The sequence below is a fragment of the Liolophura sinensis genome, chromosome 8 (genome assembly GCF_032854445.1).
Source record: "Liolophura sinensis isolate JHLJ2023 chromosome 8, CUHK_Ljap_v2, whole genome shotgun sequence".
Lineage (NCBI taxonomy): Eukaryota > Metazoa > Mollusca > Polyplacophora > Chitonida > Chitonidae > Liolophura > Liolophura sinensis.
Window position 1 is genome coordinate 38,501,495 of NC_088302.1, and position 72,089 is coordinate 38,573,583.

The following is a 72,089-nucleotide window of genomic DNA, read 5'->3' on the forward strand; positions in this document are numbered from 1 at the left end:
TGCATGGCCAAAGGTTATGTAATTCTTCTAGATGCCTTTAGACGTTGACCCACCAATCTCAATAGCATTTCCAGAAGACCTACGGTCAAGGTAACATCTTGGTCAGTTAACTGTCAGGTATGACGGCACAGTATTGTAACACAGACAAGTTATGTCCTCTCTTGGACCTATGAAGAAATAAATAGTCTGTCGACTGACAGGTATTAGAATGACGATATAAGAAATTATACATGAGCCAGTTCTCCTCTCAGTGGTTAGTTAGGCTTGGGCCTTAGACTGCTGACGACAAATGTGACACGCTTCAGGATTATTAGCCAGTCACAAGGGCGTATTTAGGGGAATTACTATCGTATAACACTGGTAGTTTGTGCCCTGTAGAATTGTAGATATCTTAAAAATGACATGTTTTACTATACATCAGTCACACCAACCTCTGCTTGAGCTGGAAGCCTGAAAGTCTGTAACATAACCACGTGACAAGGTGTTTAAGGCTAACTCCCATATGGGATTTTCTAAACAAGACAATGTTGTGCGAGATCCATCCCCACGCACCCCACGCCCCGACCCTTGTTCAAAGTACTTCGTGTCTAGATTCGAACTTTGATACAGATTTTGAGTGTTGAGATTATTGGAACGACATAACGTATATCCTAACAAATTTTGTGTACTGTCCTAGTGTACAACCTCGTTCACAACGCGTTTCATTATTAAACTTGTAATCTTTCATCAGTAATTATGCTGTCATTCAGTATCCACAGTGTCTTTATAACCACAATTAATGATTGTACTAAGATATTGTTTTCGTGTTGTTTTAGAACTGATCAAAGTTTTAAGGACAAGTTGTTTGATTCCTTTTGTTTACTCTGTTTTACATTGTTTCGTATCTCATGTTTGGATATTTTATGCTTTATCATTTGGTTTTAACAACCACTGTGTGGCTCCCATGACATTTTCCTGTTCTTACCACAATAACGGATTAGACATTATACAATAACACTTTGTTTGTTTCTTTTACTAAAGTAAACCGTGTCTTTACTTACGTGGGGTTTTACGCCGTCAACACAAATGTTACCCTTATACGTGCGAGATCAGATACAGGAAATCGGACATAGCTTGAGAGAAGCCACAACCCTTAATACAGTACCTCGAGAACCCCGTCCTTCATACGTTATGCAACACAATTCCAGCTTTGCACAAACAAACCTCCAGATTTCCTTACCCACGATTTCCATAGCCTTGGTGCTATATGCAATCGACAGCGATCGTATTGAGACGTCTGCCTGAAATGTTCTTCAAATCCGCGGCACATATCAATAGACTCATAAATATGCATTATTCGCCACCCGCACTTCATATAAAATGTAGATGCATTAAAGAGTCAACTTCAATACTTGCAACAGGCGCACAATGAAACAAATTGATAAATTCAGTTGAAAGTTAGTATTAGTTGAAAGTTCAATTGAAAGTTAGTACTAGTTATTTGAGATGAATCTGTTTGTCGAAACAGACATTTGTATACCAGCTGTCAATTAATAAGGACGTTCCAGGTCAATAATCGCAAGGCCAATTCCCAAAACGACGTTTGACACAAATAACCAAAGCACTAAAAAAGTATATAAAGTACGAAAATAGGACGGAATCATACAAAGAGAAGCGGTCAACAGTTTTAGTGATGTAAGAAAGTCGCAAGGTATGTTCTAGGCGACTGAGTGAAATCAGTTTTCAAATCATGTACCACGCAAGAATATCAGTTATATACAAAATGTGTATCTCTGTTGCGCTTTGATTGCAAGTGTTTATGTATCCAATGTGGCGATCTAATTCAATACGATCAATACAATGCCCCTAGCCCCGAGTTCAGCGGAATTACACAAAATCATGAAGCAGAGCGCCAGAGATTGTAGTGAAGGCATACTAGTTTAGCAGCAATAACTTGTGACGTTGATTGAAATCGTCACACAATACGCAGGATCTATCAAATGCTACAGGGCGAGATATATGAACACGCCATATGCAGGACTCTTCGTTATATTGCTGTCCAACTAAGGATAATTTCGATCCCAGTGTCAAATGATCAGGGATATTGGTTACCCCCACATCTGTTGTCCATTTTTGAAAATTCCAGCGGCGAAATAAGGTCAAATGATCGTTCAAGGTCACGTGACTCCAAAAAGTTGTGTCACATCTTCCATTTTGTATGTAACTCTCATGGCATTTCCATAGATGCTTGAATTAACGACAACGACCTCACAAGATCCAGATTACCCTCAGAACAAGCGAAATCGTGTGCCCGGCTTATTTGTTTCTGGATTTTTGTTGCCCAAAATCAGACAAGCTGAATCTTAGGATCAAATGTTTCAGACACTTAAAATCTTGTTGAAGTCATCCGCGCACGAGGAAGTTTCTGGATCAAGAAATCTCGTTTTTCGACAACAACTGTTGTTCGTGTGCTCCGGGTTTAAACAATACAATAGTTCGCTACATTGTTCTAACTTCATTAAAAGTAGGACTGTTAGTTATAGAAGCTATGCATTTATATAACTTAGTGAACGTTGTAAAACTGAAATGTACCAGGTAGCCATAATTGTATTATCTGTGATTTTGACTGTATTCAAGAATTTTATTCAGATTATTTCAAATAATGTTTGTTTTTTTTTTATACATTTCATTTTTTGTGATTTATTGCAAGTTGTGACGTGGATTTGTGTTCAACCAAAAGTTATACAAAGCAGTGGATTTTATCAGATACATGTATTTCTCTCAAGACGACGCCACCCAGCCCTGTGAGAGGAGGAAACCGTACAAGACTCGGAGGAAATTGTACAAGATTCGGAAAAAATGTACAAAACTCGAAGAAATCTGTACAAGATTCGGAGGAAACTGTACAGGACTCAGAAAAAACTGTACAAGACATAAGAGGAAATTGTACCAAACTCAGAGAAAACTTACAAGCTGGGAAGAAAATGTACAAGACGGGGAAGAAAAGGATGTACAAAACTCGGAAGAAATTGTACAAGACTCAAAAGAAATTGCACAAAACTCGGAGGAATCTGTACAAGACTCGAAAGAAACTGTTCAATACTAGGGGAAATTGTACAAGACCTAGGACGAAACTTACAAAACTTGAAGAAAATGTACAAGACTGGCAGGAAATTGTATAAGACTGGGAGGAAACTGTACAAGACTAGGGGAAATTGTACAAGACTGGGACGAAACTTACAAGACTGGGAGGAAAATGTACAAGACTGGGAGGAAAGTATACTAGACTGTGAGGAAACCGTACAAAACTCGGCAGAAACAGTAAAAGACTGGGAGGAAACTATACAAGACTGGGAGGAAAATGTACAAGACTGGGAGAAAACTGTACAGACTGGGAGAAACTGTACAAGACTGGGAAGAAAATGTACAAGACTGTTAGGAAAATGTACACAACACGGAAGAAACTGTGAATAAGTCGACAATGGTCGACAATTAGTAGCTTTCATGGAAAGACTCATATTCCATTGTGTGTCGGGCATTTTATCCATAGAATATATACATATATAAGAAAAAAGAACGATCTGACTGAAGGTTGCAGTACGAAGGGTAAAACCAAGCCAGCGATGACAGTGTGATAGCATATCCGGCACTTCTGTTAATTTACCTCAGGTGAGGTTTTATCTAGGAGTTCACAGTTAGACATAGCAACATTGTCCCTCATATGTCAAATAGAATTTTAATAAGAATTGGTTTTTAAAAATGCGTGGTATTGTTTGCCATTTATTAGGTCTCACTGGTACATAGTCTATACTCAAAATGCTGTGTTGCAAAACAATAACAATGCCATTAACAGGGAAAAGGACCAGGCCTCAAGCATTGTGAATGCACTAGCAGAATTTCGATTTATGCAGATATACTATGCTAAAGACAGCATGCAGAGTAAAACCCGAGGAGCGACGACATTGTGCAAACATAGCGGTGATGTAAACAACAATTTAATAGGTTCATATAGATGATTACGTAATATTTAACCTTTCAATGTAAGTATAGCAGATGGATACAGACGTTTGAACAGTTCGCATGAAACGATTTATCCAAATGAGATAGTTTAACCAAGCATTGAATGGCTGTGCGATATATGCGTTCACTGTCAGTGTCGGTTCGCATTGGGAGAACTGAAGGCTCCTTCCAATAAGTACGATATGCCTGCAGGCATCCATGTGATTACAGCGACATCCGTTAGCGGAGTGTAATGTTATTACCTGGAGGGTTCGGTCGATATATTCAGGTTCCAGGCATGATCTGTCACCACAATTATCTCCCATTATAATGGAATATATAAGGAATGGTTTGAGGGGGCTTTACAGCTTCTCTACTGTGTGGTCATGCATTAATGTGGAAGTATAGCAGCGTGAAAAATCCACTCTAAACACTGCACAAACGGCGAGTGTTTTTGAAGAAAAAGGCAAATCCTCTTTTTACACGGGAATACCGGATAGTTGTTAGAAATTTCCAGCGAAACGCACTGACAGCATAAATGCAGTTGCCATAATCGACTGTTTAAGAGAAATGCCCATTCCCTTGTATCACATCAAAGAGATATACAACTTCGAGAGCTAAGGATAATTAAATGTGAAAGAATTTACAGCAAACACTGAATGTCTTCACCCTATATTCAATTTGAACTATTACAAAAACAGACAAAAAATATTACATGGTATATTTTGTACCTGTTGTCTATGGTCACAACGGTTAATTTGAAGATGATGGTGGTGATGATGGTGATGATGATGATGGTGATGATGGTGGTGATGACGACGACGACGACGATGATGGTGGTGGTGGTGGTGGCGGTGTTGTTGATGATGATGATGATGATGATGATGATGGTGGTGGTGGTGGTGGTGGTGGTGGTGGTCGTGGTGGTGATGATGATGATGATGATGATGATGGAATTGGTAGGGGTATCAGACAGTAAATTGCCTTATCATACATGCTTGTATGTCGCAATTTCTTTGAAGTTCGCGTTTTTCAGTGATTACTCAATGGATTGTCCGCCAGTCCAGAGCCGTCCCGTCTTCACTCGGGGTTGCTGAATGCGCTTGTAGACGGCTACTCTCTCTATCAGTGATCGTTGTTGCTCCGCGTGAGTTACAGCGATTTAAGGACTCGTAAATGCGTAGGTTCTTTAGCTTCAGCACCTCAAGGTCACTTCGCGGGTGTGTGTAGAGTTGTATTATTTCGTTCCTGTGTTCATTATCCATGGCTGGCAGATGGATTTAGTCAATTTGCTTGTTTACTTGGACACTAACGGTAACCGGTGAGCGTGTCACTGAGGTGTGGAAACATCATGACCCAGAACTTCCCATGGATCTAACCCATTTGGGAGTGACTAGCAAATCACTGGCGGTCTCTCGCTGTATCAGCCAATTGAAATGGCCAGACGGGAGTTGGACAGACATTTAAACTGTCAGTTGCCCTCCAAGCGGGTCCTGTAGCTACAAACTCCAGCAGCACCGCCCGGATACATGATATATAATGCTGCTGGCAGATCAGCTTTCGAATAGTTCCTACGGTTGCTCTGTTCAAGCAATGTCTTTGGATGCCGTACCCTCGCGCTGACTAGGTTGTTGTCATTCATCATACGTTCGTACGTCTCATAGGTCTTCACTTTGTTCGATTGTCGAACATTGAACCTAATCAACCCGCCTTTCAGCAACTTACATAAGGTAAGCAGTTTTACTCTTTATTACATCGTTTCGTTTCCAAACTGTACTTAACAAAACCTTTACCCTGACTGTTCTGCGGTCTTACAAATATATTTTGAATATGATACATGCGCGCACCTGATACCACAGTTACTCAAAGAGTTTCCATAATATGTGTTATGATTTGATCCCTGAGACTAATTCTGATATGAATCGGACATTTCGTCCTCTTGACATTCCGTTTGGTCCCTCTTAAGTAAGGTTTCTGGGTGGCCATGCATGTTATCAAGACTTACATATGAATGCGGATTGTTCTTTAGAATTCATTTGGTACCGTAATATCTAAGATGTACAGTAATGCAACTCTGATGCAAATTATATGCAGTATTTGTGTGTCGTCACATACCATTACAGTGTAACAGCTGACCTCCTTATACACTGTGGGTTAGTGGCCTTAAAACGTTAACCTTGGGAAGCTGTGCATATGCCATCGAACTGAACGTTGTCTGACGAGATCAGGTGTTTTCACCTTTCCGATGTGATGTGTTTAGGTGATATGTAATGTAGAGGGGAACCGGGTACCACTCTGCTGAGCCCATCCACTAAACTTGCATTTTCCGTTGAAATCATTGCCATAATAATATATCATCGAGTATCTATACCTTTTTTTATTTACAAATCGGGTCATGCAGACAACGAACCTTGCAGATGGTACTTTTGGGAATGAGTAAGATCAATGGTGGTTCCAAGTAAGCTGGACTTTTAGGCCACAAATGTGCCACAAATGTGTCCCGTGATTTCTTTCCTCTATCCCCAGACTGGTGATACACGACTAGAAAACCAGTGAAATCCGATATCTTGTGAATTGATTTCTGTTAGGGTATTTTATTTCATGCGTTTATATGAAATGCTGAAATAGTAGCTACTTTTACGCTCCGTAACACCTCGGTTTAGTGTCCAGGAATTTACTATTTAGGTACTTACGACGTTAATAACCAGAACAAGCGATCCATTTTACCATATTTTAGTGGGTTCATATCAAACATAGGGCTATTTCTCGACATAAACTAGAGAGCACCGTGGATCGTGATCCAGGAGTCGGTAATTACTTTACAAATGTCTAGAGTTTGTGTATCCGGCCAGATGTGTATAAGACACACGTACGTTTGTGTGCGAATGTAACTTATACAACGTGTGAGACATTCACACTAAACCTCTTAGTACAGCCTTTAGCTGAAAAAATTAACATGTTGATGAATTTCCACCGACAGCTTTAAGTCAATTTCGTATGCAGATTACATACCCGGTAACATCTGTTGGTGGCAGATACATTTTCTTCAAGTGGTTGGCACTTCTTGTTAGCAGGATATCTTACACAATGACCGATCAAGCGTTCAGGTAGATCGTTTACGTCAAGGTTAATTTCATTGGGCGATTCCTGCAGTCGACATCCATTCTTTACGTATTCATTTAAGACAGGTTTAACGAATTTATGGAAGAACATTCCATGTACACCGTGGGTGTACATGTATATTGACATGACACAGAAAACCATCAAGACTGTATTACAGCCAGAGTGATTTAGTGAAACGCTTTCCATGCTAGATTGTACTGCTGGTGTATTATAGACACATGCAGCGAGAGGACCAGTTATGTACGTGTAACCTTTCCTGGGGGCGAGGCAACAGGTTAGCTATCACCAACCTTACGGGATGCTAGGTCGTAGGCAAATAACGGACCCAAGCAGTTATAGCCCCAGCGAGGACCTCTGAGAAAGCATTTAATTACCCAGCTGTGGGTGTCTACTCAGTCCATGACGTAACTAAGATTTGTGTTTTCAAAACATTGGAAACACTGCATTCAAAGACAGTCTGAAAGGTACATGTAAGAACATTTAACTGCTACTTAATCTGCTATTTATACTCTAGAGGTATGCAAAATATGAAAAGCCTACTACCTCTACTTTTATAACCAAACATCATTTAACTGTTATGACACCACACTTACTCATTTGATTTTACTGCAAATCCTCAATAACTTTTTAAATATCATTCCACCTGCAAGATTATAACCATGATGACAAAGTACAACTTAATATGAACACAGTCATATGCAATATCCCTACCTAATATCAATCACTAATGATGAATTTCTTCCCCAAAGTCTTAAACCCTAACACATCAGCGTTGCCAAAAAGGCAGGAAGCCAAATTCTAACTACAGCCTTACTACATACGGATTAATATTAACTCTGCTCTCTAATGTTCATTTTGAAAGAGCAGCTCCAAACATACTGTTATCTTTCTAAATAACTCACATACGAAGCCAGTAGCTGTCTCAGTAATAGTGCCAACTTGCGACCTGGACAATACTGAATAGTACTCTAAGCTCAGTCGAATTGACACTTGATTTTTTTTTGTCTGCTCCAACCCAGAGCGTAAATTGGTTAGACGTCAGACATATCGATGTGAGGTTTTATCTGAAACTTGGTGCGTGCAATATTGATTAAAGTCAATACAGTTTTGTAAAGTGCGCAAATTCATAACACTGTTTAGTTTTCTCTTTGCAGTGGTATACCGTAATATGTATCTCGCCATAACTCGTACAACAGCTGCTACGTGCAATTGGTTCAGCCAGGATGAAACGGAACCAGCATGTGGAAAATACATTTACCCATACCCATGTCTCCTAACCGACACATGATGAGTCAGAAATATAAACAAATATGCCTCTCACAAACACAAACACAAGATAAGGTGAAATTAAAATCCAGTTTAACACCATTATTATTGCTCGGACGAAATTGCATATATTAGAATAGAGTGGAACTATCATCTATAGGCAAAACAACATATGAAACTGACAACCCGTATGAATTGCATGATATATAAGATGGTCATTTGTTGCTTTCAGGTCATGGATATACAGGTACCGTAATAACAAAAGGTGTATTTAAAAAAATTAAACATTAACATCTGCTGGCAGTTTGGTTTATCCTGTAGATGAACAACTGATTACTGCGAATTGTTTAGTTCCACAAGCAAGTTGCTGTAAAGTGACAAGAGTGCCTTGTGTATTTTCTCATCCACAGTGCTGTAAAGGTACAAGTACCAATCAATTCTATATCCGAACATGTTGAGAAATTTCAGATAAAACTGGTGCACGTAGTTCGATGAATAGTCAATACTATAAACCTAATGATAACAAGGTACTTTGTGATATCATGTTTGTAGAGCTAATCCATTTGTGTTTGTACGGTTTTTACAGTATTTTTGTGGGCTGTAAAATACAACAAAATATTGTGTATATACAGAGGCACTTTCACAGTGTAATTACTGAGCAGCGAACAGCCTTTGAGGGTTTAAATCTATTGGGTGTCCTCCAAATTTTTGTTTAAACCTTAAACGCCTAATAACAATGACTCAAAAATCCTTTTTCCCGTTAGAAATTGAGTGAGTATACTTGAGAGAAGTTCTGCTTTTGCGTCTCTGTTTCAAACGTATGATGGTAGTGTATTAGTATAACTAGTATGGCTCTGTGTTACGAAGGTTTATCTTGCAAACCCATTTGTAAATGCAAAGGACAATAACCAGGCGAGTACAAGTAGAGCTCAGCAAGTATACAAAACTTGGCTTTAGCACACGTGTACCTGAATACTTATATATAACAGTGTACATGCATGGTGAAACAATCACTCCTGTAAATACAATATACTGTTAGTAATGTACCCATATATCTGTTACAAGGTACTAGGCATTTCCTTGAACTAATGTGGCGACCTTTGATCTAATCAGCATTATTATCAACATCGTACTGTAATACGATATATATTTGCACGACTGGCACACAATAACATCAGCAATGTAGGGGAGACATATTTAAATGCACTAATTTAACACTGGTTAAAAGGAGCAAACGAGAAGTAGTAGACAAGCTGAAGTAATATCACATACACAGATATAGAAGTGATATCACTTATCTCAATACACAGGCATAAAGGCAATATCACTAGTCTCAAAACACAGATATAGAAGTAATATCACTAGTCTCAATACACAGATATAGAAGTAATATCACTAGTCTCAATATACAGATATATACATATATATGCGTTGTGTCAAACATCACCTTAGCCATGACTATTTATTTATTTATTTATTTGATTGATGTCTTCCGCCGTTCTCAAGAATATTTCACTTATACGATGGCGACCAGCTTTATGGTGGGAGGAAACTGGGCAGAGCCCGGGGGAAACCCATGACAATCTGCAGGTTGCTGGAAGACCTTCCCACGTATGGCCGAAGAAGACGCCAGCATGAGATGGACTTGAACTCGCAGTGACCGCATTGGTGAGAGACTCCTGGGTCATTACACTGCGCTAGCGCGCTAACCAACTGAGCCACATAGCCATCACTGTACCACAACACTACTTCATGCATTGCATATATGAACCCTGTATGTCTTAAAAACCTGTTCTTAATCCAATCTGAACTATTAGCTGGAACTGAATGTCAAAACACAGATCAGTGTCACTCTGTGACTCTCTAAACATCCCAACACAGAAACAACCCTGAAGAACAATTACCTATCCCTCATACTACACGTAGCAATCAGTAAATCTTGATCCTAACAAATCCTACATGTCGATATAATCGTTTATCCGATTATCCCATGAGATCAGAACATACACGTAATTATTATATCATCATAATTTGCTATAAGATAGTTATTCACTGATTCACATAATCTGTCATAACCTAAACCTAAAATGTACATCATTACATGTTGACACAATAGCAGTGAACCACCTTGTTCATCAAAAATCAGCTGCTCGCTAGTCACAATTGCGCCAAGGTTGATTTCACAATCAATCTTGGCGCAATTGTTCAAGCGCACTGGAGCGACAGCGAAGATTTACATCGAAATTCTACATCAAAACTAATGCCAACACCAAATTTCTCGGCTTAATCTAGTTAAGTGAATAACTTATGACCAAGATTACACATACCTTCGAAGATGACAATGCCTACTTACACCGAAGAGGTCAGTTTGCCCCACAACACAATCTTGCATTCAGAATTAATAAATGACAGTCCATTCTCTCGCTCAAGATCTCTATCAAAGGAGATAATCATTACAATCTATGAACAAAGCACCAGAACAAGTATTGCTAGCTCACATCTGTGAAGCATCATTTTATTTAAATAGCAGGCATAATCGGTCGAAAATTACCATCTGGTTTATGCTTGAAAAAGAAGTTCAGTGTATTCCTGTGTTAGCGGGAGTAAAAGAGATATACCAATAATCTAACTATTTAAAATGATACGCCCTAAGTAGTGTCTACCCTACATGTAAATGTACTTAAATCGCTCAGGAATTGCTTATTTATTTCCACTTGGACTCAAGTAAGAGCAAAACATTGAAGTCACGTCTGAGGAAAGTGAAGCCCTGTATGAGGTAAGTGAAGCCGCGTCAGAGAAAAGAGAAGCTCTGTCTGAGGTAAGTGAAGTTACGTCTGATGTAAGTGAAACCACGTCAGAGGTCAATAAAGCCACGCCAGAGGTAAGTGAAGCAACGTCAGAGGTAAGTGAAGCAACGTACGTGCATGTAAGTGAAGCCTTGTCCGGCTAAGTGAAGCTTCGTCTGAGTTAAATGAACCTCTGTCTGAGGTAAATGAAGCCACGTCGGAGGTAAGTAAAGCTCTGTTTGAGGTAAGTGAAGCTACTTCTGAATTATGTGAAGCGACGTCTGAGGTAAGTGGTCTCGTGGAAAGGAAGTGAAGAGCTACGTCTCAGATAAATTATTAGTGTCCAGATTCATTATTTATTCATAATTAGCTACCCCTGTATATACTGTTTAACTGAGTGCAAAACATATATTGAAAAAGGGTACATTACTCTGAGTGACATGGCACTTAAAATCACTAGATAATGAGGCTGGGTTTATGCATTTTTCCCACCAACACTCGATAGTCCCCGCCGAATTACGTCATACAAGTCCAACCTTCACGAGCTGTCAGAGATTCGCCATTTAGTTTTGTGGTAAAAAAAGGTACAGTAGTGATAATAAACATATCGAATTTTCCACGATATGGTTTGCTGTTCTACAAAGGTTTATACAAACATGTCGTTGAAGAACCGTGCAAACTTTACTCATAAAATACTATTAACTGAACTGAAAACTGATAGATAGTAATCCTCTGTACACTGTAACGCAGACGTCTACATCGTACATGCAGTTATATTGTGCACGACTTTATCCGGAATAACATGTACCCACAGTTGTCATTTGAATTTTGAATCTTTCAAGGAATAGAATGATATTTATTGTGAAGCTGACAGAGGGAAAGAATATTAAATCAATATTATATGTTAATATAAACACATGTAATGTACAGTGTAATGCAGGGTGAAACTATATCTTACCAGTGCGTACATTACCAGTGTAGGTGGAAATGCTTGGACAAGGATCAAATTCAACTTGAGAGAGGCAGGTCTAACTACATTATCAAACACAAATCATTGTATGCTATATCCTTCTGTTATACCTGAATTAATTCGTAATTTCTTTTGGAGCGTTTGTCAATAAATGATCGCTTTCACTGACCTAGAAATGAGGATTGCGGCATAAAATCTAGGAAAGGGTAATATATTTCCTATGAAATAGCATTCAATATCCATTAGGACAAAGCGTCCAAGATGTTATCCGGAAGTTTTAAGAGGCAATGGCTCAGCGATGGATGAGTGCTTTTATGGTTGATCTGTCTTTGTGTGTACAGCGGTTAGAGTCAGCATGTCCAGGATCAAACATGATCAGCTGGTCTGTACAGATGGACAGTTAACTCGGAGCCGATCTCCCCAAAATAGATACCTCGCGGCTCAAATGGTTAACGTGCTTGCTCGCTACGACCAATTAGATCGAGGCCTGGAATATAGCTGTAGTTGTTCAGCTGCGCCTTGAAGGTAGGAGGTTTGTCACTTACTATGCGCATGCCGGTTATTTACAACGGGCATTCCGGTTCTCTCTACCCATAAGACGGACCTCCGCTAAATAAATGACGAATTCTTGAAGACGGAGTAAAACACCAATCAGTCAATCAATAAATCTACTGAACACAAATGAATGAAAATTGTACAGCTGTTTTCTAATTATTGGCATACGACTACATATTTTTTTAAGTAGATTCGATGTTTACAATACGTCAGACCATCATTCCGTTTCTGTCAGTAATTCTGACCCACTCTTTTACCGTACACTCAAAAAAGTAATCTCTTACTTTTAACAGAAAGGCTGTTATGTGAATGATGCTAGAATGTATTTTGTTATTATAACACAGTATTCTGTCCTATTCAGCATAATATCCTGTTAGTCTTACAGAATCTTTATGATTAATTAATAGAATATTTCTGTTATATTTAACAGAAAAAAAAACTGCCACAATAACAGTATGCTTCCTAGCATCACTCAGACAACAATTTTAACATTAATTTTTTGAGTGTAAGCATCGCGAAATGCCCGTAACTGGTTGTTTATACAATCCATTTTGTTGCAGCAGCATCCAGCCAAAATAATCATTCAACTTCAAAGTGTATGTACACTATTGTCAATCTCGTGAAGATTTCTTCCAAACACGGTTACGAGCCTGCGACCTTAATGGTCAGATTCTAATCGGCTGAGACAAAACAAACGCTTTTATACTTACAGATGCCAGTAATGGCATCAAAAATTCTTCGAAGTAAACCAAACCTTTACAATGAAGCAGGGCTATAATATGTTACATTTAAAAGTATTAATGATGTGTAATAGGCTGCAGCTAAAAATCATTCAACACATTTCGTTAAAAGTTTAACCTGCCACGCCTTCAACTGAAAAGACTAAAACTTTATACAAACGTACACCATTGTTCTGAGTTGAGCACTACATCGCTTTTTGTCATTATGTGAATGTGTTTGCTGTTGCATGTATGAGGGGGGGGGGGGCACAAGGCATTGAATGTAAATGGCTAACATGCCTTTGTATTTACCGGCTTTAGAATCTGTGATTACTGGACATCAACTCTTGTGTTGAGTTGGCTGTGTGTTGACTTGCATATCAAACAGCTGGGCTACATGGGAAACACAGTCCAATCCATTCACCGACAAGAATAGAGACGAGAGTTTCTGCTTATGTCTATACCGGTTCAACGAGTTTGAATGGAAGTATTATCGATCGATCACCAAGGACAGCCATATGTAAAAGCAAATGTCCAAGTTAGAGAAGAACAATACTTTATGAGGCATATCGGCGGAAAACCTGTCCCTTGTAATAGTACCTTTACATATGACCACAGGTGAGGCCAATTACCATTCTTCAGTCAGCAGCTGACTTTGTGCGCGTTTATGTGAACCTTGTTTGTTTGCAATTTGACGTGGTTGACGACCATGTGTCAGCTGCCTAATGTGGTGTTTTTAACCATTGTGGAGCTTATGGAATTGTCGAAGGCCCTTTGCAACCGAACAGTTGTTTTTTTATATACATACCCTTTAAATGACCATTGAAGTGGCGTATTCAAATACATTTCGCATGCACGTGCTGTTTAATGGAGTCAGGAGGATTTTGGGATAGCGTCCAAGTGATGTGGTGTTTCCTGGCTCTTTTCGATATCTTTTGCTCATAAAAGTGATTAGCCTCACACGAACGAAATGTTCTTTTAGGCCCGTTTAAGAAATCAAATTTATAAATCTAGGGTCGATTCCACAAAGCCATTCTGACTAAAGTTGAATTTAATATCTCCCACAAAACTTGGAAGTGGAATCCTCGACGCTTTTATGGTGATGGTCAACATTTCTTGTCCCCAAATTCGAACTATAAAATTGCATTTCAAATTCTAAGTGCAAAAGGACTTGATTGAGTCAGCCCTAGATATGCCAATAGGAAGGTTTCATAAGGCAGTAGGAACATTCCCAAACAGGTATAACTACCACATGCCAATACGGATGTCTGTTGTAGGCTTATATGAAAACGGTTTACCGCGAATTATCTCATTCCAAGAACGAGTTTTCCTTTGAGGGCATTAGAAGCTTTCTAGAAAACAGTTGATTTTCAGATAATACGATGTCGTCAACGGCTGGGTGTTCACTAACGCAAAGTTCTAGACCAAAAACAGCTTTTTTACGCCTTTCGGATTCTGGGCAGTTTAATCTTGTATGCAGAACCTTTGAACGATTAAAGATTAATGGTAACTCTTATCGATTCTGAAGAATAGCATCGGTTTAAAATTCGAATAATGTAGAATGTAGTTTCTCTTTACCGGTTCTGGCGCTAAAACGATGTTGTTTTCTATCCATTTAAGTTTCTCTTTTATCATTTATCGCACGCTGAAAGCTCAGTCTTCCTGATGTGAGATGGTATGTCAAGTCAGCTTTTTCTTTGCTTTTTAATAGACGTCTGGGACTTGGGTTAAAGGTTGCCGGCAAATCCTGGTCCCCGATGCACAATTCAACGGACAGGTTTTATTTGGGCTATTTCTGACTGGCAGAGGCCAATACGCAACGCAATTTGCGCTCGTCAAGAACAAATGATTATCCTATTGTTCTACTCCCCGGGCGCAGCTTTATTTCCATCTGTGTCACGTCACGTTAGATGTAGATGGCTTACAAATTTTAGCAGGATCACTCTCATAACTATTGGCTTCTCTGGACCAATAATAATTACTGGAGAAATCTCTGGTAAAACAGATATGTCTGTACTGATAAATTTCCCCCGCTCGATTCGTGTTAGTCTTTGCGTCCGCCCGGAGACTTCCATGAGTGCTGCCATGTATGCCAGTGTTCATTTTTCGAACGGAAGTAATAAAAACGAATTCCAGTGCAATTAAATAACTCGACTCCGTGCTGACCTCTTCAACACAACCAGTATCTAGCTAGTTAAGGCCCGGTAATCTCAGTTTATTCAAATGGAAATTAGAATGTAAAGAGGAGGCAACGTTTATCATCCAAACTACTTGAAGAGAGGCTAAAAGATATAAAGGGAAAAAACTGCCACACAGGTTAATGATTTGTCTATAATGACCACGGTCATTTAGCTTTCTTTGAAAAATTTTGCACAGTTCTTTTGACGCCTTCAAAAAGTAACAAACAACTGATCACCTGAAGTCCGGTTACTCCAGAATTTTATTAGTGGGTTTTGTCCATCAATCTCTTCGTACCTTGCTTAGCTACAACATAAGAGACAACATTAGGTAATCAATACGCCAGTCACAGATGGGAGCAGACAAAGCCGATTGTATGCCCAAACTGACGGCACTATTTTTTTTTGAAATTTCGGTTATTTTTAGACAGAGGAAGAACTGAATAGAAGATTTAATTTAAGACCGAACATAAATGAATGTTGCTTCATACGCGCTTGCGCATTCGGGATGAAAGCAAGGGCAGTCCCCATCTCTGTTCTCGTTAAAGTTTCGTTAATATACACGTTTAAAATCCGCATCGAACTATCTAATGAACTAACAAAAAAGAGAAGTACTAATTTGTTTGAGAATTTAACCTCGTTCTCTTAAAACTAAACTAACCTGAGGATGTTCGTGTGTTCCCCCCAAAGCTCTGCCCGGTTTCCTCCCACCATACTGCTGGGCACCGTCGTGTAAGTGAAATATTCTTGAATATGGCGTAAAACGCCAATCTAATAAATAAATAAATAAAACTAAACTTTGAAATATAATTTAAGTTGAATCCAACATTTTGCAGTTGGGAAAGAAAGAGCATTTATTATCTTAAGCTTTCTAAAGAGGAATGTAACACTTTACAAAATGATTAGAAGATCTTGTAATTTAATCTAGACTTCAAAACAGACATTCGTATAGCAGCCGCTACCCAAAATGAACGTTCCAGGTCAATAATCCCAAGGCCAATTCCTCACACAGCCTTCAAGGCAAACCATCAAAGAATGAAGAAAGTATATAAAGTGTAATATTAAGATGGACTCGAGTAAGTAAAGCAGTGAACAATTTTTAGTGATGTTGTAAAGAGGCAAAGAATGGCTCGGCATTGTCTGCGTCGAATCACAACAGAATTGTTTGACAGTTTACAATATTGACAGTATAATGACGCATGTCTCTTTTTACCGATTACCTGCCGTAAGGCATGTAACCTTACACCGATCGTCTGCTTGGAAAGTACACGCCGAGCAACTTAAAACTTATCCCCTTATACCACGTATGTCGATAATGCATCCTTCGAGCATGTCTCCTTATACTAAGTCTGTCCAAAATGCACCCGCCCAGCAGCCTTACGTATGCCACTTTATACCAGTGAATGTCGAGTGAGTGCTTGGGGTTAAACGTCGTACTTAACAATTTTTCTGTCATATGACGACAAAGGAATCCTTAGAATGCATGTAATGTGGCTCCTTGTTGCAGGACTGATTTCCACCGCTCTTTTATTTAGTGTTGCTTAACTGAGACGACTTAACGAAGGCAAGTAAGTCGCTCCGCGCGAGCCATTATACTGATACGGCTCAACCAGTCGTTGCACTATCCCCTTCATGCTAAACGCCAAGCGAGGAAGTGACAACTTCCTCTTTTAAAGACTTAGGTGTGACTCGACCCAGGATTCACCCTGGATCTACTGCTTCCGAAGAGACGCTCGAACAATTGTGCTATCGGGGCCGGTCCCAGTGTATGTCGAGAAAGAGGCTCCCAGCAGCACTAGACATGCTCCCTCATACCGAGCGTATGTCAAGAAAGTACCCGGTACCCGCCGAGATGCACCACGTATGTTCTCTTGTACCAAGTGCCTGTCCAGAAAGTACCCTGCGAGCTGCATTATCCATGTCCCCTTAAGCCTAGTGTCTGTTGAGAAAGTATCCGCACTAGACATTTTCCCTTACACCGAGTGTCTGTGTGGAAAGTACCCGCCAAGCAACACTGAACATGTCCCCTTACGCCTAGTGTCTGTCAAGAAAGTACCCTAATACCACGTCAGCACTACATTAACAAGATAGGACATTCTTATCAGAAAAGAAAGTAGCTTGATAAATGCCATACATTATTCTCAAGAATTATTCACTTACAATTCGTCATTTTTATGGGTGGAAGTAACTACCGACCTTAGGCAAGTTACTTACGGACTTTCCCACCTGTGATGCACAGGGAAATCACAGTTCTTTAATGATATTCGTGGAAGACAAGTGGTCTTTAACAAAGGACTGCACAAACGGCGACGCCAGCGTCAGAGGCCGGTTATTGTTACCAAGGCCTCACTATAAATGATTAAGGTGGAGTTTCCATACAACTAAAACAATACCAGAGAAAGACATTTATCTCGCTTCAGACAACATCATTTGACATCTGAAACACTCCTTGCTCATGTGACAAAAAATCAGAGCTATTAAAATATTGTAGAATGCCTCTCCACCATCATCTTTGCAGAACTTTGCCAACTTTGATACAGCGCTGAGTTCATATAATATACTCTGGCATTTATAGATTGGGTTTCTCTCGAATGCATCATTCCAAAGAGCCAGCAGATTGTGTTTTTGATATTGCCTTGTGTTCGACAAGTGCATGATCACTTTCTTTTGTGATTACGTCGCCCACACGCTACCGTTGTAGTATTGATTATTTCAAATGTAACCTTATTGCCTGGATCTCATAACTTAAACCTTAGAAACGACATGACTGATTTAACCCAACTTCTAAAGATATCCATGATACTCTGTATATCATATACTTTTTTATCGGTGTTTTAAAAACGGGATCTTAGTGGATTTTTTTTTGGAATCAGTATTTCTGACGGTTATTCAGATCAGTAAAACTGGCATCCGTCTTGTCTTTTAGCAAATCCTTCTTATAAACCATTTTGTTACCGATTTCTTGAGAAAGTCATGGCGGATAAGGGATGATCATTGACGACGATAGTAAATTAGATTTCTCATTTCACCGAATGGGTTCTGTTTATATCAGTCCTCAGCTGACAACCATATAGACTTTAACCGACAGGATAGATTACCTCAACAGGAAAACGACCTGACCTCAAACGACATCCAAACTGACCTCAACTGACAACCAAGCTGACCTTAACTGACCGGATAGCTCACCTCAACAGAAAAAACGAGCTGACCTGAACTGACAACCAAGCTGACCTCAGCCGACAACCAAGCTGACCTTAACGGACATGACGCCGTGTACATTAAACTGAATTCTGAGTATATCTGCTGAGTATTACTATTCCGTCAGTATCAGACAGTAGCATCCGTGATAAGTTTTAAAACAATCAACACTGCTTGAAATTAGAGGAATTTCCACTGACCTCGAACGTTTCCTCGATTTATAATCCTGAACGCCGCCATATAAGTGAAATATTCTGGAACACAAATAAAATTCATCCGTAAATAAGTTCTAAAGGTTCTCTTATCAACGTACACTTGTCTCTTGAGCTGGAAGGTTTGTAACGGGATCGTTTATTCCATCGATTGTCAGAGCCATTAATATTGCCCGCGACACATCGAGATTATGGAAAGCTCTGCGAGATTGTAAGAGAAGCTAGCCGGCGGATTTATGGACATTTTCCAGAATTAACTCCTGTCTGCACCTTACACCCAGAGACTCGCAAAGACGAAAAATCAAATATTTATCACTGAAATGGGGCCTTGGCACGTTGTGTATAAGTGGAAAGGGTGTAAACAGGATATACACAGTATGGGAATATGAATCAGTAATAACCTGATTATATTGTCTTCATTGAATAACGTTCTTGTGACCTTGCTTCTAAACACTGACTTAGACACACAGTGACCAGCGTTTGACCCTCAGCACTAACCTCAGTAATCATGATTTTCTCTGAATTCCCCTGAAGTGCGGCCCTTATTCACATTGCTGTGGGCCAAGGTCAGGCTTCTGGCTGACTTCACACCGTCGGGCCAGCGCCTCTCTGGAGATGATGTAGTGGAATATGAAGAAGAAGAACACACATCTGGAAAAGGTCGCTTGGGAGCGAATCTCATCGACAGTGTAACAAAAGTTATGCAAAAAAATTAGTAAATGCCCATAGGAAGAAAAAATAAAAGCTATGCAGGTTGGCTGAAAGCTCTACCAGGACAACTGACGTCACCAATGTACTTATCTTCCACCGTTGGACATGTATTTGAGAGAACAAACAGCTTTGCAAGACCTACATATTTTGACAAACTTCCTACATCGTATTTTTTTTGGGATGTTTTTTTTTTGTTAACTTCCTCGTATATCTTTTCGAGTTATGACGATAAAACTCTTAGGTAAGTTTCCCCTTAAATCTTTTCCACCTTGGGCGTTAAAAGGTTGACATCATTAATCCTGAGAAAAACCGCAAGTGACGCCATTGTACACAGCCCATCCTGTGTGTTGAGAATAATGCTTTGGGCGAATGGCCCTGTAAAAACAACCTAGAGACGTACGAGAGGGCCGAAGAATTTATTTATTTATTTATTTATTTATTTATTTATTTATTTATTTATTAGATCGGTGTTTCACGCCGTACTCGAGAATATTTCACTCAGATGGATTGAAGAAAATGTACTGTAGTTGTGTTTTTATGGTCAGATACTTTACTGTTGTTGCACGGAGCAGTATGGCTAAGATGTGCGTAAAATGTTTTACTCAGACCACATACATCAAATCTAATTACGTGAGTCAACCCATTTGTGATGCTCTACTAAAGTAATACAGAAGGGGTATAAAAACTGCTCCAGTTGATGTCTGGGTCACATGCTGAATACTCCAGAGACACACATCAGCAGGTGGTTTGGGCAAAGACAATTGGCCATAAATTTGAGCTTACAGTATATATACCCTTTTGGCCAATAAATGCCGCTTAGCATTACAGCTAATGAACACTTGTCACGTCTTGACGTTAATCTGTTTCCCCCAATTGATGGCCTATTCACATGGCCTTAAAGTTTGATAATTAAACAGAGATTACTGTCTACAACCTAATACTAGGCGTCATGCGTGAAAGTGCCAATTCAGACTATCAAGCCATTTCCATAAAGACCAATGCCATTAAGTGCATTCACGGCACAGTTTCTTAAAAGGTATACTACACAGTATAAGTGATGGAGTGATATACTAGCTATAAGAAAAAATGATTATCAAAGAGTAAGGCATACAATCGTACGCATATAAATCATCATTATTACAACAAACAAAAATGTTAAACAATACATATTTATTTCTAAGTTATCCTCGGGGGGGGGAGGGGGGCCTTTGTGACCGAGTGGTGAAAATATTCTCGCGTAAAACACTGTTCAAATAAATAAATAAAGACATCCTCTAAATCAAACCCGTTACGTATGGTCGATAATACTTATGGGTTTATCATGTCAAGGTCCCACTTACTTTTATGTCTGAATAGTCGAGCATGGCCCAGGCTAGGCAGAATGAGATACTAGTATATGTATGTAGGTATGCTAGGGGTTTAACGTCGTATCAAACAATTGTTCAGCCATATGACGACGAGTAGTCATTAGGTCTGTGTACATATACTGTGTTATATATGTCTTGTGGGAGAGTCCACGCCGCCAAAGTGCTGCCGCCACTGAACTATCATGCCGAAGATACCAGACAAGTCACACTGCACTGACATCGGGCCAACGAGTCCTGTTTCCTTGCTCTAAGCTTTCACCGCTGAGCGCCAAACAAGGCAGCAGCAAGTACCTTTTATAAAGTCTTTGGTATAACCCGATCCCAAGGTCTCCAGACTTGGGAATGTTATACTAGCAAACAAAGCGAAGTCAAATATACTGCCAGATAGACTCCTTCCATTGTCGAAAATTTCATGTAAAGCTCTGTAGAATATTGCAAAGCAGTCGTGGATTTGTTCCAATGCCCTGATCCCATACGAAAATCGGCCAGCTTTTTGCAGTCAATTTTAACAGGGTGATAAGATCCCTGCTCAAGGCCAAGTTTGATGGAGCCAGTATTATATGATGATAGCTTTTGCATATTCATGAGTGAATGCCGTAATGGCATGATGTAGCTATACAAATCAGCATACTGCTCATGTCCCTAATTATGTGTGACCTCACCGAATTTCCCATCCATTTGACTATCAATGATGTAGAATATTAGTACATTCAGAATCGTATATGACTTAGTGAAAAATGATGCTAATGAGCTCATGTCTTATGGTGATGTATGACGTGGAAGTGAGCAATAATAATTAGCCCACACAGTTTAGTGCTGATTAGATTTACCCTACACTGAAAACCAATATCATCGCTATATTAACAAAAAAACCTGTGGTACCATCGTGTACCATGTGAGTGACATTCCTCAAGAGACGTAACTTTTGATCATCGTAGCCTGTAGCTGTTTGCCTAAACCCTATTAACGGCTTTGATTTCTGAATGGTTTTCGAAGTTTGTTTGACGAATTCTGGTTGGCAGTGTAGGAGATGCCAAAAATGGAAATTATACCGTCCGTGTAGGGTATATAGGTCTCAGAAGGGATAGAATCTGTCAGTGTCTTAAATAGATGGTTTGTCCTGGTTATTGGATAAGCTTGTTTGAAGGGTATGCATTAATAATAGGAAAGCTGACAGGGCAGTTAAATCTCGTCTGTTACAACGGGATAAGGAACCATCACCGGTCCCTTGTGTGCTACATGCCCAACTGTATATCTGTCTTTCTGTGTCTGTGCGCAGATTACAAGTGGCTTTCTGTTCCATTATGCGTTTCAGAAAGACAAGCCCTACAAGGTCTACTACGCCGTACAGAGCAAAGGATAAATATTACATGTTTAAAGTTCAACCGTATCATTGACAGTAAACGTTGTCTAGGCAACTGATCATGATTTTGTGGTTTTCATATTTCACAGAGCAGTGTTGAAAGTGATTTCCAAGCTGCTGAAGGCATTTTTATGTGCTATATACATGCAAAAAATGCAAAATGTAAAATGTGAATATGTAAAAGGGTAAAATATTTAAAATTTAAAGAATATAAACTCTGTGCAAGGCTGTCCACAATATTGCGGTTTAAAAATAGATTTGTTCCAATGCTCTGTTCTTACACGAAAATCAAACAGGGATATTGTTGTACATTTGAATAGGTTGTTAACGGCGCTGAAACGCTAGCTGTACATGATTTACACGTACAAAAAAGATGAAGAACATATATTGTGAATTGTGTAACGGGTTCGAAATCTCGCAATTTGATTCGGTACGAAACAAGGTTCAGCATTGTCGTTTTGCTCAACAAACACCGGGGATACCTAAATAACTGAGTCTTGATATTACTGACAGAGCCCATTCTTTAGCGTTTGACGAATGGGTAGAGTAAATTTTCTTATCTGTTAGCAGTATAGAAGCTATTGCAATCTTCTACCCTGCTCAAACGCAAACTGGGGATAAAATATAAACGTCATGTCAAATGTGTTTTGCTTTAGTCTTTCATTTTCCAGGATAACAGAATGATTTGCATCACAGCTGTTTGCACTGCTGGGAAATGCTTTGGACTGCAGTTCCGAAAGGGCTTATTCTTTTCCCTTTACTCTGCCCACACCATGATTAAGATTAGACCCGGATTCTTTTCACAACTGCAATGCGTCCCAAAAGAGGCCAGTTGTTAAATCTTGCCATGGCTTTATGCATGTAACAAATTATTTTCCATACCCAAGTAGTTGTGGTAAGCTGTTTAATGACTAGACAAATGCTTTTATCTTCACAGGGACCACGTCAAAGGCTCGCCAATGATGGATGTGCACTTTCCCAGATCTGTTTTTTTCTGTCTCACCTTGGCTCAGCTCCTCCACTGGTCTTCCTCTGTCAGCAGGTAACTTTAGGAACCATGAAAACATAGCAAAAAACATAAACAAAACTCATTTATAAAAGAAACGTAAAGCAGGGTACAGAAAGCATAGAAAGTAAAACTAAAGCAGTAGACACGACTGTGTGATTAATGGCAAATTGTCTCACGGAATTCTTGAAACCCGGTCTCTTTAAAGTTTATTTCAATTAGGGTTTTATTCAACGTACCTATACTCCCCTCTAGCACAACGTCGTCTTTAAAAGTATCATGAACGGCTAAACCTTCAAGTGTGTCCGTGTGATGTTACCTGCTGTGCCGTCAAAATGCGATGTGAAGTGATGTTACGTTGCCTAAAACCTGACTCCTTAACCTGGATGGTGTTTTAGAATCTTTGAGCCTGGATAATGTTTTAGCACTTTTCAACCTGTATGGTGTTTTCTAAACATGGATAGATTTCTAGGGTTTGGTTATTGTTTTATAACAATCCTCTGAACCTGGATTATGGTGTGAGGCTTCTAAACCTGAATTAGAGTTCCAGGATGTCTCAGCCTGGATAGTGTTTTGGGACTTCTCAGCCTGGATAGTGTTTTAGAACTTCTCAACCTTGATAGTGTCTTAGGACTTCTCAGCCTGGATAGTGTTTTAGGACTTCTCAGCCTGGATAGTGTTTTAGGGCTTCTCAGCCTGGATAGTGTTTTAGACTTCTCAGCCTGGATAGTGTTTTAGGACTTCTCAGCCTGGATAGGACCTCGACTAAATAAACTATTGCTATTCCAACTAAATTGGTGAAAAGAAAACACTTTAGCGCTTTAAAGAGCATATCAGCTGAATTGATTTGACAGAGGAAATATTTGTCTCGGTATCAGTGACAGCTTATCGGTAAATTGGCAAGAGGCTGTATTTACTTGTTACGTGTGACCATTTGCCAACTATCACGCTATCGCCGCTACCCTGGTTTTCCTTTCCATGCTGTATTCCTTTATATCCAGGAATAATCTTTATATTTTTTATACGATTGATACATCAGATTTTTTATTTTCTTCAAGAAGACTTTTTTATGTTATCCATTAACTAATTCAAGTGGGCAAAAGAACACTAAAACTTGTTTTAAAACAAACCATCTTCAAATTAATTCCTGCTGAGTTTTCTGTAAATTAGTGAAATTCATAATATCAATCCAGAAATTCCAAATAAATAATTGGCATGGCTTGTGTTTTTGTGTGACAAAGAAACATCTCAAACTCTGTATAAGGGTTGAACGTCACTTTCATCAAAACTAATCACTGCTTCTGAAAAGTCAAAGAAAAAGTGTTTTATACTATTTTGCATGTCGTTAATAGTCTTGAATTGATGTGTGTGTGTTTTTTTTTCAAATAAGAGATCGTCTGAAAGTTAAAAGATCTGGAAAATACAGGAAACATCAGAAGATGATCACCATCTATGTCATACAGTCAGACAAAAATAATACCATGTTTCAAAAATATCCCCTACCCTGTCCTCAATGCTTTGTGATTAAATTGCACTATTTGTTATATTTGCATATTAGAATATGGACAGTTACCTTGGGAACGTTTGTCTGATATTCCCTGTGGAGAATGAAAAACTCCCAGTAACTCCGGGATTCCTATTCATGTGATTATATCACGACTTCCAGTTGCTCTCCTGTAGAACCTTGTAAATGTCATGTACTCAATGTTTTCCAATGTTCTTATCCCTATTATCCCTCTTATCCCTTTTATCTCACTTATTTCTAGGAGTTTAGAAAACTGGATACAATTCAAAAATCTGTCATTGTTTTCTACCGGATAAATCAAAGGAAAGTGACAATAAAATAAAAGATAAAAAGGCAAACCAAAGCCGACTGGGATATTTTAGTGTGACTATGTATCGTTGAGAAAGAATGGAGAAGTATAAGAAACGTCATCTGCGTTTCAAAGACCAATTGAGACACATTGTTGATTATCGACCACATAGAAACTAGTATGGTACACGATCCGGATACTGATCGTGGTTTAATTTATTCCCGTAGAATAGTCCATGCGTAAAGACGCACCACCATCATTGAAAACTGATGACTGCTTCTCTTTGCATAAACCCGTCGTAATTTATTATTCTAAATACTTTCTTAGATCCTTTGGGGTTTGTACTTAACCTTGTTTAGGAAATGAGTCTTGACAGTATGGTGTAGGAAGGACTCTTCTGACGCTTACATTTATCAGGGCTGCCTGGGAATTTGGTAACAACTACTCCGTAGCCTTTGGCAAATTTATGTGCAGATTGACTCTGGAAATGAAGGAAAGAAAAGTAAAGCAGCCATAAGCGGACGGCGACAATCTTTCACTCAGTTTTTGACCTTGGCGCCGGAGAGACGCATTATGTCAGCACCTTTATCCCATCAATATCCACACATAATTGCTGTGTTTGTTTTATTTATAGAGGCACAGGTTGACAAGCAATTATATGTTAATGAAATATATTCCAAAATCCCACATAAATAGTTTTTTTGAATTTCTTGTAGAATTTTGTTTTTGGTACAATTTGTTTGTTATAAAAATGCTGAGCTAATATTTGCAATTTGTCACGGTAAAAAATATCATTACTTCGTCTTCAGAAAGATTATGTGCTTCCTATGAATTAGTCATTGTTTTTAAAACAGATTATTAAAGTTCTATCAAATGATTCTTGTTTAACACAAAATAAAATTCAAATTTGAAACTGGGAATCATCAAACTAGTAACTACACTTTACATTCGTATTGTCACTTTGATGGTATCGGTTGTTGTTCTTTCTGACTACAGAACGGAGTTTCTACAGGCCATGCTCACGGACTACGACAGTCGCATACCACCCAGCTACTCGGCAGGTAAAACAATATAAAAAAATAGAGAAGGAACAATGTGAGTTAAGAAAATGTTTGTACTGGAGAGTTATCAACATTTCTTCATTTGCAGAAAGAAAATTCATAAACTCAAAAAATTGAAACTCAGTGATTGATTCAAAGGCAAAAACACACTATCATGAAGTACATGTCAGATGAAAGACCATTATACATTGTTCTGGAAAATAGTTTGATTAAGTTCTTTGGAAAATTTTCTACCTGGTAAACTTTGGATTCTACTGTGGCCTTTTCTGGCCATATTAAGATCTCAGCTTTTTGCCAGTTGATCCACAATGTTCTTTTTCATCACTCAAAATGCGTCTTCATTTAGAGATATGAATGCATTTAACAAATGGAGCTTGAATCAAACTATTTAAATCCAGAAATATTCCTGTGACGTCACTGATACCCTCTGAATCCCAACAGATCACCAAAGTATCCCACGTTTTAAATGCATATTAGTCGGTTAGAAAAAAAAAATAAACCAAAAAATTTTCCTGGACAATATTTAATGGTGTTTCATCTAATAAATACTTTATTTTGTCTGGTCTTTGCCTTTAATGAACGACTAGGAGTTTTTAGTGACGTTTGGGTTCCATTGAGCAACAATTAACGTTTTACTGAGTATTCATATAAGCCTAATTATCATAGCCATAGCCATCATAAGTTTTCCGTATTTTTACAGTCATTCTAACAAGCTATCATTCCAAGATCACGTACAGATTTTTTCAAAAATCGTAAAAAGCATAAAAGCATAAACTTTTCTGAGAGCTCTTTTGGTGACATGGCACAAGGAGTTGGGCAATCATTTCTAGGCTTCAACGAAGAACAGAGCATTTGATACACAATATAAATACATTTGTTTACTGATTACCATTGAGTGATTCATGAACACCGTGTAAGTCCCTTATCAAATAATTAAAACAACTATTGAAAGTCCAATCAATTCTCTGATTGTAGATAGGTAGAAATGCTATCTTCTCCCCGAGAATTAATTTCAGGAGAACTACATGTTATTCCCTCACTGCAGAATACAAGAGTTGTCTGACTTTGTGTAATTCTCCTGTTCTCTGGCATTTGTCGTCAACCAGATGTTAAGGTTCCTATAGTGGAGTTTTTATTAATAACTGCAGCTCTGTTTAAGGCGTCGTATTTGTTGTTTCGGATGGTATTTTATGTGTTTTCGGTCGTTCGGTGAATTTTTTGAATGAGTAAGCGTCGTGACATTTTATCGCACATTGGTAATGTTATTTTACCTTTTTTTAAATCTAGAACTACCGACCAATGTTACCGTAGACCTGAGAGTGCGCACCATACATTCTATCGACGAGGCCACCATGGTAAGCCATTATTTATTTATTTATTTATTTATTTATTCTTTCACTGGCTCAATCGGTCAAGCTTTGTTCTATTAGAGCAATAAGGTCACAGGCTGCGACATAGTCACTCAATTTTTCAGGTAGTTGGGGAATTTATTTATTACCTGTTTATTTACCTATATATTCTTTCATTCGGGAACGTTATTATCCTTGAGATGAATCCAATGAGGCTGGTAAAACGGCTCATTAGTTTGCTTCACTGATCTTGTTAGTGGATGGGAGTTATGGAGTTTACCGATGTCTAACCACCATTTTATCTCTGCCCGGCAAACAAGGCGTCCTGTAGATGGACTAAATAGGGTAGCTGTCTGAATTACCCACTAATGGAGGCGCCAGTGAAGATCCGCAAGAAACAGATATGTCGAAAAGGAAATGGTAAAAATCTTCGAAGGGGCATATTGCTCGATGTGAAAGTCAGAGTAGAAAACCGTTTGCTCGTGACAAAAGGAGTTGATTGTGCTGCACTCATTTTCTTTTCTGTGAATTACCATGAATACGAGTCTGGAAAGTTTGACCGGCGATTTTATTCGCAGCCTTTATGTTTTCATCGGGTTTCTCGTTAGTGGCGGTTAAACTGTAGGCAGAACACTTTAAATGTACCAAGATCTGTTCGATTTCTTCTATTAACCCTGTGGTCATAATCAAAGAAACCTAATGAAAATTCCGAACTCCAAAGTAGACTATCGAGATTTTTAAGTCCCTATTTCATCGTGCCTTTCAGATCTTTGGAAACACACTAGGCACTATAGATATGATTTATTCCCATAAACGGAAATTATTATAAATGAATGGAAATAAAGCTGTATCAGTTTGATGACCAAAGAATAATGAGCACCATGACCACACACTTTGTAGCTCGGAGGAAAGCATGAAAACAGTAAGAGCAAACCTACAAACATATCTGCAAGGCACCGCCCACACTCACGTTATTTAATATCGCCTGTATGTACAATGCATCGCTCACACTCACACGCCATTTAATGGCGCCTGTATGTACAATGCATCGCTCACACTCACACGCCATTTAATGGCGCCTGTATGTACAATGCATCGCTCACACTCACACGCCATTTTTAATGGCGCCTGTATGTACAATGCATCGCTCACACTCACACGCCATTTAATGGCGCCTGTATGTACAATGCATCGCTCACACTCACACGCCATTTAATATCGCCTGTATGTACAATGCATCGCTCACACTCACACGCCATTTTTAATGGCGCCTGTATGTACAATGCATCGCTCACACTCACACGCCATTTAATATCGCCTGTATGTTCAATGCATCGCTCACACTCACACGCCATTTAATGGCGCCTGTATGTACAATGCATCGCTCACACTCACACGCCATTTAATATCGCCTGTATGTACAATGCATCGCTCACACTCACACGCCATTTAATGGCGTCTGTATGTACTATGTGCCGACCACACGCACGTCATTTAATAGCGCCTGCATGTATAATACATCGCATGCAGAACACTGACTCTACACACATGTACACATCTTCAACGGCGCTTACAGTGCGCCACTCCCACACACGAATACCCTTTATCAGCTCGTCCAGTGCGCACCACACAAACACATATCTTTTACACATGTACGCACATTTCCGCAATACATCGCTCACGCACACACATCCTTCAACGCCGTGCACAGGGCACCGCCAACACACATATATCCTTTAACGGTGTACGTGTACAAAGACGAATTTGTCTTCCACACACGCATATCCTTCAGCGGGCATTAATGTACACAACGGCACCTTCCGCGTGCTGCCCAAACAACCATCAACAGCTACATATAATTAATATTGAAAGGAATTTCTTTTCAATTTTTTTGTACACTTAAAAAATTAGTTATTAAAGACAAATACTATCTGTCTGAGAGGAGAATTCGAATTTTTTAAATCGCTTGTGATATGGTATTTGTGGTATTCGTCTCTTTATATGTTCTTTAAAAACCTCCACAGATATTTCACAGGTTGTAAAATACCCGGATTTTTTAAAATTTTCCCTGGGATGTGAAACGTAATTAAAAAAAAGTGTTTTGGGTTATTCCAAGAAAAGTGTGAGATTGTACTTTAACAAACCAAAGATTTGAAGATTTAGCTCCCAAAAATGTGTAAATTGTATTTTCATATGAAGATTCTATCAGTGATTAGATATGTGATAGCTGACGAATAGTCTAATCAGAACAGAAGATCTTGAACTGTATGAGTAAATTCACAAAAATCTATTAGCACGATCTGACAAGTTCGGCCAATACCAATTTTAGGAATGTAAATATAAAATCACAAATATCCAAAGCAATTTCATGTTGTTCATATGGCCGTAGGTTTTGCTGTGCTGATAACAGATTATCTCAAATCAGACACAATGTATATCCCGCCGTTCTTTGTCGTCAATGACCACTGTATCACTCATTTTGAACTCTGGCTTTATCCATTTGCTGTTTTCACTTGCAGGACTTCTCGGCTCATTTTTTTCTCACTCAGAAATGGACGGACCACAGACTTATGTTTTTCGGACTCATCGAAGCTCCGTATTTGGAGCTAGATTCGAAATTCATGGACAGTGTATGGGTTCCTGATCTGTACTTCTCCAATGAAAAAGAAGCTCATTTCCACGACATCACCGTTCCGAATAAAATGATGCATCTGTATCAAGATGGTACTGTCATATACCGGGCAAGGTACGAGCCAATTTAATAACTCGTAAATTCCAGACAGTGTTTATATGTAATGATAATAAAACTCCAACATGGGCTTTGTCTCTGCAGCGGGAATTGATCTTCATTAAAAATACATCCTCCATGGTATTTACAGTGCTATAATATCTGCCTACTTTCAGCAAATATTTGAGTTGATAAGTAAGTCCATGCATTATTGGGGACAGCAGTTTTCACAGCTTAAAAGTGTAAACACATTGTTTCTCCCTTTAAAAATATCGCTGGCGAAGGTCTTCTCCCTTGAGTGAAGCTGTTCTTTGCATTGTTCCTCTTCGATTTTAGCTTGCCGGTATTCCCTTAAGTAAAAGCCATAATTACTCTTATTAGCATTTCCTGGGAAGGTAATGCAACAACGTGCACTTTTCGCCTCGTATTCCCTGATGTATGGAGAAACTACGCTTATAAAACTTCTGCCTAGGGTAAGGGGGAGCGGGAGATTTTCTGGAACTGACGTGAAAGGCGGGTCCTCGGGGAGTGACCGCTGTCCCCTCATCAAGCTGTCCTTATCAATATCAATTTGCTGTGTGCGACAAAGTGAATGAGCTTTTGTAAACATTAAGGGTTAGTCAGGGGTCAATCGTGAGTAGGTTTAAGGTTTTGCGAAAGATCACTCTTGCTTATACGGCTTAAAACATATAGGCTATTTCAGACAGGTTTACACAATATTAAAGGTCATATTTCGCCATAACCCCAACCCAAACAACAACGTCATTTGAACAGGATGATGTTTAAGTTGTATTACAATGTTTACTGGACACGACGCCAGAGAAGAGATCACAACATGCTCCAGGCGCATTTGGCAACGCACAGTGAAAACGTACGTCATCACAATAAATGTGCTTTATGCAGCGTTAGGGCAACTTTGTGGACCCCCCTTCCCCCGACCAGCACCACCCCTCCCTCGCCCGACGCCTTCCTGACTTTTGCCTTTTAAATGTATAACTCCATGCGCCAAGCAGAACTGTCTGCGTTGTGCGCCTTATTTATCCACATCAGTAAGTCCAAATATTCACCACATTTAATTTATTTATTTATTTGGTAGGTGTTTTACGCAGTACTCAAGAATATCTCACTTATACGACGGCGACTAGCCTTATGGTGGGAGGAAACCGGGCAGAGCCCGATGGAAACCCACGACCATCCGCAGGTTGCTGGAGACCCTCCCACGTACGGTCGGAGAGGAAGCCAGCATGAGCTGGACGAACTCACAACGATCGCATTGGTGAGAAGCTACTGGGTCATTACGCTGTGCTAGCGCGCTAACCAACTGAGCCACGGAGGCCTCCCACTACAATTAATCCGTCATCATCACAACATCAATCCGTCTGGGTCAGACATTGAATATTACATCATTTTGATGGCAGACTGCCGAACATTGAGGTTTTGTATCCCCCAAGTGATCGCGACGCCTTCTTTACCCGCCCCAAATAGTTCATCGTTTGGCAACAAAGAGCTTAACTGCATTATTGCTTGGCGCCTTCCATCGGAAACCTCAAGACGGTACGTCTATTGAATCCGTGCCAATTTCTTTTCATTCTCCTGAAGAACTTTCCGCAAAAGGTGCACCTTGTCATGCTCTGTTATTCGCAAAATATTTCTGCTTGCAAAAGCGTTGCCCTGTATGAAACGATTATGAGCATATTTAAAAAATGAACAACTAGATATCTATACAAACCTACTCGAAGATAACTTCTAGGTCAAATAATTACAAATTGCCGACCAGCGATTTTAGGGAGCAGACATCCTGAAAGGGTCATGCCGTTAGACAGACACATCTGTTTTGTAAGCCTTTGTTTTTGAAGGACATGTAAAAATTAAAAACATTTTTTATTACACGTTTAGAAAAATATTACATCATATGTCTATATGCTGACACGGATAACCTGGTTCTTTTAAGTTTGTCCTGATCTGTATACAATGGGTTGATGTTTACACGAATAATCTATTTCCCATTTAATTTCCTATGATCCATATCCAACGTTTTCATGTTGACCCATATAACCTGTTCTTCGATCAATTTTTTGTTCTGATCCATATCAATTATTTTGATGTTGACACATATAATGTGTATCAGGGATCTCTCTATCTTTTTATGTTGGCAGGGTATGTGCCAAGGTCTATTGCATTGGACGATATTCCTTAATGATATTGACACGCATAATCTGTTTCCCCATCTTTTATTTAATCTCTGTATCTTGTCAGGGTATCTATTAAGGCCTCGTGTCCCATGGCGCTTCACAAATACCCGATGGATACCCAGATCTGTCACGTTGAGCTGAGAAGCTGTAAGTCCTATTGCTTTGGCGTTGAGTGAATGAGTTAGTGAGTACTTGGGGTTAAACATCTTACTTAACAATTTTTATACGCCCCCGCCAATAGGCCGTCTGTCCGTCTGTGTGTCTGTCCGTTCGTCCGTATTCGTGTCCGGGCTATAACTCCAACACTTTTCAACGCAGAGCTTTAATTTTTGGTGGATACATACATACACAGATGACAATGTGTCGGGACTCACATTTGGCCATTTTCACCGTTGTTATGGTAACCAGATAGCCATTTTCCTTATATATGCTATATAAATAGATATGATTGTGTGTCCGGGCTTTAACTCCAACTGTTTTCTGCGTAGAGTTTTAATTTGTGCTGGATGACACATACACAGATCACGATGTGTCGCGACTCACATTTGTTCTTTTCCGCGGTTGCCTTGGCGACCAGATTGCCATTTGTCCTGTGTATACTACATAAATAGATATGATTTTGTGCTCGGGCTGTAATTCCCACAGTTTTACACATAGAGTTTTAATTTTCTGTGGATACATACATACACAGAGGACGATGTGTCACGACGCACATTTGTCCATTTTCGCGGTTGCCCTGGTAACCAGGTAGCCATTTTCCTGATATATACTGTATAAATAGATACGCGTTCGTGTCCGGGTTACAGCTCGAACTGTTTACCACGCAGTTTTAATTTTTGGTGGATACATAGGTACACAGATGACGATGTGTCACGACTTACATTTGTCCATTTTCGCTGGTGTTGTGGTAACCGGGTAGCTATTTTCCTTATATATACTATATAAATAGCAATGATTATGTGTCCGGGCTACAACTCTGTGTTCCGTAAAAATTTTTGATTTATGGTGGACTCATTTGTCCACTTGCGCGGTTCTCATGGTAACCACATATCTATCATCATATACCGCTGGAATTGTTTTATACATTTCAAACAAATGCATTTATTGGGACGTATGTTGTGTTCACCTGAACTCTTATTCAGTCCTATGACGACGAACGTGTCCTTAGAGTGTATGTAATGCGCCTCCTTGTTGCAGGACGGATTTCCACCGCTGTTTTATCTAGTGCTGCTTCACTGAGACGTGTTACTAAAGGCAATTAAGGTTCCCCGTCCGAGCCATTATAATGACACGGGTCAACCAGTCGTTGCACTATCCCTTAATGCCGAACGCCAAGCGAGGAAGTTACAACATTTTCTTTTTTTAAGGTCTTAGGTCCAACTGTGTTATGTATCAATGATTGACCAGGCTTACTTAATGTATATGACCAACAACCTACTGAAAACTACATCTTAAATTACTTGGTTCAGTATTGTGTTAGCCTATATTTAGACGACGCATTTTCTTCAAGGAACTGAGATTATTCAATATACCAAAGTGAGAAGTTGTGTTGAATGTTTATTGACCTGTTTCAAGGAAATATCGCATTACATGATAAGAATCGCCTGCATAATGGTCGGGGCAGAATGCTGTAGTAGAACAAGAAAATGAACCTACAGAAAAGAAGCTGAACGTTGTTATTCTGTGGATCAATTATTATAATTTCAGTTGCCTACAGCCAAAGTAACGTCGTATTTCGATGGAAAGAAGAAATGCCAATAATTGTCAGCTCAAATTTGAAGCTGCCTCAGTTTTCATTGGACGATTACAGCGCCGGTGAGTGCGCTCCCGATCCGTACGAAGGTAGGTTGGCACCACTGACAGCAGCTATATGTCAGGGCAACCCTCACATTTCCTCCTATCGATTTCCACTATCACTTCTCATTTGACCGACATTTTTATAAGACATTTGTTTTTTGACTGCAAACCGCTATGTGATATTATCCATGAAAAGCATTTAACGACTATCAGTAATAGAAAAAAGAAGTTACCTTGACGGAAGGTTTTTCCATTTTATCTGCCATCTGCTTTGCTTTGGTTAACATACGTTGTTATTTTAGCTGACTTTTTGTTGCCGTCCATTTTATACGAGTGTTTTATCGTTCTTTTTCTATTTTTGGATTGTTTTCTTACTTTTCTTTTTTTTTTCTTTTTTTTTTTTTCCTGTCCACGTATTTTTTGGAATTTTTGGCCATATATCCGTATTTCTCAACATGGGTGTTTTATCGACTACAGTTTTAGGTCAAATTTGCATACTCCTCACTGTGGAGACGCAGTCAACATTATGAACATTATAGGTGTTCAAGCTAGATCACTCAGACAAGGCCGTCTATTGTCACAGAGTGCGTGAGTTGACAGAGGTGACAAAATACGGCGGAGACATGGTGATCATTTGGTGAAGGCGGTAACTGATTAAAACAATGGTTTCATTGTCTTTAATCGTCGAACTGATGTTTTCTGAATTCTGCCGTAATATATACTTTAATTAATACAGATATAAAACGTCAATACATTTCACTGAATTATTAATCAGCCGAAAAAAATCTATGAAGCAGTGTGGATTATTGAGGCCCTATTGAGGGAAAAGTCTGTTTGAATTTCTGAAGATATGTATTGGCCCTATTCATGTGGTTTTATATGAAGCTCTTAAGGCATTATCCATTACGCAGAAGCCGTGACAAAAAGAGGCGGTGAGAATTGAGCTTGGGAACGTATGGTCTTTGCATACGCAAGTCGGGTGTTGCCAGACGAGTTTTCTAAGTATCGTATAGTTGGTTAGTATATTTGTAATGTCGAAACTAGGAAAACACGAATGTCCACAACCGCCTCCCATACTTGGGAGAGAGGAGAGGTTTATCAGGAGCAGATTGAGTATTTGATCAGTTCACAAGGCACAGCGCCGGAGTTCGGACAGAGAAATCCGATTTCAAATCCCTGTAAACGAAGGTGCCATGTTTTCAAATGAAATCTGTGAGGTCACTATACTTGAACACCTGTGACCATACAAAATCCGCAGCTAGACAGGTGGATACTCAGGATTAATGATCCGACGCTGGATTTTGGAGAGGGTAATCCGATTTCAAATCCCAATAAATGAAGGTGATATTTTTTAAAAAAGGAATCTGCAAAGTCACTGAACCTGTGGCCATATACAAATTCCGTAGCTAATCAGGTGGATACATAGGGCTAATGACTAGCGGCAAACATTGAAGTCAGTCCGTATGACTTGTTATATACGGCTATGTGTGAAGGCATCTGTGCGTATTTAATCTCGTATAATGTGTTGTGTATATATCTGTGCAGTTATTATACGTTTGCCTTTTTCTGACTCTCATATCTTAGGTAATTTTAGCTGTATCCAGGCGACGTTTTATCTGAAGCGTGAACTGGGGTACTACATGATCCAGCTGTACATCCCCAGCGTTCTCATCGTTTCGCTCTCCTGGGTCTCCTTCTGGCTCAGTGCAGACGCCGTACCAGCTAGAATCTCATTGGGTATCCTCACCGTCCTCACCATGACGACGCAGAAATCCGCCGGAAACACATCTTTGCCTAAGGTGTCCTACGTCAAAGCCATTGATGTTTGGATGGCGTTGTGTTTGACGTTTGTGTTTGCCGCTCTGCTGGAGTACGCCCTCGTCAACGTGTTACTCAGGAAAAGTATCAAATCTCAGCTCATTCGAGATGCACAGATGGACGTAGAGAAAAACCCGGAGATGAAAAACCTCACATCGGTAAGAACGGAAGAGCTCAGGAGCACTTGTTATTAATAACAGGAACATAGGGGCCTCCGTGGCTCAGTCGGTTAAAGCGCTAGCGCAGCGTAATGACCCAGGAGTCTCTCACCAATGCGGTCGCTGTGAGTTCAAGTCCAGCTCATGTTGGCGGCCGTACGTGAGAAGGTCTGCCAGCAAACTGCGAATGGTCGTGGGTTTCCCCCGGGCTCTGCCCGGTTTCCACCCACCATAATGCTGGCCGCCGTCGTATAAGTGAAATATTCTTGAGTACGGCGTAAAACACCAATCAAAAAAAATAAATAAATAACAGGAACATAAGGCTCGTCAAACACGAGAGCGTGAAGTTCGGCATACACGGTAACGTAAAGCTCGGTATACACGGAAGCGTAAAGATCTTAATACACGAGGGCGTATGGCTTGACAGACACCGGAACGTAAACCTTGGCATACACGAGAGGATAAAGCTCCGCATACACTCGAGCGTAAAGCTTGGCATGCTCTTGAGCGTAAAGCTCGGCATATCCGGAAACCCGTAAAGTTTGGCATACACGGTAGCGTAAAACTTGTCATATATGGGGGGTTAGGACTCAACGCGACTGTTGCGTCGGGTCCTAAACGCTCGTGTATTGGACTTAACTGGAGTTGTACTCCAGTAGTTTACGCGCATGCCGTTTGAACTTCAAGACGCAAGACGGTCAGCGACCAGAATCATTTCCTCAGTTTTGAGCCGCGTTTTAAGCTCTCATGTATGCCGAGCTTATTACCCAACTGAACTCAACCCGACTATTGTATCGGGCCGTAAGCTCCCTTGTACATGTATGCTATATAACTCGTGTGTGAGGTGACTCGTGTATGACGTGCTCAACAGCCATCTCCACTGCTAAGCGGTGACCTGTATTCTCACCGCCGTGTCGTTAGCCCACAAGCGTGCCGTGCAGTTAAAGTTTTGTTGTGTAGCAGTGGGGCCTCCGTGGCTCAGTTGGTTAGCGCGCTAGCGCAGCGTAATGACCCAGGAGTCTCTCACCAATGCGGTCGCTGTGAATTCAAGTCCAGCTCATGCTGGCTTCCTCTCCGGCCGTAAGTGGGAAGGTCCTCCAGCAACCTGCGGATGGTCGTGGGTTTCCCCCGGGCTGTGCCCGGTTTCCACCCACCATAATGCTGACCGCCGTCGTATAAGTGAAATATTCTTGAGTACGGCGTAAAACACCAATCAAATAAATAAATAAATTGTGTAGCGGTGATTTGGGTTTCAATCTCAGGCCAGGTCATACCTAAGACCTCCATGTCAATCCTTCAGCTTGGTGTCGGTATAATGTAACTGGGTAAGACGTAGTGTATGGTATCTTCACCGTGCCATTCCAATCGCACAGCACTATAAACCCGTCTGACATACTACGATGATACACTGCTTTGAAGGAAGCGAACAGGTGATATTAAACTCCAAATAAATAATCATGTTCACTGTTAATTTCAATTTTTCAGTATGCTGTATGTTAAAATGCCTAAAGTACATTGATTGCATCGTTCATAAGCTTGCTAGGCGGGAACGTACTTGAAAGGATCAGAATATTGATGAGTTCCTGGCTCTTGAATTCCCTGCTGTCTGGTCCACATATATGGTAGATGAGGGTTTTAATACCCACATCATTTCATATGACATTTGAGTAGCTTTTTAAAATAACCATTACACGGCATGACATTAACAGTCGGGTCCGATCGCCATAGGTCGCCATAGAAATGTCGAGATTTCAACCTGGGGTCTTACAACAAAAATTCGTGACATGTCGATGTTTGAGCTATTACTTCAAATAGCAATTACTAAAAAATACTGAATACCGGTTTCCACGTAAAATGCTTGAGCTAATACTGTGGCATGCACTTTTTCTAACCGTTCTTTTTGAATTTTTCAGAACGCGTCCACTAAATCAAGCTGGACCAAAACAATTTTCGGTCGGACGCCATGTCATAACACCGCCGATTTGATGGACCGAATTTCTCGGGTGCTGTTTCCTCTTTCCTTTGGAATTTTCTGCCTTGTTTACTGGTGTTTTTATCTTCGATGATATCATTCTTGAGACTTAAAGACCGTTGAAATAGATTGTCTTTTAAAAACATCATCCTGGGATAATTTGCAACATTGGTATATAATTCACGCAAGTGTCTTGGAATTGTGTGGAACACCATGGTGCTGGGAAGGATCAGAAAGAGTTGACGTAATCAGTCTGGTGATCGTCTTCTCAAACGCACGCCATGTCATCAGTTTTTGTTCAGTTAATCATTTCTCTGCCAAGTCTTCACGGAAAATTGAGAAGAATGAAGTTCAACTAATTCACAATGCCCATGTCATCGTCAAACACCTGTCATCAGTTTAGTTATTTATAGCTCGTAAAATATTGTTGTTTTTACTTCTAATCATGACCTAAATGATAGCTGTGTATCTCCAAGGCAAATGACATGCAATAACAGTAATGTGGTAATGCCCTTTTCACGTGTTTCATCCCAACACTATGTAAACTACATTGAGCTGAATTCTGTGCTATAACCCATTAACTTGTATTCGCGTGTAAAACCATTGTTTTTGAGCACCTCTATAATGATAGCATGCACTGGTCACTGAATAAGAACTACCTAAGTCAGAATAACACATTGTGGCCATTTGGATTTGTATGTTTTCTGTCATTTAACATGCCTTACCTACCATTAATCTTGCGGTAACTGCCGAGTTTCCAGACATATTGTCTGTTACATCATAGACTGTTAGATCTTTGGCTTTGTTTTTTCTAATACGTCTATCTGTATAGGTCTGTCGCCCAGTTGGCAGTGAGAGCCCCGATCGTTTGGCTACTCGCTGGGAAGAGCCAGTTCTGTCACTTCACACGGAGGAGGACAGATTTTTGTCTGCGGCGCGATCAACAACTACTGTATCTGTCTGCTTTTCCCTCGACTCATAACCTTTATGCGGTGATAAGATACTTCCCTGTCAATTTGTGAAAATGCGAACAAAACATTGATGTGAAAGTATCTGCATAATTCATCCACCGTTGGACCAGTGTGAGGTGCGGGGACGACGATCTGTTGATAAGATTGGTCGAAGATTTTTTGTTAGATAAACCTACCATCAGCGAATCCCCACCCCCTCCACTCCACGGACATCTGTAGCCATCAAAATCCATTCCTTCTATTCATCCATGTTATATAATCGATACATTGTGTTTATTCACTCACAGATGTACATTTTGATGTATATTAACTGCTTACTGCAATGAAACGTTTCCCGATTTATAAATATGCTAGTATTACTCCAGGGTCGTAATAATCGAATGGCATCTTAATGCACTCCAAGTACCAAGCTACAGAGGTGTTCAAGTCCAGCTCACGCTGGCTTCCTCTCCGGCCGGAAGTGGGGAAAGTCTGCAGCAACCTGCGGATGCTCGTGGGTTTCCCCCACGCTCTGCCCGGTTTCCTCCTGTCGTATAAGTAAAATACTCTTAAGTACGGCGTAAAACACCAATCACACAAATATTTGATTTAACAAGATTGGCGACCTCCAACGTCATCTATTATGAAGCCTGTAACGCATTATAAATCTCGCTCACAGAAAGATGGCTCGTTAAAGGCCGGTTTTTTGTTTCAACCCCAGCCTTGGCCAGCGAATTCTGTCGCGACAGTTGTGGGATTAAGCGAACGACATCCGTTGTAGGTTGCGTTTATGTCGCCTTACATGAAGTTCGTTGGCGTTCAGTGAGCTGGATCTGCAGTTGTCAGAATTTTGAGACAACTTGTTGCTGGTATGCGGTATGCGGCAGTTCTAGTGGAACTATCTCCGCAAGTGAATATCTGTGTGTCCACCGATGGAGTTTGGAGTCAGTGTACTACAAGCAGTGTACTCCGGTTACCCAGACCCATAAGATTTCTTCTAGTCGTACAAGTGAAATTTTCTAAACACGGCGATCGATCAAATCATCTGACTTCTCGGTCACCGACAGACTCACACAATAGTGTTTGCCCACATTAACCCCCATAATTCATTCATGAAAGAGTGCATGCCAATCAGTGGTTTGGAATGCATCAAATTATGAAAAACAAATGGTGTTGTTTGACAGAGAGGAGAGATTCCGCCAAACTCCATTAACACTCAAGGCTCCATTCATAAGCTGTCGTAATAAAGCAGATGGAACACTCAAACTGAAAACATTTTTTGTTTATTGATCGGCTCATGTGTTGTAACAGTGAATCATTTCTTCGCGGATCGACGCTGTCGAGGGCCGTAAGAAATCTCCTATATGCAAAAACTTCTGATAGGCCATACAACTGACAGACCGCACGGCATACAGACCACACAGCAAACAGACGACAAAAACAAGCAGATGCCAGAGCAAACAGATGATACAACAAACAGGTGACACATTAAACAGATATACAGTAAATAGATGACACAGTAAATAGACGATACATAAAGACGGCGGCACAACAAGCAGACGACACAGTAAATAGACAATACATAAAGGAGGCGGCACAACAAGCAGACGACACAGTAAATAGACAATACATAAAGGAGGCGACATAACAAGCAGACGATGGAGGCGACACAGTAACTGACGACACAGCTAACAGACGACACAGCAAGCAGGCGACTCAGCTAACAGGCGACACAACTAACAGACGACACAGCAAGCAAGCGACATAAACAAACACAGCCAGTACACGGCGAAGAGACGACACAGTGAACAAATGCAACCGATCAGAAGATAACGGCGATCACACTACGAACATGACCGTGGGGTGTATTTGCCCCTGTTGTAAGTCACGTAGCCATTGAGCAGTGATACTTGGCATTCAAGTCTTCCTGGATTTACAGCAGCAGATTTGTAAAGTATCTATCGAAAGTTCGTCAAATCCGCTTGGCTCTGGTCGTGAGGCATTTCAAGTGAATTAGAATTTCGTTGGAGGTCATTTGCCTTCGGAAAGTTCCTCAGTTCTTTTGCCAAAGGCCTGTGGTGTTTTTCAATTTAATCCAGCCATATACCTGCCCATCATCATGTACACTGTAAGTGGCAAATACTTCTTGAAACATAAATCAAACAAATAAGCAAATCATAAAGAAACACACATTTCCCGCACAGTGTATGGTCTCTTAACTATGGAGACTGATGTGGCCAATCGCTCTCTTAAGCTGAGTAAAAAATCGCGCGGTTTTGCCTAATCCCGACCCACAGGTTTTATTACGGGACGCCGAAGTCGAAAACTCGAGAACCCGCGACATTATTGCCCGTGCCACGTTGATTGTTGAAATCGGCGCAAGGATAAATACAATATGGCACGATATGACTAATCTTGTATTCTGGGCTTCTCGACTTGCGCGTCTCGTCACAAAAACTGCTGGTTGAAAACCCGATAGTCGAGATTAGCGAAAACCAAGGGATTTGTCCAGTTATTTTATTTTCGCGTTCTCGACTTACGGGTCCCGTCATAAAACCCGTGGGTCGAGATTAGGAAAAACCGCGCGTATTAAACCTCGGAAAACGAATGACCTTATCCATCTTCCATACTTAACTGAATTAGTGAATCAGATGTTTGACACTGTTTAACAAAAAAATCTGACAGAATGGTTTACAAAAAAAAAGCCGACGTCACGCCCTTGTAGATAAGGTCCAGGAAATTTCTCCCTGTGTCAAACAATGGAGCTATAAATCTCCACAGTCAAAATCAGATCGCTCTCACACCGCACAGATTTACGTGAGATACAAGTTTAGTTAGATTGAGCGAACCGGGCAGGATTATCACTCAAACCTAGACATGTCCACCGCTGATATATTAAAGATCACATCATCGCTGTGAGATGGGTTGCCATTAATCTGACCTCATGCTTAGCCCAGCATTTAGCCAGTACTGAGGGTTCACGGTGATTTGTGAGAAGTGTTGACGGTCCATCAAGAGGCTACTGGTAATGTCATTTATCGATAAGAAAGATTTACCAACTCCAGATCTCACTGAGAAAACATCGCTCTTATTGTAAATTCTCATCGTCAGAAAGCTGTGTTAATCGAATACAAAATCGAGGATAATTGACTGATATGAAAGATACATGGCAAGTTTCCAGCCTAAGCCTTGGCTAAGCGGTATATTAAGTACTGTGAACGTACTGAATCGTCACCAATCCGATATGCAAGTGGGTGTAAGACATGTTTTTGTTGCTTTTTTGTATTTTTGTGTTTATGCGTTTATTTCTGTTGTGTGTTGCACCTTGTGTATAGTAAAATTTACAAATGCACCATCACTTCGCCATCATGCATCACAACTTAACGACTGACTGATTCATTTGTTGATTGTTTGATTGATTTTATTCAGGCGTACCGAAGTTTTTAGTAATGAAGGTGGAGTAATTTATGGTTGCAGGAAGAATTCCTGAAGATGCTGTGAAGACCCGTGAATATGAAAAGCATATATAGAATAGAAATAAATAGTATATTCATCTCTTCCAAAGGCTTGGTAAAAGTTCATATCTTATTACGTTTTTAAATCGTCTGACATAGCTATAATGGAAAGTCTTCTGTTTCGCCATCAAGAAAACTAATAGATTCGTTCCCGTGAGAGGCTGACTTTGGCCACAGTAATAACTGAGTTAAATAGTATATCATATATGTGGACATTGCCTCTATTGTCCATTGAGATATAATAGAAATGAGATCGGACTTTTGAGATAAGTGCCAATAAACACATTATACCTAATACGTCTGCCCCTCTTACATTAGAGAGGGTTGGTAGCAACTTTTCTGAAGGTTAAAATACGAAGATCAATTTTGATCATAACCTGGTAACGGGAAGCAGTTTGGAATCAATATTTTCTTTGAAGATGTGGCCTTTTCATAGCGTCGATCGATTTATTGCAACCCCATGGGTGAATATGAATTAATGTAGAATGTACAGAAAGCTGTACCGGTAATCGATAACTGCTGTCGCCATTAGTGACATGGCCGAAATTCTGCTAGTATGACATTTTAACCCCTCATTCACTGGCTTTAATTCCATACTTCTTCTCTGGTTGTCAAGGGGGGAAGCTGAAACATTTTTCGATGATATTAACTATACACGTACCTTGTACTGTAGTTTATTCTTTTCATTCTAAATTTACCACTATACAACATTAACAATATACATTATGTTATACAAAACATAAACATATACAGTGCCTCAAATCTTAATTCCTTAAGCAACTTAAAACTGACGGGACTATACACGTTTATTCTTTGTACGGTTTTCATTTCAAAACATAGGTTTCGAACAGCATTAAATTTCTTAGTTGCTACAGAAGTCCAGTAAGCTCCTAAAGTCAAAGGTATAGGTATAGAATTAAGTCAAATTGGAAGTAAAATATTGCAACCGTGTAAGTGTCAAACAATCACATATCAAAATTATAAAATCATCGTCAACACACAGGATCTTGCGTCCAAGAGAAATCCACCGTCCTTAAGATTAGGTCCTTAGAGTTTTGAATTGTTGGTATATTTTCTGTATATATTTGTTAATTTCATCACTTTTCAAACGGTGTATCTGAAAAGTTAATCAATATTTTACAGGCAATATTACCATTATTTTTTACACTACCATTTACAAAAAAATGTCTGCGCGGGTTAAATATATTTCCCACCCCCTTCAAAGATAATTTCCTCGGGGGTGAGTAGGCCTATAGTTTACCGAAAACCTTGCCTGATGAATTCAAGAAGGCCTGCTATTGCACGGAATATTGTTTGGTACTTATATTGTAATAAGGTTAATATATACAGCTGGACATGCCGAGTTTTGTTGAGTTCGTGGATAGATCTCAGAGGAAGATTAGATGTGATCAAGGGGCTGTGATCTTCATTTCCACACACACGCACAAACAAATTGTCACAACCCCATCTTTTCACGGTCAATGTTTCTCCAATTACTTAGCTGTAGATATGATTTCTGGAAACAAGCCTGGATGATTGCATAGAACTGGGGCATTTACGGCCATGCTGGGCATGCGCCACTTTCTGCGATCATGTCCTGTTGATTACCTATTCACAGGATGCCCAAACAACATTCGTTTCTAATCCTAATTCGGCCTTTTTTGGAGAGAATCTGGTCATCTCCAAAGCAATATCAAAGTTCGAAGCTTTTTAGGTCTAAAATAAAGTTAATAGGTTGGGTGCAGTCTGTTCTGGAATGTCAAATGATCCAGGATGTGGTCTGCACTGACCAGGGCGTATCTACCAACGGCGGTACAGAGCTTTAATCTAGTTTTTATAGTTGGTAATGGACTTCGGTCCAATATCATTACGGGTTCATTAGGAGCCGATAGGTGCATGGAATGGTTTGTACTTTAAGGCTGTATGCAAAACAACATTAAATGTTTTTATCTCACACCTACCATCTCAATATTCCGTTTATGGATATATCTTTCAGAGCGTGTCTCATCGGTCGCAGTTTGATTATATGTCGCGGGCATTTTGAAATAGAAAAACATTTAAAAAGCACAAAAATAACAGTAATAATTGAGTACTCCATTAGCTATTTATCTATTATTTTATAAAAGTAATAGATTGAAGTAACAAACTAGTGGATCGTCAGTTCCAATTCCAACTTGATACTGAGCCACCAATGTTTATACAGACTTCTTCTCTTTAAAAATAGATTTTCGTGTCATGAATGACCATCTAACTGCACGAGATTTGAAAACAAACAGGAGTATTGATCCCGACGAAATCTCTGACAAAGGTGTGACACATTGGCAAAATTATTCCGAAATTATCTTATCCGGTGATTTCATTTGATTGCTTTGTTGTTAGTCCAGTAATCAATATATAGAAAATTTTAAGTCAATTAGATCTGAGATTAATGTTGTTAACATAATTAAGTGTAATCGGGTTCCCCTATAAGTGGCCGTGTTTTTATTTGTTCCAGCGTAATGAAGTGACTCAGGAATGAAAACCCGTGGGGACAAATAACACTGTTTGGAAGAGATAATAAATTTGCTGTTTTATAATAGCTTACAGGGCTGACTGTCTGGAAGGCTTAATCTGTCTTAGTCACCGATCAAGTGATGTTGTTCAGCGGAATGTGCAATAAGGACTAACTGATCTATCAAACCAGATACTTCGTAAGATAAGTGTTTCGTTGAGTATATGTAAAGTCTGACGGAGAATATCCAAGCTATGGTACAAAATCATAATCTTATTGACAGTTATTCAATCTTCCCCAACATGGACATCCTAAACTACTGACAAAAACACCCTTTAAGTTATTAAACTTTCACTTCTGGCTTGTCTTTTTTTTCTTTTTCTTTTTAGTTGCTGAATAGGCTGGAAAAAAATAAACACGATCAGCTATAGAGGAACCTGACCGTGGATTCAGATAAATTGTGTGCATGTCTTTAACCTGTCTGAACTGCAGTCTTGATAAGAGACTTAAGTTGCCAGACATAAGCGTTGTGTCAATACTCGCCATCCATCGTTTCAAGGAGGACCTCAATCTTCCTTGAATAACGTTAATATAACGCTGGACAAGACGATTTTTGTTCGTGAATAGGTCCCATAGGTGCGACTAGAGCGGTGATAGAATGGAAATTACCACATCTTCATCAAATATGCACACAATACATGTATTTGCGGTTGGTAGAGCAGTGTGAACCCCTTGCCTGGCTCACTGGTATGAACAAGCCTGAACACTTCACGCCAAACTATACCAATATGCAAAGTTCCTCGAACACCGAAGCTTTCAAAGCCCTTCATACGCTTTTCCTCAGTCACTGAGGGGAACTCTAATTGCAACCAGTTCACTGAGAAGGGCCTTTGATCTTTATTTTCACATAAGCACATACACATACACAAACTCCCACAACCTCAGCTTATCCTGATCGATTTTTCTTCAATTACTTAGCTGTAGATATGATTTCTGGAAACAAGCCGGGATAATTGCATAGAACTGGGGCATATCTAACCATGTTGGGCATGCGCCACTTGTGTCACAGGATGACCAAACAACATTCGTTTCTAATCCTAATTCGGTCTTTTTTGAGAGAATCTGATCATCTCCAAAACAATATCAAAGTTCAAAGCTTTTTAGATCTTAAAAAAGGTTAATAGGTTGGATGCAGTCTGTTCTGGAATGTCAAATGATCCAGGATGTGGTCTGCACTGACCAGGGCGTATCTACCGACGGCGGTACAGAGCTTTAATCTAGTTTTTATAGTTGGTAATGGTAAAGCTTTTGAGGTCTAAAATAAATTTAATAGGTTGGGTGCAATCTGTTTTGGAATGACAAATGATCCCAGGTTGAGATCTATAATTACCAGGACGTTGTTAGGTGCATTTGACAGTTTATAATTAAAGGCTGTATGCAGGATTAAATGTTTTTATCTCACACCCACCATTTCAATATTTCTAGGTAAATATCTTTCAGAGTGTGTCTCATCATTCGCAGTCTGATCATTCTTCACCGGCCTTTTAAAATAGAAAAAATCTTAAAAGGCGGAAATTAACCGAGAAGAGTAATTCATTAGCTGTTTATCGATTACTTTATAAAATTAGTCGACGAACTGATTACTAATGGGTCGTCAATTCCAATTCCAACTTGATACCGGGCCACCAGTGGTTGTATACAGGGTATGTTTACTTCAAACTTCTCTTCTTTTAAAACAGATTTTGCTGCCAGGAAGGACCACCTAGCTATATGAACTTTGATAACAAACAGGAGTATTTATTTAGACGAAATCGCTTACAAAGCTGTGACACTTTTGCAAAATTATTCCGAAATTATCTTATCCGGTGATTTCATTTGTTTGGTTTGTGTTTCGAGAACATTTTACTCAGAAAATCAGTTGCTCCTGGTTGATCCTGAGAACTCAGACTGGGACTAAGGAGTGTGGTTATGTGTTTTTTTTTCTTACTCGTTCAGTAACATTGGTTTGAAATCCCAAGCCTATTAAAATAACATAAAACATTAAGCGCTCATTGATGCCTCTATATAATATGCTTTAAATCCATATAGTTTAGATATCATGAAAGGTTGATTTTTCTTACAACAAAAATTACATAACCATTACCAGACACATGTGGAATGTAAACGGATGGGTATTTTGTTCCCTTATTGCTATTTTTCGAATCAATTGTTATATTTCAAACGTTTTATGAGGTTTTCTAATATAGTTATATAGCACCATTAAATATGAAAACCACACTGTGAAATAGCAGAAAAGATAAACAATGCAGGTATTAGATTCATTAGAAAGTATTAGTATTAGAAAGCCAAGAAAATCATAGCAAGAAATTCCAAAATGGAATCATCGGATATATTTACCTGTAGGTTATTGGCGTTCGTCATAGTCAAACGTTAAATATGTATGAGTAGTCAGTGACTTTTAGTAGTTTAAACACGTTAACTATACATGCCTTTTCAGTGACTATGTTGTGGACTAAGCCAGTCCACTTAAATGTTGGCTGAACAAAGCCTCAAATCCACATTTATCTCAGTTTTGCTAGGTGAACTCGTTGTTAGTCTAGCGGTCTGTGTTCACAAGATTTGAAGTTAATTAGATCTGAGATTAATGTGATTAACTTAATTAAATGAAATCAGGTTCCCCTAAAAGTGGCCGTGTTTATTGCTTATGCTGGCTCCCTGTCCGTCCGTTTCGGGGGAAGTTCTGCCAGCAATGCGTGGCTGGTTTTGGGTTTTCCCGGGTCTCTGCTTGGGTTTTTATCCCATCATAATACTGGCTGCCGTCGTAAAAGTGAAATATTCTTGAGTACGGCGTAAAACACGAATCAAATACAAGTAAATCAAAATTTCTTAGTCTTCCAGTCGACAGCGAAGCAAAATGGCAACGGTTTCTCGTACCCAAAAAATATCCGTCAAATTTTTATTTTTTTATCCATTTGTCTGATTTGTGTTTTATGGTGGGATGAAACTGGACAGAGCCCATTGAAAACCCCACGGTCATCCGCAGGTTGCTGACAGACCTTCCTACGTACAACCTGAGAGGAAACCAGCATGAGCTGGATTTGAACTCACAGCAGGCGCACTGGTGAGAGGCCCCTGGGTCATTACGCAGCGCTAGCGCGCTAATCAACTGATCGATGCAGACCCCTTTCCGTCAAATAAAAAACATAGCAATTTGTCAATTCTTAAAATAGCTCTCCAGGGGGTATTTAAGAAGAACTTAGTTTGAAGCAAGCAATGCAAAAACGAAAACGAAAAAAAAATTCTCACCAAAAAAACATATACGGTCAAAGTTAAGTTGATATTTTGGTAATGGAATTTTTTTCACACTGGAAATGCCTAGTTTCATTCGAACGGTTTAAACGACAAGGGAAAACTCTGGCGAGCAAAATGAAATAGATCTGGCATAAACAAAAACTGATGAATGTCGAGACAAAACGAGTTTTATCATTCAAATTCCCTCTCACGCATATGTATATGTAATTTTCAATGGTATACTATATAGTAGCATCACTTTCATATTTATTTTTGTGTTGAATGTCGTGCATATCCAAGAATGTCTCCAAGATATTGTATATATCTATAAGACACGTGTTTTATGGTGTTCTAGTTTCCCGCCAGGGGCATAAACCTTTCCGGGGGGATAAATTTGCGTTGGGAACAGTCTCGTCATTCAAAAGGCCTTGATTAAAAAAAATTAGGGGGTCAAGGATACTCCGTTAAACGTTGCAAGACGATCCTTAGGTTCACCCTACAGGTGACGTTTACCGGTAACCCTGCAAAAAAAAAAATCAAAGACAAAGAATGACAACACATGACTCATGGAAAGTTCCTTCAAATTTCGGGATTGCGTCGTGAAATGGCGTGTGGTAAACTCGACGGTGGATCGTGTTCGACCATGTGCTTCTGTCATATGAAGCTGAATGCGGTGCTTTTGAGATACTAGTCAATTATTGAAAGAGTCACGATGGACTGAAAATGGCATTATCGTATTACATATGGAATGCTTGAGAACAATATTCGATCACAGCCCGCCGTAAATGCATTGTTGTTCTTCTCAATGTCCTTGTCTTCCACAAACCAATACGATACGTATCTACTTGGCTTAATACATTTAGCCCGGCTCACTGAACAGTGGCTGTTCAATGTTGATCACGAACTAGCCCTTAATGTACCAGACAGAAGACTATGTGCTGAGGAGCGTAAGTTTAAACGGCTGTAGGGGCACTGGAAGTGAACAATATTGCCGTTGCTAAAGTTCGTGCTTTCCAAAATGAAACGAAGCCCACCTAACATCATGTCACGTACAGAAGCTGATGTATCTTACATCTGTCATATTGTCACTAGAATCTTTCTGACACCTTTTCTAACAGAGAAGATGTTCTTGTTGTGAGTTTCTCATGTTTCGCCGGTCATGTTTCACTGGGCTACTCTCCACGAAGAGCACTTCTAGAGCATAGGTAGAAATGATGGCGCGTGCACAGACACATAAAGGAGGCTAGAAATGCCTAGCTACATTTCCCGACTGACGCTAATGTTCTAATCATCTTGAACAACCACTGTAACCGCTCTAGGCGAAAAGAAACTAGTGGAGACGTGGATTCCAGGTATTCCGCCTGTAATCCTTCAATCCTTCAAACCGGGACTTCATCAAAGTACCGCTGATGACTGAGCGTTCAGTTTGTGCTGCAAAGATCTGAATTCGATGGACGCGGTATGTCGATTACCAGTTGATACAAGAAATATTAGTTATTTATTTATTTGATTCTTTTTTGTCTCTATATACTGAAGAATTATTAATTTAGATACTGACGAAATTTTTATATTTATGATGTTAAGATATGTGGATAGATCTAGGCATCAAAAGAGGCATTTACATACCTGGCGTCAACTGAAATAAGATTCCGGGTCAATAATCACAAGGCCAATTCCCAAAACAACTTTCAGCACAAAACAGCAAAGAGCTAAAATAGTACGAAACTAGGACAGATTTATGCAAAGAGAAGCAGTGAACAGTTTTCAATGATGTTGGAAAGACACGAAGAACTTTGAACGAATGAATGAAATCAGTATCTGAATCGTGTACCATGCTGGTATATAAATTGTCAATGATAAAAGCATGTATCTCAGTTGGACTTTGATTGCTACTGTTTATATATCCTGTGGCGATCTAATTCAACCTTCAGCAACCTATGGGTGGTCGTGGGCTCAAATCAAATAAATAGATAAATAAATCTAATTCAATACGGCGAATATACGGCCCTTAGCCCTGCGCTGAGCTAAATTAAACACGCTTATTGACCAGAGTGCCACAGATTCTGTACGCTTTGTATTTAATATGCCAGACAGCAACTGTGTGCCGAGTAGCGTATACGTTTGAATGGTTTGAGTCTGTACATGGGGTAAATAGAGGCCCTGACTCGAATGAATATTGGCCTTGCTAAATTTCGCACTTTCCTGGACGGAACGAAGTCAACCTAACAATATGTCACGTACAGAAGCTGATGTACTTCACATCTGTCATACTGACACAAGAATACTTTAGCGACCTTTTCTAGCAGAGAAGAAAGTGGTGTTCTGTCAGAGGTCCTCATGTTTGACCGGGCATATCACTTACTCACGGTGGCCTGTTAGTGCGAATTCAAAATGTTTTCCTTTCATTTTGTGAATCATTTTGTACTGATTTACAATGATTCACAGGTATTTTGAATGAAAACTTGTCACTAAGAACAAAGAACTGAAAACATATATTAACGCAGACACAGAAGCGAATAGGTCAAAACTGGTAATTTCTGGTAAAAACTGGTAAAAAATTTCCCTCCGGTGGAAAGGTTTTTTGAGCTGTGCAAATGTTCTCTTTGCGGAAAATTCTGAATTTTATCAGTTTTGTCTAGAATGTTTCAACAGAAAGTCCTGTTAACCATTGTAAATCAGTGAAAATTATTTAAATTTTCAATAGCATTAACAAGCCACCGTAGGAAATAGATGAAAAAGACCAAGTGACATCAATCTAAAATATTTTCTAGAAACAGAGCAGAACGGCGTATGGTGTCCAGCTATATTCTGTGAATGATTTCCACAAGCACACATAACATTTTAGTACAATACACCGTAAGAGCCGATTCAGCGTTTCAAAAGTCAATTGCAACCATCGCTAAGGAGTACATCGTCAAGTCAAATAAGTTGTAAGTTGGTTTCTGACACGAGCCAACATTTTCACTGGTCTCGACTTATCAGTATAGGAAATGATGTCTACGTGCTTGTTTTCGTGCTTCTTTTGTAACACTCCTTTCAACCTTATTTTGGTCACATCACTACCGACATACTTGAATTCATTTTTTTTTAAATGAGCTGAGCATTACTATATATTTTGATTCTTGTTGAACACCATACACAATGATTTATGGGCGGTCAGTTTTATGGGTGGAGGAACTGAAGAACCCGTGGTAAACCACATATACCTTTGTGGTTAATCACTGTCAAACTTTCCCCTGTGTAGCGTACAGATATGCGCACCATATTGGTGAAAGACAAGTGACATTCAATGAATGTTACTGAGCGCAAAAGGCAACAGCAAATCCGGACAAACAGAGAAAGCAGAGGAATCTACAAATTCCTCGTTCCATATGCACTCGGCCAACGCCCGCTCCCTGGGCATTACTAGGCCCATTCTCTCTGCCGCACGCCAAGTCAAGAACAAAGTACTACCAGCAGTGCAATAAAAGTGAGTTCCAGAAGCAATTACACTGACCCATCGTTTTCCTTAATGAACACAGTCAGCCCAGTGGAGTGGAGGTTTGGAACAATGATTAAAGCTGGGAAAACAACAACTAATTACCGGGAATGTACATCCGTGGCGCCAATTAACACTATGGAAGAGATAAGAAGTTTGTTGTTCTATAACAGTGCACAAGGCTGACTGTCTGGAAAGCTTACTCTGTCTTAATCACCGGTCAGACGATGATGTTTAGCGGAATGGTCAGTAGGGACTGACCGATCAATCAAGGTAGATACGGCGTAAGTTTAAAAGTTTGGTTGAGTATATTTAATGTCTGACGGAGAATATCCAAGCTATGGTACAAAATCATATCTTATTTACAGTTATCCAATCTTCCCAGAAATAAACTATTGGCGAAAACATCCTTTATTTATTGTATTTATTTATTTGATTGGTGTTTTACGTACTCAAGAATATTTCACTTATACGACGACGGCCAACATTTTGGCGGGTGGAAACCCACGACCATCCGCAGGTTGCTTCCAGACCTTCCCACGCGAAGAAGCCAGCATGAGCTGCACTTGAACTCACAGCCACCGCATTGGTAAGAGGCCACTGGGTCATTACGCTGTGCTAGCTCGCTAACCAACTGACTCACGGAGGCCCACAAAAAAATTCTTTAAAGACAAAATTTACTGAGAATAAAGAGGGATTAAGCTTTCGATTTGTGGTTTGGCTTTTTCCGTTTTTCTAAGATTCGTGAATCACTTGGAATAGTCATCCGTTACGCTGGAGAAAATAAACACGGGCAGCTATACGGAAACCCGAATACCTTTAATTAAGTTCATCACATTAATCTCAGATCTAATTAACTTCAAATCTTGTGAACACAGATTTCTGGGCTAAAAAGTTCACCTACTAAAACTGAAATGAATGTGGATTTGAGGCTTTGTTTAGACAACATTTAAAGTGTACTGGCTTGGTCGATAACATAGTCACTGTCTACTCATATACATTTAACGTCTTTTTAAGCTACTAAAAGTTATTGGCTATGACGATCGCCAATAATCTACAGGTATATGGGGTGTTTGATACGTTAATCCCATATCTCTTACTTTGATCTAACAATATTACGATCAGGATATTGTTTACAGACGTCCATTTAAGAATTTTTTTCCTTCTAGTATTTCTGTGAGTCAAATATTTGCACCGTTTACCATCCTTGCTATTGCACAGTTCGTTTTCATATTTAATGGTGCTATATAGTTATATGGCAAACCTCATAAATCGTTTGAAATATAATGATCGATTCCAATACAACTGACAAAAATAGTAACAAGAGAAAAAATAACCCTCCGTTCGCGTTCCAAACGTGTCTGGAAATGGTTATGTAATTATCTTTTTTCTTTGAAATGAAGAAAAATCCCCTTCTTATGACATCTAAATTGTTTGGATTCAAAGGATATTATATAGCGGCACCGTGAGTACTTAATGTGTTATGCTATTTTAGAAGCCTGAGCATTTCAAACCAATATTATTGAACGAGTAAACGTTCGTTGGCAAATCTCCTCAGTAAAAAGTTTATCCAGCTTTAAAAGGAAAAGACACATGTATATGCAATAAATAGCCCCAGTATAACCACACAATGAATAAAAACCACACAACCACACTTTTTAGTACCGGTCTGAGTACTCAGGATCAACCAGTGTAACTGATTTTCTGAGTAAAATGTTCTTGAAATATAAACCAATCAAATGAAATCACCGGATAAGATAATTTCGGAATAATTTCGCAAATGTGTCAGAGATTTCGTCTGAATAAATACTTTGTTATCAAAGTTCATACAGCTAGGTGGTCCTTCCTGGCAGCAAAATCTGTTTTAAAAGAGAAGCTTGAAGGAAACACATCCTGTACAACCATTGATGGCTCAGTATCAAGTTGGAATTGGAACTGACGACCCATTAGTAATCAATTTGTCAACTGATTTTATAAAGTAATCGATAAACAGCTAATGAATTACTCTTGTGGATTTTTTGTCCTTTTTTTATATTTTTTCTATTTTAAAAGGACAGTGAAGAATGATTAAACTGCGAATGATGAGACATACTCTGAAAGATATTTACCCAGAGGAGGATATTAAAATTGTTAAGTTGTGAGATAAAAACATTTAATCCTGCTTTGCATACAGCCTTTAGTATAAAATGTCAAATAAATGCACCAAATGACACCACGTGGACCTGTAATGAAATTGGACAAAAGTCCATTACCAACTATAAAAACTAGATTAAAGTTCTGGGTCCGCCGTCGGTACATAGTGTACGTCCTGGTGATTATACCATTTAAATCTACTATCATTTGTCATCCCAGAGCAGACTCCATGCAATCGATTCAGTTTATTTTAGACCTGAAAAGATTTGAACTTCGATATTGCTCTGGAGATGGGCAGATTCTCTCTAGAAGAGCGAAATTAGAGTTAGAAACAAATGTTGTTTGGGCATCCCATGAAAAGCACGAAAGGACATGATCTCAGTTAAGTAATTGTAGAAACGTCGGTAAGGTAAAGGAAGGTTGTGGAAGTTTGTATAGGTGTATGTGAGGACGTTTGGGTGTTTAGGTTGACGGTGGGTTGGTGGGTGGTTTGGAGGGTTGGGGCTTGGGCATCGGCTGTTCTCAAAAGGGATGCAGTTTTAGCATGAATGGACGGTGCTTGATGTCTAACTATGTGCGGCAAAAAAAAATCTCAGACAGCTATTCAAGAACTCAAAATTTTCAAATATTCACACGCTCGTATTGTTACAACACCTCGATTGTTTGTAATGCAGCAAAGTTGATGGTTTAGAATTTAACAAATATTGCATTCCTAAAGGACTAGCACGAGCTAGCGCACATTTTCCCATTTGAGTTTCGCTTAACAGCTATTGATATTTAACCTTTTGCAAAGAGCACCGCGAATGTTTTTGTACAGGGAGAAAGTTTCACATTATCAAATAATGAGCAGCCACCACCATAAAACTGATACTCAATGACTTAGAAATCGATTAATATGTCAATTGCATCTTCAGGATGGAAACAATCGCATTTTGGGTATTTTCACACAATTAAAAGGTCAATCTTTCTTATCATTCTATCACTTTGAATACAGGAATCACAATGATGTTAAAATTCAAATTGTTAAAGCTTAAATATGCACGGTTGGTAAGCATTTATTTTAATTCACATTATGTTTTCCCCGTGCCTTGTTTCGACGTTCGATTAATATTGATTAATAGTGACTAAACTGGGATAAAAATGATCGGGCCAGTATGCTGCAGTTCCCAAAAATAACACAAGATTTTTGCTGAGTTTATCTTCACAAGTTTGTTCACGGTTAAATCAGTCTAGTTTTTAAATCAATTGGAAGTACTGTGATGATCGAATACAGCGCTCGTTGATACACGAACAGATTTATGTCCATGTAGCTTCGTCTGCAAGCCATAAAATCAGTCATCTTGTCAACAAGTCAAAGGCCATCGAATTTGCGTGTTACATGTATAAAACTTGTGGACGGATGTATTAACGTCTCACGTTGTGATCTGGAAGGCATCATTTCCGTCCAGCCACCTTTATTAGTGAGAAAACTAACGCACCTTGGCAGGTATTTTACAAACCCTTCTGAACAGGAAAAGTTAGGTATTTTTAACGCCGAACTACACCGGTACCACTTACTGGTGAAGATGGATGGACGTTTAAACTACTAGAACCCTGTCTAAACACTGACAGCATGAGTCCATCATATACATTCAGGATCGTCCATACCCCCATCACTCAGCCGTACGGGAGAACAGCTTGTTATTAAAACAGATTGAATTGCACAAACATGCAATGTGTTTAATTCTTATCCATTCTCGGCTTTCGGGGTATTAAGCACGCGGTCATCAGTGGTACTTTGATGCATAAACTCCGCTTGAAGAAATGAAAGATTATAGGCAAAATACCCAGAATCAAGACCGCCGCCAGTTTGCTGTCTAGCAGAGCCGTTACACTGGTTGCTTAGGATGATGAGAACATTAGCGTCAGTCGTGGAATGTAACTGGCGATTTCCTGCCTCGTTTATCTGTCTGTACCGCCGCCATCGTTTCCACCTATGCCCAAGAAGTGTCCATAAGTGATATGACCGGTGAAATCTCTGGCACAACAACAACATGTTCTCTGTTACAAAAGGTGTCAGAAAGATTATAGTGTCAATATGACACATGTGGAATACATCAGCCTCCGCGCGTGACATGTTAAGCTGGCTTCGTTCCATTTTGAAAAGGGAGAAATTTGCAGAAAGGCCAGTGGTCATTACAGTCAGGGCCTCTGCTTATCCGAGGCACAGACTCTACAGCCATTTAAACATGCGTTGCTCAGCACTCAGTCTGCTGTCTGGCAATTTACGGATTAAGGGGTGGTTCGTGAACAACACTGGACAGTCGCTATTCAGTGAACCGGGTTAAATATGTTACACCAAGTAGATCAGTGTCATGCCAGTTTGTAGAAGGCAAGGACTTAAGAGATTAGAGGTACAAACGGAGAGTTTTGGCCGAAGATTGCTCTCAAGCATTCAGTATGCAGCTTCCTTGTCCAGACGAGAACGCCTGTCCATCGTGGTTCTTTCACTAATTGGGTATTATGTCTGGAGCAATAAGACCACTTGTGAAGACAGAGAAATGTCGCCAAACACGTTTCATTGTCTAACTTTACCAAAACCATTCAGCGTTGTCTTGCCTTCGCAACATTTGAAGGCACTTCCTATCAATGGTTTCCCTCGAATTTCTACAAACTAAAAATATTATTATTCAAACCTTGTATTAACTTTTTGTTACCCTGAAGCCGAGACGTTTTCATGCTAAATATGTGTTAACATTTTTGAACCACTTCCACCTGTCTAAATACTCTCTGGGAAGTTATTTTAAGGATTGGCAAAATGGCATATCCATTCTGAATATGGCGGAAAGATCTCTTTACTTTGAGAAACGGTTGCCTCCAAGGTGTTTGTTGCGCCTCCCTTGGCTGACTTTCTACCCTTCAGGGGACTTATGATTACATTTTTGTCATTGCAGAATTCTGTCACTGGGCTGTAAAGACATCATTAGGCTATTTCCCACTTCTTGCGGAAAACAGAACTGCTCAGTGTATGAAATGATCATGTTTCATGTTCACACACCACATTCTCATCTCTTTTTATTATTCAGGAAGGCCCTTAATAGAGAAAAAGGTCTACAAGCGTCGTCGGAAACAATTCGCGTACAAACTTAGTTGGCGCCTGTCATTGCTTTACTCGGAATGTAAATAAAGTGCCAGTTGTTGATAAATGAACCATGTTATTCATAATATCTTGTGGATAAAGCTCTCAAAAAAAATGAAGTGAAACAGTTTCTATAACCAGCCTTTTATTTTAACTGTCTAGGTGCATGTAGCCAATTTTACCATCTCGGAACTAATTTTTCTGATGGCCGTCTGATAAAAGTAATTATATATTTATATATTAATGCTCACAGACTTTTCAACGCAGATAAATTCAAGTAAATTGTATATTCATAGTATCAAACAATGCAAGAGATTTCGCAATTGCTAGGCCGGATAAAACCGGAATTAGATACCATTACACAGATCGCCAGAGATCTTTACGCTCTGTCTGTATTTCCCAGCATTCACTGTAGAGTTTAAGAAACATAGAATGAATGTGTTTAATGGAGTACCCTTGAAACACTAGTTTTTGAATCAACAACTTGTGATGTAGATTGAAATAATAAGGATACTGTTGCAAAAACAACTCATCTACCGGGAAAGATTGATGTCTGCGACACAAAGCCAGCAAACCATAACAGACGCTTTATATGGATATATACGATATGTAAGAGATATTCCTGGATATGACATAAAACACAAACGAAATAAATATAAAAACGATGATATTTAATATGATGACAATTTAAACTTATATATCAGTGTGTGATGGGAAATTTGAATGACAAAAATCCGGCAACGTTTTGTCTCGACTTCTATCAGTTTTTCTTTATGCCACTTCCATTTCATTTTCCCTACCAGATTTTCCCCCTGTTTTAACAACATGTGTGAAAACGCTCCAAGACACGTATTCCGGCCTAGATGACTTGGACACTAAGCACTTCGCTTATGTCAAATTCCATTTCCATAACCAAAGTATCGACTCTCTTATGTCATTCCATCCTCTTTCGTTACTTTTGACGGCTAATTTTATTCGGTGAAAGATTGTATCCTTTTTGTTATATTTTGCCCTCTTGCTTCAAACTAACTTCTTAATTGCCCTCTGGAGAGCTATTTTATCGATTGACAAATAGCATTTGGTGGGTAGATATGTTTTATAGCAAGAAATTGTTGTCATTTTGCTTCTTTTTAGGCCGAAAAATTGCGATTTTTTCAGTATTAGTCGCTGTATTATTTTGTAATGCAGTTAAGTAGCCTTGTTTAATTTTCTTAGTATTTTGCACTTTCATTTTTCCTAACATATACTATATTCCTATTGTCATACCTCCCCATACTTCAAAACCTATATATGTATGTATGTTTATTGTTTTGCGTCGTACTCCAAAGCCATTATAACCGTCAGCGTATTAGGTATAGGTTGAGAATCGTTTGAACTATGATAACCAATCCCGTCTAGCCGACATCACTATTAATAATGAAAATACCCTTCAGTTCGCGTTCCAAGCCAGTCTGCAGTAATACGTCTAAGTTTTGTTTTCAAATACAGAAAATTAATCCTTAGTACACCAGAGCTGTTTGGTGACATGGCAATTGGTTTTTGTAATTGGCTTTCAGGACATCTGAGCCCTTTAATATCATGGCACATGGTTTTATGATTCGTTTTGAGAGGCATTCTTAGTTAGTGTTTTGGGTTATTTTTACAAACTTTACATGCTAACGCACTGATAATAAACATGAACAACGATATAGTCCTAGGTGGCTAGTTCACACCTCTATACTGGGCTGGCCGGGTATCATAGATACAGTTAAAGCAAATGGTAAACCATGTCTCATTCCACCCTGAATTCGATAAGTTCAAAACAAACATGTGTAAACTGTAGTTCGGCCGCATATGTAACATTTCACCCACATTCCACTCGGTAACGGCACGCGAGACTCAAATTCGCTTTTTCTCTTTCCAATGCCGATCATGAATGATTAACGTGGGAATTATGAGATAGTTTAAAAAAAAATTTCCCACAGGAAACATTGAGAGGATGTGCGTTACATAAAAACATTTGAAATTGTATTGCATACAGACTTCAAGTACAAATCATTCCATGTACCTACCGACACCAAGTGAACCCGTATCGAAAATGGACCAAAGTGTGTTACCAGCTATAAAAACTAGACTAAGGCTCTGCCTGCGCCATCGGCACATACGTCCTGGTAATTACATACTTTATCCTCGGATTACTCACTTTATTTTGGAACTAAAAGCATTGGACTTTGACAGTGATCTTGAGCTGGTCACATTCTCTCCGGAATTAGATTTAGAAACAAATATCAACGGAAGGGGGGGGGGGGGGGGGAATTGATTTCCACTGGCGCTTTTCCGGCCAAAAGGGCCGATGCGCGCCAAAACTTGGCGTCTTTGAAAGTGCTTTTAACCTGGATAATATCAACGGAAACATTCTCCAAAAGGCTAATCAAATGGACATGATCTCAACTTGTGACGCATGTCCAGCATGGCTGTAAATGACCCAGCTGTAGGAAATCATCCCGTCGTGTTACCCGCCAGAAATTCTTTATATCTACAGCTAAGTATAACTGCCAAAACATCGATTGGTAAAAGCTGAGGATATGGGTGGGTCGTGCGTGTGCGAGTGTGTTAATTTGTGTGTGGAAATGGAGATCATCGGTTATTCTCAAACGTGAAGTAGGAGGGCGCTACATTACCCTGAATGTACAGCATATGACGTGCTTCTGTGTCCCAGAAACTTTGCAAAGCTCAGCGTCAGGTCTTCGGACAAGAGCCCGTATTTATAAAGCAGCTAATGTCGAAGTTATTAATTGCAAGCGCTTAAAAGCGAAACCCAGAACATGAAATACCTCAAATTGTGTTTGGTGCATTGTTTTGCAGAAAAAATTTATTCTACAAATTTAAAATTTTATAAAGGAACACATTTAAGCTGTGTTTGAATTTTTGACTAAAGTCTAAAGACGTTTGGTAAAATGGCCCCAGATCTAGCCAGTAAAAATGACAGTAAGCATTACCACTGCCCTATCATCCACAGCTGTAGGCCTATGTGTTTATGCGCGTAACTGATGACCACCGCCCTTGTCACACATTATCTTAACATTAACACTACAACAATTACTCATGGACATCTCTTACACAGTAGTAATGCTACATACAATCAACTCGAACACTTATAGTATCTAACTTATACTCTCTACATACGTACGCTGACACTGTACAGTACAACTGCTTAAGCTGACAGAACAATTATATATCAATACTAGATGATTAACAACTAAAGAGGACAGTGGCAGTACCCCTGGCTCTATGGGAGCCTCCTACATAATCTGAAATATATGACAAACATACTACATACAATATGGGCATTCGTGAGTGCAATACAAAGACAATTACAGAACTCATGTATACTGTCTGATGCAAAAGGTCTTGCGAACAGTGATATATGTCTAATTAAAATGTTAAAGCAATCATGTGTAGTAAAAACTCAAAATTATCTTAAATGAAGTTAAATTACAGTTCTCAATCAGGCTGGTTGGCTAAACCCGGTTAAAGCATAGGAAACGATGTGAATATAATCATCATGGATTGATAAGTAACATGAACCACATTATACCTCTGCACGACACACAAACGTATCTATTATGGCTATAAGAGTGTCTATCCATACAAAGGAATGTTTTTTACCCTATGTAAGAACATGCATGGCTGTTACCCTTGGCAACAGTGTGTCCTAAGTTACAGTCCACCATCCCACAAACTCGTGCAATCACTACTGTCTGATGCAGTTGATTTCCAGACCCGTACATCTGAGTAGAGAATGGTGTAATAGGTAGCACATTAACCTAATGATGTACCTAATACCTCAACACATTTTACACTACAGCAAAACTGTCTAAACAGATAATCGCTTTACCCAACAGTATGTGACATTTACAGAATATAACGCAACAGTCGCAACAGTTAACTGCATGTTAACTAAGTTTATGTGGTCATTACACACGAAATGTACAAGTGGTTACAACGGAATATATCATGGTGGTGTTGCTGTTAAACGCTCACAGACAACTTTGAAGTGTTGATAAAACAATGTAAGACAAATCCGCGATGCATTCTTACTGCGGTGAGATAAAAACATACATATAAATTAGTTACAACTTTATACAGAATTGTCTTAATAATAATAATAATAATAGTTGTCTTAATAATGCGTTATTTGTGAACAGAAAACATCATTTGTGTCTTCATGGATGCCTGCCGTAAGTCGAGGCCAAACTCATAACACCTCGTGCCCTCTGTCCGGAAATCCCCCGAACTATCACGTAGTCACGTAGTCGTGGAATTCGGCTGGGCTATGTTACCTAAGGTTACATGTTACAAATATCAACTGGATGATACAATAACTGGCGATGACAAAGTGACAACATGATAAAGTGACAAAGTGACAAAAGTTCCACTCGCCTACATTAAGATCAACTTTTGTCACTATGTCAATAAAGCTCTCCAAATAATCACACTCTGGCAACGAAATTCTCTTGTATATCGGTAAATTTAACAACGATCAACTTACACAATGATCCATGCAACCACTTACATAAAGACATCGTTGTTGTACGCTGTAGTTTTGAACTAAGACATTTTCGTTTCTGGACACTTTCTCCATGTACTGTCTAATTTTCTAACAATAACAAACCCGTTGGAAGCAAATGTTCCTCATAAAACGCTTTACGTTCCTTAACATAATTGTCCATCATTCATCAGTGTAAAAGCAATGTTCTGATGTCTTCCACCAGTTACTAGTCTGCCATTGCTGATCTTCGATCGGCTACCCGAAATATGCAAGCATCGCTCTCCTCACCTTCCCAGTTGTAACTAAGTCATCTTCAAATCTTGGCATATAATCTCAACTATTCAAGAACTCAAGATATTCACACCTTGATATTGTTACAATAGATTGATAGGTTTACAATATGTTATAGTTGATAGATTAGAATTTCTTTCTCCATTCGAAAATAGATCTGGGCAATAGCAACACACCACGTGTGTCATGTGACGATTTCAACCAACGGCACAAGTTATTTTTGCAAAAACTGGTGTGTCGAGACTATTCAATCAAATGCCTATATACTTCAAGTTTCGATGAGTATAATTCTCCTGTAAATAAATATGGACAGAGTTTTACGATAAAAACATGGTATGGTACGGTAGTAGGAATTGTAAAGCCTTTAAAACGTCACGGGTAAATTTAAACTGATCGGCTAGAAATTCACAAAACCTATATGCATGAGCGGTATGACACTATACAGTGCACAAATTGTACTGCGCATCAAAAGCTGTATGGTGCTGAACTGGAAAGCAGACGTCAATTACTTACCACTTATTGCTAAGTGAGCTGGGCATTTAAATTAATATTATGGCCATCTACAAACACAGACAGCTGGGTCGATCATATATTCAAGATCGTTCATGAGCCCAGCAGTCAGTCATACAAGAAAGCAGCATGTTACTTAGCCAGTGTGAAATACGCAGGCATTCAATGTGCCAAGCGATTACGCATGAGTGGCCCTTAGATCTATAGACTCGAGTTGAAGAATTGATGGATTACAAACAGGAATATCCACCATCAAGGTCTTCGCCAGTTTGCTTTCGCGTGGAGCGGTTACAGGGTTGTTTAGGATGACCAGAGGACTAGTGTCACCTCGGACAATGTAACTGGTGATTTGCCTTCTCGTTTATCTGTCTGTGCCTCCTCCATCGTTTGTACCTGTGTAAGAAAGTGCTCTTCGTGGAGAGAAGCCCGTAAGTGGTATGACTTGTGAAGCATGTGATCTTCTGGCACAGCAACAACATCTTTTCTGTTAGAAAAGGTGTCAGAAAGATTCCATTGTCAATATGACAAAAGTGACGTACGTCTGCCTCCCTGTGTGACATCTTCTTAGCTTCGTTGTGGAAAAACCAATATTCATTATTGTCGATGCCTGTCCTTTACTTATTCGAGGCAGTGGACTAAGGCAGTACAAATTACTGACGTGTTAAAACATGCGGTTTTCAGCGGTTCTTTGATATAGCTATAGGTTACAGACGGAATACCCAGCATTAGGGTCCCCAGGTCCACCAGGTCTTGCAAGAAACTTTTACGCTGGTTGTGTAGGATGAGAAGGACATTAATGTCACATCGGGACATGTAACTGGTGATTTGCCTCCTCCTTTATCTGACTGTACCGCCGCCATCCTTTCTACTTATGCTCGAGAAGTGCTCTTTATCGAGAGTAGCCCGTCAGTGATGACCGGTGAAATATGAGAACGTCTGGCAAAACAACAATATCTTCTCTCTTGCAGAAGATGCAAGGAAGATTCCAGGGTCAGTAAGAGAGATGTGAAGTACATCAGCTTCAGTATGTAACACGCTTCACTCCATTCGGGAAAGCGCGAAATTTAGCAAGGCCGTTATAAGTAGTATAAGTAGACCTCTACTTATCTGAGTCACGGAAACGTATATGCTACTCAGCACATAGTATACTGTCTGGCACATTACGGAGGAAGGGCCAGCCCGTCAACAACACTGGACAGACACTGTTCAGTGAACCGGGCTAAATGTGTTATTTCAAGTAGATCCGTGTCATGTTAGTTTGTGGAAGGCAAATACTTCGAGGAGTAGAGGGATGTACTGACGGCAAGTTGTGATCGAAGATTGCTCTTAAGCAATCCATATGATGCTGCCTTTTCCATACGAGAACGCCTGTCCATCGTGGTTCTTTCACTAACTGAGTCTATTGTCTGGCGCCAAAAAAAGGCCACTTGCCATGACAGAAAAAATTCTCGTCTAACACGTTCCATTATCTAGTTTTGCTAACCACTATTTAGCGATGTGTTCACGAAATTTAAACGCACTTTCCATAAATGTTTTCAACGGTTTCCCTCGAATTTCTACAGACTTACCGGTAAACTTCATATGTATGTGGGATTGGCCTGCTTCAAATTCAACTCGATGCGATTCATGCGTGCATGTCGTGAAAGCTAGAATATGTATGTAAGAGATATTCTCGAATGTAAAATTAAACACAAACGAATTAAATATAAAATTGATGATATGAGTTGAAATTACATATAGCTATGATGAATCTCTACATTGGTTTGTCTCGATATCTATCAGTTTTACTTTATGCCAGGTCTATTTCTATTTCCTCGGTAGAGTTTTCCATTGTCGCTTTAACCGTTTAAATGAAATCGCTCAGTGGTACATTTTTCTTAACATGATGACCCCCATCACTAGACTCGGCGAATGTTAAATTCCGTTTCTTATAACCAAAATATCGACTTTTCAATGTTATTCAACCTTTGTCACAACTTTTTGTTAGCGTGAACCTGAGCCTTTTCCGGTTAATTTCATTTTTGTTGAAAACGTGTTAGTATTTTTTGATGCGGCTTTTTCTTTTTAAATACTCTATGGGTCTATTTTAAGGATTGACAAATGGCATGCGCAATTGCCACGTTTCATGTTCACACACGAAGTCCTCATCTCTTATTATCATCCACGAACGCCTGTGTAGAGAACCAGGTCTACAGCCTTTGTCGAAAATACTTCTCGTACAAACTTAGTGGCCGGTTGCTTAGAATATGAATAAAGTTTCAGTCCTTGATAAACTGAACCATGCTCTGTCTTCTATCTTGTTGAAATAGCGCTTGATCTAGACTAAGCTAAAGTGAAACTGTTTTTATGGTCCGATGTTTAGTTTACAACATTACCTAATCTAGTTACTCCTTACTTAATCTTTATGGGCATCGTGGGAACGTTTTGTATCTAGGCGGATCGTGCTGATCCCACAGTAAATGTTGCAATGCATTTATTTTAGTGTATATATTTTCCCTAGGACTTTCTTTTTATTGGGTAAAGAAATGATCCGGCCAGAATGCTGCATTTTCGCAAAATAACCCACGATTTTTACTAATTTAAAGTTCACAAAACATGCAGTCTGGTTTTTAAATTAACGGATAGTCGAAGTACTGGTAACGTGCATTATCGAATAAAGCGTCCGTCGATTCCAGCTCTCGTGACTATGTGAGGTATTTCAGGTACGTGGCCAAACTACAAAAAACCCTGAAGCCAAGATCTGCCAAATCGGCTTGATTGGTGAGGAAGCCAACTCACCTTATTAGGGATTTTACAAACTCCTGTGAACAGGAAAGTACACATTTTAACGCCATACTACATTCACCGGTACCACTTACTGGTGAAGGATGATGGCCATTTAGGATGGTCCATGAACCCACCAGTCAGTCGTACAAGTCCACAACTTCTTACAAGGAGAGCGTGGATTACACGGACATACAATGCGACCATCGCCTACCCATCCACAGCTGCCCGCGTATTAAACATGTAGTCAGTCGTGGTACTTTGAAGGATTTCAGGGGGTATCCCTAGCATCAAGGCCTCCGCCAGTTTGCTTCCGCGCAAACCCAATACACTGCTTGTTTAGGGTGACCAGAACATTAGTGTCATTAGTTTATCCGTCTGCAGTGCTGCCATCAATTCTACCTGTTTCCGGGACGTGTTTCTCAGAAAGGTGTGAGAAAGATTCTAGTGTCAATATGACAGATGTAAAAAATATCAGCCTCTGTGTGTGACATCTTGTTAAGCTGGCTTCGTTCCATTTTGAACAGTGAGAAATTTAGTAAAGGCCAGTCAGTACTCATTACGGGGCCTCCCTTGCTCAGTCGGTTAGCGTGCTAGCGCAACCTAATTACACAAGAACCTCTCAGCAATGCGGTCGCTGTGAGTTCAAATCCAGGTCATGCTGGCTTCCTCTCCGGCCGTACGTGGGAAGGTGGCCAATTTTTGCCATCTCGGAACGAATTTTTGTGAACACAGCCTGATAAAATGAATTATATATTTATATATTAATACTCACAGATTTCTAAACACAGAAAAAATTCAAGCAAATTTAATATTCATGGTATCAAACAATGCAGGAGCTTTCGCAATTGTTAGCCCCAAGTAAAACCGGAATTAGGTACAACTATTACAAAGATCGTCAGAGATCTTTACACTCTGTCTCTATTTCCCAGCATTCGCTGCAGAATTTAAGAAACACAAAATGAAGGCGTTTGATGGAGTATCCTTGACACACTAATTTTTGAATCATCAACTTGTGGCGTAGATTGAAATAATAAGGACACTGTTCCAAAAACAACTCCATTTACCGGGAAAGATTCATGTCTGCCACATAAAGCTAGAAAACCATATAAGACACCTCATATAGATATATACAATATGTCAGAGATATTCCTGTATATGGTGTGAGACATAATTTAAATAAAAGCAAAAGTGATGATATTAAATATGTTGATAATTGAAAATTACTTTTTGATGCCTATCAGGAAATTTGAATGATAAATATCCTACAACGTTCTGTCTCGATAACTATCACTTTTTCTTTATGCCAGATTTACATTTCACTTTTCCAACATTAGTCACTGCATTATATGGCAATGCAGTTAATTAGCCTTGTTTTATTTTTTCAGTATTTTACACTTTCATTTTCACTAATATATACTATATATCTATTGTGAAACCTCTCATGCTCCAAAACCATAATATGTATGCGTATGGTTTTACGTCGTACTACAAAGCCATTATAACTGTCAGTGCATTAGGTACAAGGTGAGAATCGTTTGAGTTATAATAACCAATCCCTTATAGCTGACATTAATAATGAAAATACCCTTCAGTTCCAAGCCAGTCAGCAATGGTACATGTATGTTTTGTTCCCAAGTAAGTTAAATTAACTTTTAGGACTTCAGACCTCTTTGGAGTCACGGCAATTGGTTTTTGTGGTTGGTTTTTAGGACATCTGAGCCTTTTAGTATGATGGAACGTGGTTTCATGATTCGTTTCGAGGAGCATTCTTAGTTAGTGTCTTCATAAACTGGACATGCTAATGCACTGGTATTGAACATGCACAACATGTTTATTATATAGTCGCAGATGGCTTGTTCGCACCGTTATACTGGGATGACCGGGTATCATAGACACAGCTAAAGCAAATGGTAAACCATTGCACCCCGAGTCCGATAAGTCCTTTTTAACATGTGTCAACTGTAGCTAGTACCTATCAGTTCGGCCGCACATGCAGCTCCTCACCTAAATTCACATTTTTTCTTCCAATGCCGGTGACGACTTATTAAAGTGGGAAAAATGAGATATTCTGAAAGATATATTTGCCTACAAGGAAAATTGAGAAGATGGACATGAAATAAAAACATTTCAATTTCTTTTGCACGCAGCTTTTAAGTACAAACGACACCAAGTGAAGCCGTATAGAAACTGGACCGAAGTCTATTACCAACTATATAAACTAGATTAAGTTCTGTCGGCGCCATCGGTCCATGCGTCCTGGTAATTAATTAATCTTTAATCTAGGATCATTCAGATTTCATCCAACATATTCACTTTATTTTAGAACTAAAAGCTTTAAACTTTGATACTGCTCTTGAGATGGGCAGATTCTCTGCAAAATCGTAATTAGGCTGAGAAACGAAAATTGCCGGGACATCCTCTCAAAAGCTAATCAAATGGACATGATCTCATCATATGCCGCGTGTCCAGCATGGCTGTAAATGACCCAGCTCTAGGAAGTCATCCCGGCGTGTTACCTGCCAGTAAATCTTTATATCTACAGCCGAGTATGATTGCAAAAACATCGATTGGTAAAAGCTGAGGATATGGGTGGGTTGTGCGTGTGCGAGTGTGTTAATTTGTGTGTGGAAATGGAGACCATTGTTGGCCTGCAACATGTCGACCTATGGCTCACCTTTCCAGCTGAAACTAAGTCATCTTCAAATCCGGACAAAAATCTGACACCTCAAAACCCCACGATTTGTCCGTCATTTCAAGCATTTTCAACTTGACAATTGTCACAATAGGTCGATTGGGGTACAATATGTTGTTCGATTAGAATTTCTTTCTCCATGCGAAAATGTAGGCAATACCAACAGATACTGTGTGTTACAGATACTGACGATTTCAACCAACGGCACAAGATATTTCTGTAAAAACAGGTGAGTCAAGATTAATCCGTCAAACGCCTTTACTCTCATTTTCTGTAATTTTACAACGATCATAATTCTCTTGTAAATAAATATCGACAGATTTGTATAATAAAGTAATAAAATACTGTATAATAAGAGACTGCACCATACAGAATAAAACCGGAGCGGTGACGACAGTGTGATACTTAACAAATGTTCAGACTTAATCGGTAAATCGTTCTCTTGTCAATAAATCAAGGTCACGAAATTCGAGAGCTGTATATATGAAACGTTGTTTGCCGATGTAAAGGCGTCTTTCGCTGTGCTATGAAAGACTTCACTTCTGTAACATCGGATTAATTCGCGAAGAACCTAACACACCTTCTCAGGTACTTTACAAACTATTTGAACGCCATAGTCATTTTAACGCCGCACTGCATGGGTATCACTTATTGGTGAAGTGGCATGGCCATTTGCACTACTAGGGATCACCGTCTAAACACAGACAGCTGGGTCGATCATACATTTAAGATGGTTCATAAACCCACCCCACAGCCTGTCTCTGTTACTATTAAAAGACAGAATTTGTCTACCACTTTCGGCATATTAAGCTTGCTGTCATGAGCGGTACTTTGATGTACAGACTCGGTTTGAAGGATTGAAGTATTAAAGGCGGAATGCCCGAGATCAAGTTCTCCGCCAGTTTGCATTCGCGAGGAGCTGTTAGAGTGGTTATGATGATCACAACATCAGCGTCACATCGGGGAATGTAAATGGCGATTTCTCGCCTCATTTACGTGTCTGGACCGCGGCCTTCATTTCTACCTGTGTCCGTGACGAGCACTTCGTGGAGAGTAACCCAGTGAAACATTACCGGTGAAACATGAGATACTTTGACATAATAACACCATCTTCTCTGTTAGAAAACGTGTCAGAAAGATTCAACAGTCAATAAGACCGATGTTACCTACATCCACCTTTGTAGGTGACACGCCGATAAACTGGCTTCGTTCTATTTTGAAAAGCACCAAATTCAGCAAAGCCAATATTCAGTATGTCCAGGACCTCTACTTATAGGTAGCACAAACTCGACAGACGATGAGAAACAGGTATTCTTGTATCTGGCAAGGAACACTACAAACCTATGTAGTAAAAGTTGTAGTTTACAAACTGAAACCTACATAAAAGTGCGCAACACACTTTTTCGAGTGATAAAACTTTTACATCATTTTGACATCTATCAGTTTTTCTTTATACCAGATCCATTTCCATTTTCCCACTAGTTTCGATTTTGACATTGCTTGTCATTCATAACTGTGTCTAATTCCTCTTAACCCGGGATTAGAGACCGTAAAATCGTTATGTTCAAGTTGATCTCCACGTTGGATAGACTACAACTCCTAAACTAGCATGGTAGACGATTTTGATAGAGATTTCATTCATTCGCCTAGAGTATACCTTGCGCCTTTCCAACAACGCTGAAAACTGCTGACTGCTTCTGTCTGTATGAATCCGTTTAATTTCATACTTTATATACTTTCTTAGACTTTTGGTGGTTTGTGTTGAATTAAGTGTATTATCCTGGAACATCCACTTTCGTTGACACACGAACGTCTGTTTTGATGCCTAGATCTATATATATATCTTAACATCATAAATATGAAAAGTTCGTCAGTATGCTATAATTTGTCAGAGGCAAGTGGTTTTCCCCAGATCTTAACATCGAAAAGTTAAAAAAAAACTAAAAAAGATGAAACAAATTCATAGATAATCAATAAGAGCGATGTATCGTAAAAAGGTGCGAAAAAAGATCACAATATTTACAGTGAGAAGTTCACTAATAGGCTAGTGTGGGTCGCCATTTTTTCTTTATCATCAAGAAACCGACATACCGTGTCGACAGAATAAAGCGTCCATCGAATTCAGATATCGCAGCTTTGCAATGTCAGATATACTCTATAACTCACGACATATGGTGGTCACGACACGATGATCTGCAGCGAGAGTGAAGCAATTTCCAAATGAGAGAGCAATACCCCAACATGAGGCCAAAAATGAGCAGATTTTGCTGTTTTGTGGCCGTTTTCCTGAGACTCTCCATACTGTTTTCGTGTTTTAAAATTCAATCATTTAAATCTTCACAGGTAATGTTGACTGATACACACACCAGGGAGCTCAATAAAGGCATATGTTCTGTGGCAACTAGTCTGTACTACGTAGAAATCATCATTGGAAGTTGGCAATACTGAATACAATTTTCACTGGATCTGCTTTTACAGGTCAGGGTCACTTAAAATTGAAAGCATAATTTTTAAAGCGTAGGGTAACCCTCTCATCACAAATAGCTGAGTAAACCTACCAGTCATCCGCGAGCACAGGCAGCTAAGGCAGCAGGAATTGATCAGATATCCATACTGACGTGTCAAAACATGCGGTCATCAGCGGTTATTTGATGCAGTTTCGGTTTAAAGAAACAAGAGATTACTGTCAGAATACCCAGCGTTAGGGTCTCCACCAGTTCCACCACGTCTCCCATGAAGCTTTTGGGATGCTTGTCTTATCACATCGGGGCATGTGACTGGTGATTTGCGTCCTCCTTTATCTGACTGTACCGCAACCATCATTTCTACTTATGCTCGAGAAGTGCTCTTTATCGAGAGTAGCTAGTAAGTGATGACCGGTGAAATATGAGAACGTCTGGCAAAACAACAACAACTTCTCTGTTACAAAAGGCGCAAGAAAGATTCCAGGGATCAGTAAGAGAGATGTGAAGTACATCAGCTTCAGTATGTGACATGTTGTTAGGCTGGCTTCACTCCATTCTGGAAAGCGCGAAATTTAGCATTATAATAGACCGGTACGCAACTCATCACATGCCATGATGTCTGACGCAGTACGAATTAAGGGCAAGTCCGTCACAACACTGGACAGTCACAGGTCAATGAACCGGGCTAAATGTGTTATTCCAAGTAGGTCCGTGTCATGCTACTTTGTGGAAGGCAAATACTTCGAGGAGTATAGGGATGTACTGACGGCGAGTTGTGATCGAAGATTGCTCTCAAACAATCCATATACAGCCTCCTTGTTTATACGAGAACACCAGTCCGACGAACTTCTTTCACTAACTGAGTATTACATCAGGCACCAAAAAGGCACTTGCGATGATAAAAAAACTATCGTTGAACACATTCCATTATCTAGTTTTGCTGAACAATTTTAGGGCTGAGTTCACGAAAAGGCACTTTCCATAAATGCTGTAAATGGTTTCCTTCGAATTTCTACAGACTTATATCTATGTGGGGTTGGGCTGCTCCAAGTTCAACTTGATCTGTCAGGGACTATATATGCGTGCTTGTGATGGAAGACAGAACAGCGCTTAACAGGTTCCACGCATAAATAGATAACAAGCATATGTAAGGACAAACGAATTACATATAAACGTGATAATGCTATAGTATATGATTTGAAAATTACACACCGATGCGTGACAGGCACTTAGAATGACAAAAACTCTACACCGTTTTGTCTCGACATCTATCAGTTTTTCTTATTACCTGATCTATTTCCTTTTTCCACGCCTAATGTTAAATTCCGTTACTTATAACCAAAATATCGACTTTTCAATATTATTCAACCTTTGTCACAACTTTTTGTTAGCGTGAACTTGAGCCTTTTCCGGCTAATTTCATTTAGAAAACGTGTTAGTATTTTTTGATGCCGCTGCTTTAAATACTGTCTAGGGGCTATTTTAAGGATTGACAAATGGCATGCCCGTTTTGCACTTCGCGAAAATACCTCTTTAGT

The 72,089-nt window shown here is 39.5% G+C and overlaps 1 protein-coding gene across 1 annotated transcript; it reads left to right on the top strand.

The window, feature by feature from the left end:
* The first annotated feature begins 5,566 nt into the window (after positions 1–5,566).
* On the top strand, positions 5,567–39,227 carry LOC135472941 (glycine receptor subunit alpha-2-like). Its single transcript, XM_064752680.1, has 9 exons — positions 5,567–5,708; positions 23,363–23,467; positions 26,242–26,306; positions 27,594–27,661; positions 30,175–30,401; positions 32,640–32,722; positions 34,283–34,417; positions 35,957–36,348; positions 38,262–39,227. Exons 2-9 carry the CDS (start codon positions 23,385–23,387, stop codon positions 38,412–38,414), a joined length of 1,206 nt encoding a protein of 401 aa, XP_064608750.1. The 5' UTR covers positions 5,567–5,708; positions 23,363–23,384; the 3' UTR covers positions 38,415–39,227.
* The last annotated feature ends 32,862 nt before the right edge of the window (positions 39,228–72,089 follow it).

Bases quoted from the DNA above. Each gene is read 5' to 3' on its own strand.
- LOC135472941 (XM_064752680.1), top strand. From the start codon at position 23,385: ATGATGGATGTGCACTTTCCCAGATCTGTTTTTTTCTGTCTCACCTTG. The intron at 26,307-27,593 runs GTAAAACAATAT...TTTTAAATCTAG, and splicing joins ACCACCCAGCTACTCGGCAG to AACTACCGACCAATGTTACC. The intron at 32,723-34,282 runs GTAAGTCCTATT...TTATAATTTCAG, and splicing joins TCACGTTGAGCTGAGAAGCT to TTGCCTACAGCCAAAGTAAC.